Raw genomic sequence first — 72,089 nt, forward strand, 5'->3', positions numbered from 1 at the left:
TAAGCTCTTTTGGAATATGTTGAGTCATAGTACTTAGGACGTGGGACGATGATCGGTACCGCAATACGCTGGATCTTCCTTCGGAAACTATGTTTGACAGTCATACATCGTCGGATACCGGGTATCCGACGAACGAAGGCAGTCAAATGGATACAAGAAAACTGAATACAGAATATTCTGCCTAAGTTTTCAATGGCTAACGTTTTCATATATATATAATAAATTTATCGAGCTTTATTTTTTTACGTTTGATTCATTATATCTAATTATCAACGTTTCGATTAACCTGCACAAGAAAAATCACTACCGTGAATTTTTCAATCATATAAAATGTACAAGTAATGCAGGTAACACAGGTTACCCTCTGTAGTTGGGACGGTATATACAAGCTAGCAGGGTTCCCTCGGGCTCGGAGCTACACGCCTGCCTTAAAATAGCTCCGCCCCTCACTTAACGTGCATGAGGAAAACCGACCTGTTGAAAACATCGGCCTATTGTCCCTTTGCGCCCCTGTAACCAGTCCAACAATACATGCTGTCTTAACCTTCTTATTCATATAGTACAATTATTCATAGTTGTCAACTAACCCGATTTTGTCGGGTCACATCCGTTTTTTCGACCCTTGACCCGATTCGTTTTTATGACCCGGCGGGTCATACCTTTCACTCGATTTCCGGGTTTGGTTTTGTAAATTAGTTCACGCGTGTAATTTCCAGTTTGCAACACAAGCTTGGATCTACGTATACAATGCTGATGGCCATGTATATTACAGATAATTTATCAAAGCAGGTATTAAAAATTATCTGTGAGTTGTTTTAACAAATCGAGGATTAACTCCTTCTGTAGTATGGGTTCCACCAGGAAGAGATCCTTATCAGGGCTATAGTGAAATTTAATACTATTATAGATCGGGTTTGGACTTCAGTAACTTTCAACCGTTTAGTTGTAAGCACAATTCAGCTACTGTCTTGACTACCCCTGTCAATAAAACAATATATGCGGATTTAGTGACTTCTTATGACATTGGAGAGCCATGCAACATCAAAGGGAAACCGAATATAGAAGATTTTGCATCAAACGTACCAAGTTTAATGTTTAACCTTTGATAGAAATAGGTGATGTTGAAATAGACTCTTGCTTAGATTGATTGATTAATTGATTGATTGATTGATGTTTTCCGCCACACTCAACAATTTTTCAGTTATCTGGTCGCGCCCAGGTTTAGGGTACCTGTAAAGTGCGAAACGAAACGAAACAAAATCTACCGATACGAAACGAAATCTGCCGAAACGAAGCGAAACCCATCGAAACGAAACCCACGAAACGAAACGAAACTTACCGAAACGAAACGAAACAGATTGTATAATCGAACTCTTTTTATTATAATAATTAAAAATGGTATCTAAGGCCCCTGTTAAAGTTTACACATATAAATACAATTCGCCTCCTCTTTGATGTAGGCTTTCGGCTTAACTTATACAAAATTTTAAAAGTTGGAAAGGGGGTGGGGGGGGGGAAGCACAAAGTACATAAATACCACGTGCAATTAGCTTCGGATCCATAACTTTCAGAACGGAAGGTTACAGTCTCACAGGTCAGAGGACTGGGGAAACACACTAAACGAAGAATGGGGTCGTCAGCGTTGGATCCGCCTTTGGGCATCAATACATGTTTCAGTATTTTTTGTTCTAAAGACAAATATATGTATACATGTGGATTTGTATGTAGTATACCAAACGGTGGATTCTGAAAATGTCCTCCCGTTCTCTTTGTGATTTCTGCTTAAAATTCCCTTATTCATAAGCCTTTTCAGTTTACAAAATGCCGACCTCCTCCTTATATTCTCTACAGCCCAGTAGCTAAGTACTTCGTTACTAGCTTGAAAATACGGATGTATATTTAATTGCTGTTATAAAATTTAGAAATTCATTTCAAAATTAAGGATTATCTTCCTCATGCATAGCTCTTATCCTTGGACGAATTTGGCTCCACTTGTTTGGCACGCTGTTTTTGGCTATATTTAGATCTAAAACTTCATAGTTATTTCGGATTTCAAACATTTCGATTGAGCATCACTGAAGAGACATTATTTGTCGAAATGCGCATCTGGTGCATCAAAATTGGTACCGTATAAGTTTTACATTATTGCATTTAAAAAAATCCGTTTTCCGTCCCGTTTTCAATTCCCCGTCTTAGCAACACCCCAAATGTCAATCTATCACCAGAGGGCGTACTACGCTACGCTACAACGATAACTCTGGATAGAGATTGCCCAAATGTATAGAGTTTTTCTATTATTGAAAGTACTCGCACCTCAGCAGTTAGAGATAAAATATGAGGTTAAGAGCTCTTCCTGCTTTCAATTTTCTCAGACACCAGCTTCTTCTAACAATGTATCTATGCCCAAAGGCGGATCAAACGTCGGCGACCCCACCCCTCGTTTAGTATGTTCCCCCAGATCTCTGAGACTATAACCCTCGGTTCTGAAATTTATGGATCCGAAACTAATTGTACATGACATTTAATCAACTACGGATATGTACTTTGTGCTTACCCCCCCCCCCATTCCAACTTTTAAAACTTTGTAACAGTCAAGCCGAAAGCCTACATCAAAGGAGAGGCGAATTTTATTTATATTTGGTAACTTTCACAGGGGCCTAAGATACTATTTTTAATTATTATAATTAAAGAAGTTCGGTTATACAATCTGTTTCGTCTCGTTTTGGTAAGTTTCGTTTCGTTACGGTAGGTTTCGTTTCGGTAGATTTCGTTTCGATTCGTTTCGCACTTTACAGGTACCCCAGTTTTTATTGATGGAAGAGAGAACCCAGATACAATGTACTTGGAAAGAGACCACCGACCTTCCGAAAGTCTCTTGCTTAGAAACAGATGAAGTAAATACAAAACACGCCATGATACAAGATCTGGGGTTAAAATTTCAAATAACAATGATACAGGGTAAATTAAGAACCAAAGATCATATGTTGGATGTACAAAGAAATAAAATCAGAAAACAAGACGAAATGATAAGGGAAATGAAGGTAGAGATTAAGGAGAAAGATATAGTTATAGAAGGCGTAAAAATCCAGTGTGCAGTGTTAAGAAATAGTCTTAGGTTAGGTAAAGACACGGGAATGTTGACCAGATAAAGAGATGGTAGAAAACGAGAGTTGAATGAAAAAGAGGAACTGCTGAGTAAGAGCCAGGACGATATAGAACATGCACAAAATCATAATGCAGATAAATAGCTTGATGGTGAGATAGAATGTTTAAGAAAAGGGGTTCGATTCTTTAGTTCAGACTTAGAAGCTGTTGACGAAAAATATCGTTCACACAGTATCAGACAACATTTACAAAATATAAAACAATATTCAGGGGAAGCAATTGATCAATTTGCAGAAAGAATTGAAATTTTGGCCATAATTGCTCACAACAGTTTACCAGATTATTTCAAGAGCACAGTTACAATTAATGTATTTTTCAGGGGCTGTAATTACAAGAAATATGTGTCACATGTAGCAAATTTAGATAAAGATCCTAAAACATTCGATGAAGCCATTAAACACATGAAGTGTGACATTCTGGATATTGAAGCCAACGAAGAAGTGAAAAGTGTTATCCTGGACCATGTTGATGAGATTGTAGAAAGGAAGGATTATGAATTTGTAAAAGAGGAACTAAATGCACCTGCGGAAAACTGTTCACTGCCATCGAAATCAACAGAAACCTTAGAAAACAAACTGGCGACTTTAGAGGATGAACAGAAAGAGCACAGAAGGTTACTCAAAGAAAATTTAAAGAAATTATCTGAAGATAGACAACAAAGAGACATTACACCAGAAACCAAAAGACAAAGACATACAATTGTACATCTCCATTACCTTCAACATCCCAGAATTAGAGCGAATGTTATCAATGTGGAAAAAATGGATATTTTGCAAAGAACTGTTCTCATTCAAAATCCAAAACACCTTTCCTACATTCATTTACAACCACAAACTACTCTTTAAACTCTCAGTAGCTGAGGAAGTAGACCATTTTTCAGCTAACTCAAATACTTCAAGGCCTCAGCCACATATACCATTTAAACAAATGTAACAGTAAGTAATCAAGCTCAAAATTAACCAGTTTATATATTCTGTAGGCAGACACATTCATACACTGTACTAATAGAGGAGCGTCGGATTGTCTGATGCTTTCTTCAGGATATTAGGAAATACATATCAAATAGCATTTAGAACACCTACATGTATGTGAAAGATCTCCCATCACCCACAGTATCTGTCTGTTTACATAATGACTAATACTTATTGTCAAATTGTTTTAACCTGTAAGCTTTTTATCGTCATACCTACACATAGCTTGGTTCAACACTCAGAAAAAAATATAAAAGTAGAAAAAAAAATATTTTATGACATCTCAGGTAATCATTCAAAATTTTAGGTTGTCTTGAAATGTAATCAAAAACTGAATAACCATTGAATCAATCTGTTTTAATACAATCATGAACATATATATTATTTGAACCGTTATATTATTCAATCACGATATACAAGGTGACATTAGTAAATAATATATGCTTATTGTAAACACTGCGTATGCTGTTTTCAGACATTTTTTATATAATTATTCAGTTTTCAAACCATGTTATTCTCACTCAGTTTATCGTTTTTGTTTTGTGAAGCTTTTAACGAGAGGAAGGGGAAAGAAAGGAGTTATTAAAATTAAAATAAAATAAATTAGTGAAGATTACTTCATTTTTAAAGATATGGGTTTTTTTTTTAAATCCGTTTAAAATGTTTGTTCTTAAAAATCAATTAAATCATACGTTCTTTAAAAATGAGTTTAAAATGTATGATCTTAAAAATCAGTTTGAAATATGTGTTCTTAAAAACTATGTTCTTATTCAATTCAGTTTTAAAGATATGTTCTTAAAATCAGTTTTAAGAATGTGTTCTTAAAGATATTATGTTCTTAAAATCAGTTTTATATAAAACCCATTTAAGGTTGATTAACTGAAACGTGTAAACTTGCTATAAGACAAACAACATTACTTGTGTGAATTGTCATTTGCTGTGATGACAATGTAAAGGGGAGATCAACCAGAATGACATAGAATGGTACTTATTAGAATTGCGTAGCGATCTCCTGTGATATAAAAACAAATTAATGTAAAAATGGGAATGAGGCTGTAAAAAGGGGAGATCACCCAGAAATATATCATACATTGTTACTAATTACCTAATGATTTCCCCTGTAATAAAACAAAATACTGTGAAAATTAAAAAAAAATTAAACAAACTGTAAAAACATATATACAGTACAAACCAAACCTTGTCGTTCAAAACAAAAATGCCCACAAAAAGCAAACCAGCAAAATAAAAGAAAAACAGAAACAACGCTGATTAATTAGTAATGCTAATAAAAAAAGTCCGAGTGCCATGTGACAAGGACTCGGCGATACTGCATGGGATGGTGGTGTTTTGTCGTCCAGAAACCTCCAGTTACACTCCTTTCCATGGCAGGATACGGCATCTGTAAAATATAAATAGCATACAAATATTTCAAACTCTAATCAATTAACAAATCCATGCATGTTTTAAGTCGATGGATTATCGTAGTACGTGTAAAACCCGTGCCCGATCAAGCGGGGCCATAATCGTCCATGGGCTTTCGGTAAGCATCGTAAAACGTAAACATCCGAGGATTTCCTATTGTAACTGGTGAGATCTTAGTCATGATTTGGCAATGAAACACAAACTTCGTCATGTTTATGTGAATTGTGTCCATTTACATGTACCTAACCTGCATTGTCTTTACTTTACAAGGAGGCGGACAAGGGGTAGCCCTCTCCACCTCCCACCCCTCCCCCGAATACTGATAAATTACATTTCATTTGGGTACTGAAGCATATTGCATGCCAGTTTACTATCCATGTGCACTGCAACGGTTATAATACATATAAATATAACAGGCTTACGCGATATCGTAAATGCATTCTTTATTTTCTGTAATTTGGTCTGCCAAAACACAATGGGAACGTCGGCATATATATATCCGGTGCGATCAGTGTGATGCAGATTAATGGTGAAAAAAAGAAAAACGAAAAGAGTTGTAAAAAAGAAGTATAAGAACCTCCCCACTAAACCTCTTTATCCTCCTCCCACCCCTTCCTCCCCCCCCCCCACCCCCACCCTCTCGCTCTCACCCTGTCCGTCTCCTCCTTTATGTATAGCTTTTGTTTATATCTATGTTTATTCATTCTATGTAAATACTTTAAACTTATGAACTGTATGGTTCTTAACAATAAACAATACAACCGAAATTCGGTAGTGGGCGGGGCAGTAATAATGAGCTGATAGTCGCATAAAACCACAGTATGTAACCAGTTTAGGGACTGACTTATCTAGTAAGAGAATGGAGGACTACTCCACCAGATTAAGGATTGATTGGACAAGATATTTCAAAAGATATCATCCTTTGGATATTCATTTAGAGCTTGCTGTCGTTCACAGTTGAAATATGACTAAATGACTAGTGTGACTTTATGCAATCTTTTGCCAAGATATTTCAAAAAACATGAATTTTAATGTATCAATTGATTTCAATGACGTTTCATCAAAACCCATACCTTCCGTGTTAATGGCCTTTGGTTGACCGTCTTCTGAAATTTCAAATCTTCTTCCATATGACAAAGGCATCTGGATGTGTGCGACTCCTTTATGTACAGATGCTGTATAGATGAAATTAAAAAATATATATACATGACTGACAGCTTTCTAAGGACTTAAGTAAGTATCACCTTCAATTATTTGTTTTAGTGGGATTACAGAAAAACAAATATCTTGTATTTTTCTATTAGCATACAGGATACAAGGAAATCACTCTTTTTAATATCCAGTTTGTATGTACAGTGTATACATACCTAATCTGTCATTGGTACATTTGGCCTGGTCAAGATCACATGACACTAAGATTTCGGAATAGTTTTCTTTCTTGAAGTCTAATTGTCTGGGTTGGTCGATGTCTTTGAACGTTATATTGATGTTTACAGAATCAGAATTTTTGCAATAGGTGATGTTAAAGCCCGACCCTGAAATTAAAAAGACAATTATTGCCAATGACAAACGAGTTTTTGGATATATTTAACGAGTCATTTTGGATAGGACTCATTTTTAAAAATATGCACAGCCAGCTGGTATAGAATTATCAGTTCAATCACCTCAATTACATCTGTCAGCTTAGGGGGGATTTGTGTAGTGGAACTGTTAAAGTGCACGTATGTTTTGAAGCACATGACATCCGTGTGTCTTAATTATTAATTAAAATCCAAGGAAATCGATATTGGGCAAGAAGTATACTATCAAGACACACCTGATAGATAACAGAGATAAAATTGACAATTTAATCTTGTATACTTGATATCTAATATTTGAAAGGTTAATATTTACTGCATGATTTCAAAGCAAACTCGTGATTCGTTCCGTTCTGACAGGAGAGTAGAAATTTGAAATCCTCCCCTTTGTGCTCTTTGTAATCCATAGTGAGATTGGCTTCGTATTTTCCATCCCTCACCATGGCAGGTCCATTACACTGTGACTGTCCATTAATATCATTCAGACAATATCCGTAATAGTTTCCATTGGGGAGTTTTATTTTAGCGTCCGTGAAATCACAGTGAATTTTACACAACACTGTGAAAGTATCGTGGTGACAACAAACATCTCCCGTCTCTGAATCGTCCAAATTTAGCAACTCTGACATGACAACAGACCCCGCCAAAATAAAAACAATATAACTCTTCTCTACCCCATCCAGTCCTTTCTTTTGAATAAGATGAACTATAATCCTTCAAAATTAACTACTACATTTAGTACATATCATATATATTATGATATTGTAATCAAATCACTTAGGGTGTGTAAGAATCCATACCGGCTTGTGTAGTGGTTAATATGCGTAACGTATTTTCCATTTAACAAAGGTTTTTGTTTGTTTTTCGTTTCGTTTTGTTTTGGGGTTTGTTGGGGGGTTGGGGATGTATTGTTTCTATTAACTTTTATTTATTCATTGGTTATTTTTTATTGCTTGTTCTTTTATTATTATTATTATTATTATCTATTAAGGTATATCATATAATATCAGATTATTTTCTATTTACTAATGTATTTTCCATTTATTAATCATTAAGGTTTTGTATTTATCAACTTATAATTCCATTTAATAACTTTCTTGTATTCAATCTTTTAACATTTCCTTTTATTTTCATAAAATACACATTGTTTTCTGTTTATAAAGTATTTTCTATTTACGTTTTTCTATTCATCAAATTATTTGTATTATCAATAGCTTCTTACCTTGAGTCCCAAAGATGAAAATAACAGCTACGAATATCTCGCAATGTATTACCATGTTCAATCGTAAATCACTCTTTAATTTTCTTTTACACAAGACTGTCATCTGAAATATGCAGAATAGAAATAATGCAACTTGTTTTGTAGAATTTTAAATTCTCCTTGTGACTCGTACATACATATACCTGTATCGACATAGGAACACAATGTGTGTAGTTCATGTGGGTGATCATTTTCTTAAATCTATATTTAGGACATGTTACAGTTGCTAAACACTGGGTGCCAACTTTAGGTACAAGTTTTCCTAAAATCTATATTTAGGACGTAAACGAAAAACGGCAAATATTACAATAATGTTATGAGGGGGGACCGCATTTTGGAAAATCAAAGGTTTATTATGAACCACGGAAGCAGAAATTACAGAGAGAACAGGAAATCAGCCGTTATGTCCAATCCAATCCCCTATAAGGTAAAAATTCAAATGCAGTTCTGCCGAGTGCTAATTACCACTACCATTGTTATTACCACTACCATTGTTATTACCACTACCATGATCTAGACAAATATCTTCTAGAACATACAAACGTCTCCATATGAATGGAAATTTCTCGAGAAGGGCGTTGAATGATATACAATTAATCTTGAATATACAGTGTTACGACAAACGTGTTGCATCACCTTTCTAGAATCGTGTTTAAGTCATGGGTGTCAATCATGTACAGTGTGTTACACAATGACCCCTTTACCTAAAGAGTTTGAACTTAATTCTCCAAACTAGATACCTGAATGCATATACATGTGTATACCAAATCAAAGCAATGCAAAATCGGTATATTCATGATTCTCTGCCAAGCTTAAGAGTTCTGCATTGTCTTCGCCTTTGATATGCGTAATATCAACATTATATTCTTGTAACAGTAAGCTCCATCTTGTGCGTCTTTGATTATTGTTTGACATTTTATGGAAACATGGGATGTACATTTACAATTAACATTCAAATAAACGCCAACATGTTATAAAACTAATAACAAAGCAAGACAATATATTCCATAAGCAGAATAATTTTGTTATTTTGACACTATTTCTTGAAACAAAGCAGCACCGATTCCTACATCACTAGCATCTACAATAAGCTTAAATTGCTTAGAAAAATCAGGAGCTGAAAGAACTGGACTACTCATGAGAACAGATTTAATTTTACAAAATGATTAACCACAGTCCTTTCTCCATTCAAATTTAACCCTTTTTGCAATAGAATAATAAGTTTACCAACTACTGAGGAAAATGTTTGAGAAATTTTTCTATAAAAACCAGTTATGCCCAAGCAATCTCATTAACTCCTCTTTTCTTTTTTCTTTTTTTTTTTTTTTTTTGGTTGTTGTAAGAATCGGGAACTTTTTGATAGCTTCCACTTTAGCCATAATAGTTGTTACGTGATCTTGACCCATTTTATGACCTATATATTCAACAGTAGCATGCCATCAAGATTGACAAGAATTTCGGAGTTCTTTAAACGGACATTCTGGTTTAAGTCTTTTTCACTAGTTTCTACACTAATGCAAGGTGAAGATAACGAACAGTGATCAATCTCATAACTCCTACAAGCAATACAAAATAGATAGTTGGGCAAACACGGACCCCTGGACACACCAGAGGCGGGATCAGGTGCCTAGGAGGAGTAAGCATCCCCTGTTGACCGGTCACACCCGCCGTGAGCCCCATATCCTGATCAGGTAAACGGAGTTATCCGCAGTCAAAATCAGTGTGCCAAGAACGGCTTAACAATCGGTATGAAACACGTCAGACAGCATTTGACCCAATGCGAGGTTGTATTGACGAACTAGATCGTTATAACGACCATAGAATTTGCGAAATGCTGACTTCAATCGAGACTGTTGAAATCCCTGTACCATCAACTTCTTTGTCAGTAGCTTACCTCGATTTAAAAACTGACTATACCCAGAACAAGCTCTTGCATATCGAATCAGTTGAGATATATAAACACCATATGCAGGTGATAATGGAATATTGCTACATAAATGTGGGAAGTTGACGATGGAGAAGCTGAAATCATCCCGTTTGTCATACAGTTGAGTTGTTAGTTTGCCGTTAATGTCTACTTTCAATAAAATATCTAAGTATGAAGCAGAAGTGGACGACTCTGTGGTGTCCTTTATTTCGAGCTCACAGGGATATATCAAATCGACATATGAATGAAAGCTATCATTGTCTAATGTCATTTTCAGTACACTCTGTGATATCTTAACATTGATACTGAGTGGGAACTGATTTTACATGACTGTGACACGTCTATCAAACTACTCTTTGAAAATAGTTCGCATCATTAGGCTTGTTTCAATTTCATAAGGACCGGCCATAATAGTGCTATCTGCCCCGTAAAGGATAGCTATGCAAAGTACAAGAACCTATTCCTCGCATCTTTGTCATACCAGACTTTCATTTTGACTCGAGAACTCTTGAGATTTTCTTGTGCCAATTTGCAAGCGTTCGTCATTAAAGTATATCTTTGAAATTAGAAACATAGTCTAAAAAGTGAAGAGCACTAGTTGCAGTCAGCCTTTTTTCCTCAATAATGCTACTTCAAAGGACTGACCTGAACTGCTTCTCGTGCAGCAAATAAAACAAGATGAATCTCTTCATACCAGTGTTTATCATACTGGTAACAATATGTCTTCATCATAGCTTTAGGATTAGTTAAAACGTTTAAGATATGACAATTTTCAGAATTGTACATGAATTTCTCATCTCTACAAGCAGATTCGGTTAATTAATTTCATTCTCGAAACACAGAACACCATCGGCACCGACGCTTTTTTCGCTGGTGTGTCTCACATGCAAGCCATTTTCTTATCGGACTGAAGAAGTTTCCGATCAAACACTGGGCAACGTCTAGTGAGAAATCAATTAGAGAGTAATGCCTGTGAGGTTTCACGGTACCTGGGGTGCTCAACCATAGAATATAAAACGTGTTTTCTGCTTGCACGTATAATAGGGGGAGGGGGTGTTGCCATCCCCCAACTTTTCTCAACACCTTTTAATGTTAAAAGATATATTTGGTGACCCCCTCCCATATTTTATAATAGTATTGAAATATAAAAATGTAAAGTCGAAGTTATGAATTGAACTTGTGTACATGTATTGAAAGGTGCGCAACCCCCTCCCCCTATTTAAGAAGTCGAAGTTTGGGATTATTTATGAGTCGGCGATAATACATGTAACACCCTGAATTTAAAATTTTCGGAATTTTTTAAAGGTCGCCGTTACTCCCGCATCCCCACCCCGAATTTAGATAATTTAAGTGCTGATTGTCCTAAAGAAGAACTTTTTTATGTTTTTGGTTTATCTATTCATTTATCCATTTATTTATTTTTATTTGCTCTTCAAGAAATTTAGACAATGGTGTAGGGATTTTTTCCGACTTCCCCTCCCCCTGTTGAAAAATTATGCTAAATACATGTACGTGCCTGTCTTGTATAAAATACCTGCATGTCGTAATGCGGTTATCCTGCAGGTCCCTGTGTACTGAGTGTGTATCGTACATAATAGAATCCTTTTTTACAAAGTAGTTTCCATATGTGTGTAAAATTCTCGAGAGGGACATTAAACAATATTCAATCAATAGAGTACATTTTCTTGCATGATTTTACATGTAATGATAATTGATTACTAATATTTTAAGCGTACATTTAAAAGCATCACTATTTAGTACTATATGTAGATCAGAGAGTCTTCGTCGGCACCGTACACAATCGTACTTTTTCTCTGACATAATTTAAAGTCTCTGTGTGTGTGTGTGTGTGTGTGTGTGTGTGTGTGTGTGTGTGTGTGTGTGTGTGTGTGTGTGTGTGTGTTTTGTGATGTGTTTTTTTTTTAATAACGGACATTTTATCAAAATTGCTGTCTTGTCATCAAATATTTAAAGAAATTTACCGATGCATTGTCATCTGACCAGTACATATCAGAGAAATAACTATATGTATTTGTATATACGTCTCTGTACATTTGGATACGCATGCGGTTTGTTGAGGTCACGTCGTCCTCTACTCGATCTGCTTTCTGTTCCGTGCATATCTGTATCCTTTGCTATTTCCCCAAAACTGATAAAAGGTAATATCAGCAGAAAGTAACAGTATACATAATATAAGAGGGGGGGGGGTCAGGATGAAAGATAGGTGCTGAGAGAAGGAGATAAGAGGTTTAGTGGGGAGGTTCTTATACTTCTTTTCTTAAAACTCCTTCGTTTTTCCTTTTTCACCACTGCATCAATGGATCATATACGTATTCGATGCCGTACCCATTGCGTTTTGACAGATAAAAGAAACAATTAAGAAATACAGAATATAAAGAATACATTTGCAATATCACGTTAGCCTGTTATATTTATATATAAATATTATAACCGTTGCAGTGCATATGGGTAGTAAACTGGCATGTAATACGCTTTAGTTCCCAAATGAAATATGCAATTTATCACTATTCGGGGAAAGAGATGGGGAGAGGACTACCCCCTGTCCGCCCCTTATATAGGGAGTCTTGAAAGTTCATGAGAAGGACCAACATCTTCATGGAACTTTACAATATTTACGTTGTGGAGTTGATGCGACTAGAATTAAAAATCCTCGTCGGTATGTCACTCAAATGACTGTCCAGTGTACACTAGTGACTGTGTTTATATATATTCTGATTCATTGTCCTTACTATAGAAACTTCTTCATAACTGTAGTCATCTACACCAATGTCTGACGGTGACCCAACGGACAACAAAACTGAGCCTGTATCGCTTTGAACGCTATACTCCATGATTAAAGTATACGCTGTTTATGTTACAGCCATGACAATGTAACAAGAAATGGAAATTTTTGGTAAAAACAACTCATTTGATATACTTGTACTGTAGTTATTGGGTTTTTTTTTTTAAAATTCTAACAGATTATTATTGCAAATAAAGGGAAAAATCCTAATCTAAACGCTAACACTTTTAAATGAGTTTACATACTTACATCTAGTACACACTGACAACTCGCTCGTAATGATTAACTCATAAAAAATGTACATTTTAGTCCTTTCCACAGCCTACATCATATCTATTGCCTATTCATCTAATGGAAATATACATTTATACCTTTTTTTATTTCATGCATATGAAACACTCAAATGTGAACAAAACTTTATTCTTTTAGATTATATAATACATGTACGTGAAAAAGATAGAGAGAGAGAAAAAACAAATCCCGTGCGCTTTAGCCATTTTTCACACACATATACTGAATACAGACATGTACGTGACAAAGAGAGAAAAAAAAACACAAATCCCGTGCGCATTATACCACCTTCACACTCACGGATTTTTCTTACGAGTCCTTACGGATCTCCGTCTCGTAGTCTCGTAGTCAATCACAAGCATTCGTATATCACTCGTCGGTATCCATGTCTAAATCGTAACAATCCGTGTACTTTTATGGATTTGTGGAATACGTAAGGATCCGTAAGAAACATCCGTGAATGTGAAGGTACCATTAGCCATTGTTCACACACGTATACCTAGGCTGAAGGCGGACACGCTTACATAGGGAAATAAATGTACATTGTATTTAGGTTGTAAATCATAAAACAGAAACAAAAGCCCAATCATAGATTTACCGTTTTAAATTTATTTACTTTTTCCACTTAAATATAGTTATGTATCGTTATATAATTTATTTGCGCAATACACACGCACGCTAATGTCAAATGAAGTCAAAGTGCATTTTTATCGCGTTTAACTTGTAAAATGCATTACTTTCATGAAGAAATAGGTCTATGACACTTGTCCGTACCTAAATATGACCGTAAGAAAAACAATAGGTTCTGTGAGCAAAACTCACCAAGAATACCCCCCATTTACCCCAATCTCCCAAAGGGTGTTGGTAATAGGTAAAACTTCAGTATTATGATCCAAAAGGTATCTAGGAACACAGCATCTCCATGCGATGAAAAAAGCCTTTAAAGAATTTAAATGGAAACCATATTGCTACTTCGATGTCCAGTGCGCGTGACCTTTGACCTTTTGACCCTAAAATCGATAGGGAACATCTTCATCCCATGGGTAGTAGATATGTATGATATGGTGACTGTAGGTGGAAAGGATAACGCTTTAGAGCCCGGGAACCATATTGCTACTTCAATGTCCAGTGCACTTGACCTTTGACCTTTTGACCCCAAAATCAATAGGGAATATCTTCATCCCATGGGTAGTCCATATATATGATATGGTGACTGTAGGTGGAAAGGATAACGCTTTAGAGCCCGGAAACCATATTGCTGCTTCGATGTCCAGTGCGCTTGACCTTTGACCTTTTGACCCCAAAATCGATAGGGAACATCTTCATCCCATGGGTAGTCCATAAGTATGATATGGTGACTGTAGGTGGAAAGGATAATGCTTTAGAGCCCGGAAACCATTGCGTCTACAGACGGACGGACGGACGGACAGACAGACGGACAACCCGATTCCAGTATACCCCCCCCCCCCCCACAACTTGTTGCGGAGGGTATAATGAAGCAAATATTTCAACCTTTCCGAATCTGATATACGTTTTTAAATATTGTGTTTTTTAGAAAAGATTTTACTAACAAAATTTGTGTCATTTCGGCTTAATTTTCCTACTTTCCGGTAACGATGTGCGATTTTAAATGCATGTTTTCGACTAGTTCCCAACATCGCACAGAAAAACTTGGAGTTTAGAAAATATAATTTGTTTCATTATATTCCAATTATTAACAAAATGCCCCCAATTTAATCCCGTTGGCACATAAAGGGCGTCAAAAGCCGTCACTGGGCGCTAAAGGGTTAAATAGTGGGTAAAAGAGCAAAACCAAGACTACCCCTATTGTTTGATGTATTTCCTTAAGGTGGTAAAAGGTCAAAATCATGACTACCCCTATTAGTTCACCCATCAATAAAACAATATATGTGGATTTAGTAACTTCTTATGACATTGGAGAGCCATGCAACATCAAAGGGAAACCGAATATAGAAGATCTTGAAACCGATGCAAACGTACCAAGTTTAATGTTTAACCTTTGATAGAAATAGGTGATGTTGAAATAGACTCTTGCTTAGATTGATTGATTGATTGATGTTTTCCGCCACACTCAACAAGTTTTCAGTTATCTGGTAGCACCCAGTTTTTATTGGTGGAAGACAGAACCTAGATACAATGTACTTGGAAAGAAACCACCGACCTTCCGAAAGTCTCTTGCTTAGAAACAGATGAAGTAAATAAAAAACACGCCATGATAAAAGATCTGGGATTAAAATTTCAAATAACAATGGTACAAGGTAGATTAAGAACCAAAGATCATATGTTGGATGTATAAAGAAATAAAATCAGAAAACAAGACGAAATGATAAGGGAGATGAAGGTAGAGATTAAGGAGAGAGATATAGTTATAGAAGACGTAAAAAGTGAGTGTGCAGTGCTAAGAAATAGTTTTAGGTTAAGTAAAGACACGGGAATGTTGACCAGAAAAAGAGATGGTAGAAAACGAGAGTTGTATGAAAGAGAGGAACTGTTGAGTAGGAGCCGGGAAGAAATAGAACGTGCACGAAATCATAATGCAGATAAAAAGCTCGATGGTGAGATAGAATGTTTAAGAAAAAGGGTTCGATTCTTTAGTTCAGACTTAGCAGCTGTTGACGAAAAAGATCGTTCACACAGTATCAGACAACATTTACAAAATATCAAACAATATTCAGGGAAAAGAAATGATCATTAAACACGTGATGTGTGCCATTCTGAATATTGAAGCCAAAGAGGAAATGAAAAGTGTTACCTTGGACCATGTTGATGAGATTGTAGAAAGGAAGGATTATGAATTTGTAAAACAGGAACTAAATACACCTGAGGAAAACTGTTCACTGCCATCAAAATCAACAGAAACCTTAGAAAACAAACTGGAGACTTATAAGGATCAACAGAAAGAGCACAGAAGGTTACTCAAAGCAATTTTAAAGAAATTATCTGAAGATAGACAACAAAGAGACATATCACTAGAAACCAAAACACAAAGACATACAATTGTACATCTCCATTACCTTCAACATCCCAGAAACAGAGCGAATGTTATCAATGTGAAAAAATGGATATTTTGCAAAGAACTGTTCTCATTCAAAATCCAAAACACCTTTCCTACATTCATTTACAACCACAAACTGCTCTTTAAACTCTCAGTAGCTGAGGAAGTAGACCATTTGTCAGCTAACTCAAATACTTCAAGGCCTCAGCCACATATAACATTTAAACAAGTATAACAGTACGTAATCAAACTCAAAATTAGCCAGTTTATATATTCTGTAGGCAGACACATTCATACACTGTACTAATAGAGGAGCATCCAATTGCCTGATGCTTTCTTCAGTACATTAGGAAATACATATCAAATAGCAATTAGAACACCATGTAGAACCAACATTTGAAAGATATCCCATCACCCACAGTATCTGTCTGTTTACATAATGACTAATACTTATTGTCAAATTGTTTTAACCTGTAAGTTTTTTATCGTCATACCTGCACATAGATTGGTCCATCACTCAGAAAAAAAGTATAAAAGTAAAAAAGACAAATAGCTATCTTAACAAATATGTTTAAAATCCATAACAATTTAGTTCCCAATATCTGAAAGAAATTTGTCCAAATATTTGCAGAAATTTATCATTATATGATACCCGTAATTCTAGCGACTACATAATTTCTGGATGCAGACTTGAATTATATAAAAAGTCATTTATTCCCGACACAGTTAGGAAATGGAACGTGCTGAGTACAGAAATAAAGGAGATAACTTCAATTGATAAATTTAATAAACACATTAAAAGAACACCCTCAAAACCACCTTTATACTATTCATATGGCCAGCGATATGTTAATATTATTCATACCAAATTAAGACATTCTTGCATTTTAAATACTGATCTTTATCGTAAAAACTCATTATCTCTCTAAATTGTATATGTGGTCATATTGAAGATGTCCATGATTTCTTCTTTGCATGCAAAAGATACACTCAAGCAAGAAATTGTTTTTTCAATGAACTGCTTCAGCTAAATGATATTGCTATTGTCGATACCCACCTTTTATTATGGGTAAATGAAGATTTTTCAAATGATGTAATTTTTTATATTTTCATAGCAGTTCAGAAGTTCCTTAAGAACTCTAACAGACTTTAATCGGACCCATATATTATAATTTATATAGAAAAAAAATATGTTTTGCATTTTATAACTGTTTTATGTACTTACATGAATCTAAACATATATTGTATATTATCATAATTGTACATTATAACTAATATTATATTTTCTGTTGTACGACAATCTCTATTTGTACATGTATAGCATGATATACAGACAATATATATGTATATATATATGTAATGATTTAATTGCCTCAATCTGATTAAAATCAGATCCTCGATCCGCTCCTTTATTTCTTTTGATTTGTCGCTACTCGAGGATCTGAATCAACTCGCTTAGAGGTCACGTCCCGGTGACCTTTGTTTCATCCAATCAAATCTCACCTGTATACCAGCTGCAGCGAATTGCGGAACGCTGAAAAATTTAGGTGCTGTTGAAAAAGTCCGAGAATATCGAAAGTAAACAAATAAAGATGGCCGCGGCCAACGTATTGTCGTCGACACCCAAAAAAACCTATGTACTTGGCAATGTTTGTGTTATTTGCGGGTTTGCGTTTATTCAACATTTAAAGAATGCTGATGGAACGATAACAGTCACGAAATATCTAGATAGGAAGTTCAAAATGTCAAAGGAACGGAAAGAAACTATCGAAAAGGTCGTAGGGTTTGAGGTAAAAGTTGATGCAGAGAGTGGGGTCTGTCAGAAATGCTATCGTTCTGCTGAAAAGGTAATTAGAATGGAAAAAGAATCCACCGAGTTACGTGAGAACTTAAAGAAGACAACATCTACAGTGCAACAAACTCTTCTATTATCACTTCCCTCACCGAAACGGTCCATTATTTCCAAACGAATGCTTCGCAGCCCAACTGTCTCGCAGCCAGCTAAGAAACCAGTGGATCCCCTTTTTAAGATTTCTTACATTAAGCCAGTGACTATGAATCCATTTTCTGACTTAACTAACTTATCCAACTTGAGTGGTCAAGCACATCTACCCCAAATCGCTGCTAAACCAGTGGCCCAGTCAACACCCGAGAATGAAAGTAAACCTGTCACTGTCAGAAGATCACTTGGGAAAACTTTTGAAACCACAGTTCCATTATTGCAAGGAGAAGTTGAGGTAAATAGATACATAGAAAGCATGTTGTTCTTCGTTATACTGTTAGTAGTTTTTTGTGTGTGTTCTTTTGAATAAGCTATATGTAACATGAAGGTACAAATGAACAATGTACCTATGTAATGCGCAATTTCCGAGATATCAGCTCTTTTGTGATAGAGGACAGGTACGTTCAGTATTCTGTTGAATGCTTGGGGTGGGTACAAGATGTATACAAACATTATAGACTTGCTATGTAGATATTTGTTTTAAGGAGACAATGTAGGAAAGTGTCAATTTTGTTTAATAATCAGCAGTTGATGTACATTAAACAGACCATCTCAAAAATAATTTCTTTCAATTAGGCCATCAAATATGAAATTATTATTTATTTCCTCTTCTGCACGAGTGATATATTTTATATCAAAGAAAGATGATGCACATGATTTTCAATTTTTGTTGTGATAGGCATTTGTACCCACCGAATGAATATAAAAACAGAAAGGAGTTCAACAAAGGGACATATGTTGTGGGCAACTCAGAAATTGCATATCATATATATCATATACAACATTCTTAGAATAGCCACCAAAATTACAGAGAGAAAAGTTGTTTATATTATTTATTATTTATTATTTATTTTCTCTCCAATATTCTTTAAGAATTGGTTAAATATTAGAGATTAATCCAAACCACCCTAGAACATTGCTCTCATCTGCTTTAATAGCTTAATAGTGCTTATAAATATATATAGTAAATTACATTTGCTTAGTTTCTTTGTTGTTTTATTTGGTTTATTGTTTTATAGCTCTCTTGAATTGTGAGTTTTTCTGATCACCTGTTGTCTGACCATCTCTATCAGTAAACGTTTAGCATTTACTACCCATTTGACCGTTATTAATCAAACTTGGCAAAAAGCATCATTGAGTGAAGCTCATGTATGTTGACCATAGGGATAGCATAATTTACTGTGTTTAGTTTTTACATACAGGCCAGATGCCTTATCTATCAAAATTGATAGGAATCACCCTGCCTGACAGTATATACATACAGAGAGCAAAATGACAACCAAATAGGTGCACCCCCCCCCCTTTCAAACAAGAAGTTAGTATACCACAGGTCTGCTCAATTATTTTCAGCATGCACTTGATTTAAATAATATCCATGATGTTTCTTATGTGGATTGATTATGAGTAGATTTTCCGGTCATATGGTCAATCCAATCTGGACATTGGAAATACTGTGCTTAATATTTTGAAAACCCTTTGTTTGACATACATCGAACTTGGTACACTGGTTCATCATAAGGAGTAGATGAGCTCTATTTATTTTGGGTTCATATGGTTATAGGTCAAGTGTCTAACTGAACTTAGCAATATATTGTCTCCTATATTTTAAGAATCATTTGACACCCACATTGGTACACCCTAAATAGTAGATGACCCTATTAGATTTTTAGGTCACATACTCAAGGGTAAATTCACCCTGGACATAGGAAGATATTGTCCTGTCACTATTTTGAATTGTTTTTGCACTACATGTACTACTAATTAAATGACACATCTGTATAACCCAATCCAATTTTTGCACCACATGTTTTTTGAAGCATTACTTGTTTTATTTGGCCTTGTGCAAGAAAAAACTTCTATTTTGTTCTTAAAAATTAGTAGCAATGTAAAATTAATTTCAAATCATTAAGGTAGTACTCTACATCGTCATAATGGCTGACTTCCTTTAAAAACATGGATGACAAAATCGATATCAGCAATATTTGACTTTTCCTTTTCAATTTAAATACCTATCCGAGTAGCTCAGTAGGTTAGAATACCGACTGCTGAACTGTACGTCGCAGGTTCGAGTCCAGCAGGGGTTTTAAATTTTTTTCAGATTACCTTCTACTAAAACTGTATTTTTTGACAAAATAAAGTAAATTTGAAAATTTTCAAATTCAAAATATTTTTGTACATAACCTACACTTTTCATCTACATCAAATTTCTCTGGTGTAGCATACCTCCTTAATTCAGGTAGTAATTTTAAATTTGTAAAAGACATACTTAAGAGTAAGGAGTTTGAAAATGGTTTATCGTCCACATGATCCAAATGACCTCCGAGTACATATATGAAGCATCATGGATTATGTGAGTGGGTGGCTCATGGGCCTTTTGTTCCAGTTTCTGTTTCAAAGTTCTTGTTTTGCATGCATGTTAAGAATTTTTCTCTTAAATTTCAGGTGCATTTCTTTTTAACTAACTCCATATTGACTTGCCAGATCCGACGAGAATGAGGTAATTATATATGAATAAAATGTACATTACGACTATTGCATATAAAGTATTTTTCATTTCATTTTTAAATATTATTTTGATAACTGAATAAGGTTTATTGTATTTTGTATCACATGTGTACAAAAATGTTTGCTGTTTGTGTTTTCGTATCTCATATATACAAAGATGTTTGCTATGTGTTTTTGTATTCAGACATCTTTTATAACTTGATAGATATCTATATCCTATCCAAGTGGAAAGCGGACAGCGCTGGTAATGAATGATGCTCACAAGAAAATGTGTAAAGCTATTTTCAAGTCGGACAATGTTGAAAAAACTGTGCTTGATGTGCTTGCCACCTCAAACCCTGATGATGTGGTTATGGCAGCTACCAAGATTGTTCAGGCAGAAACCAAAGCAATTTGCAAAAGAAATTCAGGCTCCCTGTTACTGAAGAAGGATCATGACAGTATGATGACCTTTACATGGAACAAATTTCATAAGGATTTGGAAGTGCGTGCTCCTAACCTGTTGAGGGTAATCAGTGCAGTTGTCAGTGATGTTCCAGTGGCACCATCAGAGAAAAAGTTTATGAATATCTTGCACACAATTGCAACAGGATGTCATGGCCGTAGCCAAGAAATGTCTGGGCTGCACTATTGTATTGCTTTTTTGCTTGTTCATGGTGGATGCACTCAAAGGGTAAGACATGTAAAACACAATAAAGAAATAATGACCTGATGAAGATCATACCTGATTCATGCAAATTTTTTTCAATAACTTGGCCATTGTAAATACACAGTTATTTCATTTTCATATAGGATATTCAAAGACTTGCTAAAATTGGACTTTGTGTAAGCCCTGGATCTGTGCACAACAAGTTGGCATCCTGGATTGACAAACTGGATGAAGATGTTATTCAGTTGAAGAAAGATTGGTCAGAAGGAGGACATGTGAAGTATCAGTTGGTCGGAGACAACTGGGACAAAAACATTCTCCCAGCTTTCAGGTAAGCAGTTCTTTTGGTACTTAAACTTATAGTGTCACATGATGTGTTCATCAGTCGTAACAATAACTGCAGTACATGTAATATTAATGAAAGTCAATGTACTGTGGTCTCTCACATGTAACCACTTCAATAAAGGTAACTCTCATTGACAATGTCGATATCTTAGTTACAGTATACCTTTCCTATACTTTCAGGACATCACAACAGAAAACTTTGTCATTACACCTGTTCAATGTTGTTGTGGTTGTGGATAGGATAATTCCAACTGCCAGAGGTGTGGAAAATAGTGATGAACTGAAAACTGACATTAAATTGGAGACATTCATACCATCCATTGAGGAACAAACTATTCTGATGGATGAACTTGTCTTCCACTTTGCTACTTCAGTGATCAAGGGAGTTCCTCAGATGAAAGCAGAATTTGCCAATATTTATCCTGCTCATCTGACTCATCCATACAGTGCACAAGCAGGTGAAAAAACAAAACAGGTAATTTTTCAATAACGTTTTGAAAATCGACATGTCTTAACATATTTCAATACATGAAAATTTATGCTTGTTCCTTATTTTGATTAGTATCCATTAGGAGTATTCGATACAAATGAGACAAAGACAGCCGATATGATTCAGCTACTTCGGGATTTGCAGTCCAAATATGTTCCATTACAAGATGATCACATAGTGGAATCAGTGTTTTTTGGTGGTACGTCTTTTATTATATATCTTAATGAGCTGTGGGAACTTATCATTTCAAATTGTTGATCAGTCTATCCATCCATCAACACTTTTTATGAAATGATGACTTGAAACAGTTTCAAATTTATGCCGAGCATAAGATGAAGACACCTATAATTTGATTTAATCATGCCATTTACTATCTGTCTGACCAACAATACTTTAGTGTGACAGGAATTAGATTTACATGTACATGTATATATACATTCACTCCCAAACAAGGATCTTCCTTCCAGAACATTTATAATGTACTTTAATTGAAAATGTGTTTTTTTTTTCAGGGATGGGATCATTTACATAGAAACTATAATTAAATACTTTAAACTACATTGATGATTTTGTTAATTACATGCAATTATAAGTGCATAATGTACATTGATTTTAACCATTGTGATAAATTACTCTCCATTACTTTGAACCAAATACATTGCATTTACTGAAGTTTATTTCAAAAATAAATTAGACATAATGAGGCATTTATTCATTGCATAAAAAACCCTTGAAAAACAGTTTTTAGACAGTTTCATTCAATCAACTTCAAATTTTAAAGTTTGAATAAAGGATGTAATTGAAAATACTGTACTTTTCAGAATGTTTAAAATACATTCAATTACTTGTAATTGAAAGTAAAGTCGATTACAAATACATCCAATTACTTATAACATGTATTTAAATACAACTATTTATTTACATTTTTGAATTACTCCATCTCTGGTTTTGTAATGTTGGTTATTGATTTTCATATGATTAAAGATGGGTATGTGTAAAGATGAAGATTCCATCCCATTGAACAATAATTCTATTTTATAGGTGACAGACTAACAGATGAACGTGTACAATGTGCACAGCAGTCAGTTCTCAATGGAGAGACAGCAGAGTCCAGACTTGAAGGATTTATCTCTAAAATTGAAGACTTTCATCGTCTAATGAATTTCTTGGAGGTATCTACTATCTTAAACAATTTTTAAAATGATTTTCAGTAGCGTTTATATGTTCTTAGGTTACCCGAGTCACTCAGATGACCTATTGCTCAGCCATATGTTTCTGTCGTCCATTAACAATTGAAATTTTTTACTTCCTCTTCATAACTATATACCATTCCAAGAAGAATCTTTTTGGAAAAAGGAGACATAAATTGTAAATTTCAGGACTCCTGCACCCATGAAGCCTATTTCAAAGAAGCAAATGGGGATGTACCAAATTGTGAATTTGACAACCCCAGGGTTCTGACTCTAAGCCATGTCTAAAATAGTCATCCATTGGTATGGGCATTTAGGGGTATCATACAAAGTTTGATATCCTTAATATATATGATGATATATTGTGTGACACCCCCACCCCCCATTTTGGTTTTTTTGTAGTAATAGTGATTGAGAAGAATGCAAGACTAGAACCCATGTAGCAAAGGATGAACCCCCTCCCCAATCCTGCAATTTTGAAGATCTTGCAACTACATGTACTTGTTCATTTGCTTTTCAAGTCTCAACTTAACTTCCAAGGTGCCTCTCCCTCTTGAAAAAAAAAGTGCCACAGGCTTGTATAAAAAAAAATTGTATTCATTATTTTAACATTTATATGTACCTATTTTCAGGCTATCTGCAGGCTCACCTACAGCACAGATTCTGGAGGAGACAGAGGAACTGCATGCTATTTTAGAAATCTATTGGATGCCAGGAATGTCAAAGGAGATGTGAAAAATGCGTATCGCCCATACAAACTTCTGTATTACACAATTTTAGATGCTATGTGCATTGTTCTGTTTTTCAAGAAATTCAACAGAAATGCTGATGAGGAAATTCCATTGCCTATTGACTTTGAAAAGTTTTCATCAAATGACAAGATCTCTTGGTTAAATGGAATCAGTCGTGAAATTTTACAGGAGTATTTTTTTGAATCACAAAATGACATCATGCATGATCTCCGAGAAATCATAACTGACATTAGCCATCCAGAAAACTATTACCTATCCAATCTTGAGAATGACAGAGTCCAGTGTCACTTTTGTCCCAAATCATATGCATATGTTGGGTCCCTGAAAGCACATGAAGAGAAGGTGCATGGTGCCAAAACCCCAATATCGAAACCTTCAAATGAAAAAGTGAAAGACGAATTGGGAGATCATTGTCGACTTTTATTCAAACTTGCATTACTGCACAAGAACTTGGATTCAGCAGTTGATATGGCCGATGGACACCGTAGTGTACGATCAGCGAAATATGAACTTCCAATTTATGTTAAAACGAACAAAACTAAATATGCTATTGGATCTATCCACCTTGTTTCTTTAACAGAGGGTGTTCTGAATGGGGAGCAGAAGGAACGGTTAATTGCTAATAGATGTGTTAATTTACAAGGGGGAAAGAATAACAACATGGCCCTTGACGAATATGTGGAGCTACTCAACAGAGATAGCAAAGTTGTTTGTTCAGGTTTCCAAACAAAAGAAAGCATTCTGCGACATTCCAAGGAGTTTCCTCATATTGTCAACTTTGTAAAACACTTTGATTCTGTTTGTAATGTTACAACAAGAAAAGGATTTCATCACCTCCCATCTTATGCTGAAGATGTTCAGAAAATTGTAACTCAATTGTTTGATATTGATGCATTTACATTTGTGGAAGGTCGAAAGCTAAAATGCAAATCTCTGTGTACAAACAAAAACATTTTCAATGATTGTTTTAAAGGGTTTGCCACTCTTGTCCATAGACACAAGCCTCTGGTTGCTTTTCACCGTCTTGGAAACAAGCACATATAGGTTTCATTTCCATACACTTTTTAAGTGTGACAGTATATTGTATATATGGTTGTAATGATTTATTTATTTATGACATACTATATTGTTGATACCAGTACTTTGATTGTAGATTACATTGTGATATTACTGTTCCTCAACATCAATTTTATAACTAGTCAGTTAAGGGAATACAGTAATCTCGTAAAATGAAACTATCGTACATGTTTTGACTTGGTCATAAGTCATATTTTAAAGCTGAAGAGAATTGTTCTTTCAACATAACAGTTATTGAAATACAGCTGTAACAATTAACAGTGGTAAAAGTCAATGCATATTTAATATTTGTTTTTATTGATAAAATGTTTAATTATGATGTTTAATCACCTGAACAATTCAAGTGAACTTTCATAGATTTCTAACATCTTCAGAGATGAGGATAACAAAGGTTGTGCACATTAACAAGAGTTAGAGTTCATTTACAAATAAAACTCAAGGGGATATTCTACATCATCATAATGGCTGACTTCCTATTAAAACATGAATGAAAATATGAATATCAGCAAAACTATTCTATGGATTTCAAATATTGTCTAGCCAAGTAGCTCAGTAGGTTAGCACATGGACTGCTAAACTGTAGATCACAAGTTTGAGTGCTCCTAACTTGTTGAGGTTCATATATATATACATCACTTAACTCTATTCTTAGTATATAGACTATCAGTGAGGTATAAGCATTCAATGCTGATTTTTTCCCCATCAATTTTTAAATAGTTAATATCAATAAATTTAGAGCTTATGTTTACTTGAGGTCTATTAGTTAACAAGAATTAAACAACACTTTGAATGTTTGACATAATTTAATATCGACTCCAAACATTTCATGTGTAAACACATCAATAAGATAATATAATATCTATTCCAAACATTTCATGTTTAAGTAGCTCACTACACTAAAGCTCATACTCTTTATGACAATACGTCACAAGATGGCGATTTAAATTATTTGTAAAACTATTTATATCATTTGATTTGTTTGTCATCGTAGCTCAGTGGTTGAAGCATTGGGCTGAAGAAACGCAGATATCGAGTTCTCAAATCCGCCAGTGTTTTCTGTTCATATGTCTTAAAAATTGTTTTGAAAATCATGTTTTTATCCAAATTTGCATATTTTCTGACATTTGGCGTACATACATATTATATATCATCATATCTTTTATGATTAAATCAATTCGTACTAATTTGAGAAACTACTTCAGGGTGTAGTGAGCCACCTTAAAAAACATCAATAAGAAAATAAATATATTATAAGCATGTTGTTAGTCAGAGTTATCTGACAAGACATCTTGTTGACTGAGGTCAGACTCACTGGAACTATTTGAAAAATCACTCTCGGTGTCAAAATCTGGACAAAAGAAGAGCTTTTCTACCCCAAAAATGGAACTCTTTTCATCTGATTTAGTATAACACAAATCGCAACAAAACTCACTCCCCATTTCTAATTCACCCAGCTCTTTTTCTTTTAAAAATGGTTCCATCATTGCTTTTCGTCTGCATTCTGTAGTTTTTAAAATGTTTTTTACTTCATCATCAACATGAAAAGAGTAAGAGTTGTACAAAATTAGAGCAACAGATTTTTGACTATCACGCCCAATTCTACCAATCTCTTGTATCAAATCTACAACACAGGTTGGCATACCATATATAATAACATTGTTAAAATTAACACAATCAATTCCCATACCTAAGGCAGTTGTAGCAATAAGAAGTTTCAAGTCACTGTTTGGATTTTTTAGACCATCAATGATTTTTTCTTTATTTTCCTTTGGAGTCTCTGAATGAAACATTTCAACCACTGTACAATTTGGAATCTCGGTAACAATATAAGTATACATATTTGATGCATCTTTGATAGATTTACAAAACAAAATACATCTTGGCAGTTTTTCTTCATTTAAAGCATCCACAATCCAGGACATTGACATTTCCAAGCTGTTTGGAATCTTGTGAACTGCTACTTTAATGTTAGGTTTGTTAGGTGAAATTCTGATCTCGATGGTATCCACACCTAGATCTAAAACCTTGTATACTCTACGAGAATTTTTTTTAGTACAAGTGGCACTCAATGCTAGGATAGATGCACGTGGAAATAAGGATCTCAATTCTCCAATATCCCCAAACCATTTTCGAAAGGCTTCTTTCTTCTCATCACTTTGACCCCTGCAAGGTTTGTTAAATATTAGTATTCAAAACAGGAGAGTTTTTTTTAAATCTAGATTTCCTTGGCACTAGTGGCACTTAAATAACTAATACTCAGGTGACTGTGGACCTCTTGTATATAGAATGTGATGTTTTGGATATATTTGTAACCCAAAATTATAAAGCGAATAACCTATTAATTAACACATATGTGTTTTACCTGTAGCATCATTTCATTAATTCAAAAGACTGTGACTGCTAAGGCAAACACATTAAAAAGATCATTGAAATGAGATGGTATGGTTCTTATGCATTTTAACAGACCCATTTTTGTTACTTTATAAGATTTTTTACCATAATCTAAGAAAACGGTCAGTTTAATTTTGTTAATAACCTGATGACTTTTTACTATTGGTGTCATGATTAATGATCTCTAGACGTCAAAATTTGTAAAATCTATGGAGAATCCACACAAGTGTATAAACACCTTGGTCTGTATACCAAATATCATTTATATTAAAAGTTATACAATTATATGTTAAAATTACATGTTGCAAAATAAACATCAAAATATATGCCTATAAAGTATTGGATACAAACTGCAGCTATTACAAGTTCTCAACTACATTTTTGTTGCTATACATTATGTATCATAACATTAATTTTCACTTATTCTTAGATGTACTAATTCATGATTAATTGAGAAAATATTAGGCAAACAAAAGATGAGTTTATTTTTACCATTTTGCTATAGGCACTGTTAATCTCACAATTTTGCTCCCATACTTTCCCGTTTTTTTAACAAATTACAGTACACGCAGTGACATTTTTTTATTGCCTAATGATACAACTAAAAAACTTACCATGTTGAAATTGTATGGACTTCATCAACAACTATAGTTGACACCTTATACTGCTGCAATTTGGATCTGAAAACTTTGTCTCCAACCAAAATTTCTGGTGAGGAAAATAGGTACTGAAAATTCCCATCTTCTATATCCTTTTCATCATCTGCATTACTTCCTACAAAAATAAAGACCTTACATGTACACTAAAAACAATGTATTTCTACACATTTGATTTGTCAAATTACTTCGATCAAATACTTTATACATACTTATTTTATAAGTGCATTTTCAAATGTATTTGAAATTGACCTTCATCTATGATAATTTAGTATAATTTAAAAATGTTGTCATCATTTGTAAATGTGTATTGTTGGTGATTAGAATAGATACAAGTCCAAGTAAGAAGCAAGTGGTTCCATATAGTTAGCTAGCATATTGTTGCAACAAATTATAAAGGAGCGGATTGAGGAGCTAATTTTATACACATTGCAAATTTTTAAAAACACTAATATATATATATATATATATATATTGCATACATATTGTATCTGTTACAATGCAATATATGCTACATGTACAGTTCTTATTTCAAATGTGCACTTCAAATATATAGATACTTGTATGTGCTCCATTTGCTTTGTATGCTGCATGTTTTATTGTCTTCGTAAGTGCTGCCTGCCAAGAAATGATTTCTAAATGTGCTTTTTTCATAACAATAAACTGTCATGGCTTGTGAGTCTGTGACTCTTAACTTCTTTTTAAACTGAGATTTCTTTGAATATAATTTGGTTGTAACTTAAGATTATAAGAATTTTTCCACCACCCCACTCCAACAAAAAGAAGATAAAAATAAAATAAAGATCTGAAAGGCTCATGGCTTATTTCGAATGCATACACGATCGTTTTTCCTGTGCTTGCTATAAATGATAATACACTGTAGGTACGTGTTTGTATTTGTTTTTCCGTGTATATTATTTATATAGGATATATGATGTAAAATTAACCTTTTTGCACGGCTCTTATACCAGGAATACCATTCAGTCTCTCACATTGGTCCAGCATCAGAGCAACTAATGGTGAGCAAACGATAACCTTGCTTGCGTCGTCTTCCATCTCCAGTTCACGCTTCACAGACACCAGCATTTGATAAGGAAGAGACTTCCCGTAGCCTGTCGGCAAAACAGCCATACAATCCTTTCTCTCCAACAACAGTTCAAGCATTTGTTTTTGTTCCTTCTTCAGTTTATCGATCCCAAACTTCCGCAAAACTTTTCCAATCGCGATTTCTAATTCTTCAGCAGCTATTTTGTGATTCTTTCCGAAGTCGCTTTTCAAACATAAATTTTGATTGGTGGAAAAGGTTTTGCTTCCTAATTATATATTCTTGGACGAAAGGTCACCGGGACGTGACCTCTAAGCGAGTTGATTCAGATCCTCGAGTAGCGACAAATCAAAAGAAATAAAGGAGCGGATCGAGGATCTGATTTTAATCAGATTGTAATTGCCTTAAAAAGTATCAATTATTGTATTATGAATTTAGTTGATTAAGTTGCCTATTTTAATTAAATTATTTAATCAAAATGCCTACCCACGCTAACACTCGTGACACAACGGGCCTAATGTTTCAATTAAAAATCTATCAACATCGGGGTGGAATTTACATTTAAATTCTTCGTACTACGTTTAAAATTGCAATTAATCAATCAAGAAACAATTGCATTAACTCTTGGATAGAAATTCAACCAAATTTGCACCTAATTTTACAGAAAAAAAACCTTTGATTTCATCACCGACCTGCTATGATGCTGTACGTTTGGGAAAGGAAGAGGCAGACAAAGCGCCGCCGCTTATATATAGTGCAGGGGAAATAATCAGAATGGACTTCCGTGCATTAGACAAACGGGGAATAACTGCGTATTGTACTGTCTTCGATATTTGATTAACACGTCCTAACTAAGTTTTTGATAACATCTTTTCAAAAGTTATATTTCGTATACGGGAGAGGTTGTCTAAGTTGCTAGAACTTGTAACCAATCCTTTTGTATATTCATACAATAAAATATGTTCAAATTAAATCAATGCACCTATATCTTAGCAAAGTACAATTCAGTATAGCCTTAAGACAAATATCTGGATGTCTTAAGATTTCTAATCATCTTAAGATATGACAGTTTTGTGAAACAGCTATGATGATCTTATGACAAAATTTGGTCTTAAGACAGATCTTAGTCGTAAGATAGTTTTGTGAAACTGGTCCCAGGTTGTATCTATAAACCTAAGTTCTGGTGTTAGCTACTTAATCAATCAACATAAACTAAACTTACTTTCTAAAAATAAACGGTCATATATTTGGTTCCAATATACTGAATGTTTTCGAATATTTTAAAAAGATACAAATATTAGTATTTTACAAAAGGATACTCACAATATGATTCAATGTGTCTCACTCTCTGCCTTTCAAAGAATGAGAAAATTGTTATCTATGATTACCTGCTATAAAATGGGCGTAGGTAGCATCCCGCTGAGTCATAAACACATTGCAGGGAACACATTTCTCTCTAGAGATTGTAAAGGAACGCCCAAGACAATATTGTTGAACTTTTTGTGAGAAAATTACGACTATAATCTTTGATCTTGTTTGTTAACTTTTGAAAAGATGTTATCAAAAACTTAGTTAGGACGTGTTAATCAAATATCTAAAATAAATCCTCAACTTTTGTTCATCAACACCACAACTTAAAAGATGCTGTCATTTATCGATCACCAATTTAAAAGTTTGATTTCAAAAAGAAAATTGCTTATCTTTTAGGTTTCAAAGAAAAAAATAACTATTTGTTTCATTTAAGTAACATTATTTCATAAATATCTTAAAAGCATATAATCAACATACAGACGTATTCTAAAGTAGTATTAACTGTCATTTTGTAACCAAACATTTAATTTAATGAAAATTGCTCTTTGTTATATATTTCAGCAATGATACCAGTATTTAATTGTTTCAAACACTTTTTAACCTCAAAGCTGACACATGAATGTGTAATTTTGGTGATTAAACAATCATTGTCTTACAAGACAATGATTCTTTCTTATATATTTCGTTACACTAAAAGCGGTTATCTAACGTAGTTTTATTTCGTTTTTCTTGATTTTGTATAAAATAGATATTTTATTATTTATTGATTTACATTCCTATACCATTGATATATTTTGAGAAATAAATGATTACCATCAACTCCACGGCTATTTCTCCTTTCACATTAAAGGGGCATTCCCACGAAATTCCTCGGCGTCTTAGATGTAGATGCAACAACAAAAGCAAAGAAAATATTTTTTTAGCTTTGCAAATAGTTGTGGATATAAAAAATATTTTTTGTTTTTCCGTCTGGTTTTATACAGCCTCTGGGATGATGAGAAACATTTTTTTTTTCATCCTCGTGTATTTGCTATCTTTCTTTCATTGTGTGTGTTTTTTGTTGGCTTTATTTTTTTTAAGGGGGGAGGGGTTGTCATTGTTCTAGTCTACATAAAACATAATTTTTACATGCATTCACTTGATTTTATCGTCGGAGTTTCTGATGACACAATCAATACACCTTTGGATTGGAGTATTTTACCTGTTTTTATGTAGGCTGTAAAAGAGCAAGATCAGGACTACCCCTAATATTGATTTTGTGTAGGCTTAGGAGGTAAAAGAGCTAGATCAGACTGCATATGGTGTTTATATATCACAACCATGACTACCCCATGCAACATCAAAGGTAAACCGAATATAGAAGATCTTGAAACCGATGTAAACGTACCAAGTTTAATGTGTAAACCTTTGATAGAAATAGGTGATGTTGAAATAGACTCTTGCTTATATTGATTGATTGATTGATGTTTTCCGCCACACTCAAAAAATTTTCAGTTATCTGGTGGCGCCCAGTTTTTATTGGTGGAAGAGAGAACCTAGATACAATGTACTTGGAAAGAAACCACCGACCTTCCGAAAGTCTCTTGCTTAGAAACAGATGAAGAAAATACAAAACACGCCATGATACAAGATCTGGGGTTAAAATTTCAAATAACAATGATACAGGGTAAATTAAGAACCAAAGATCATATGTTGGATGTACAAAGAAATAAAATCAGAAAACAAGACGAAATGATAAGGGAGATGAAGGTAGAGATTAAGGAGAGAGATATAGTTATAGAAAGCGTAAAATATGAGTGTGCAGTGTTAAGAAACAGTCTTAGGTTAGGTAAAGACACGGGAATGTTGACAAGAGAAAGAGATGGCAGAAAACGAGAGTTGAATTAAAAAGAGGAACTGTTGAGCAAGAGCCGGGAAGAAATAGAACGTGCACGAAATCATAATGCAGATAAAAAGCTCCATGGTGAGATAGAATGTTTAAGATAAAGGGTTCGATTCTTTAGTTCAGACTTAGAAGCTGTTGACGAAAAAGATCGTTCACACAGTATCAGACAACATTTACAAAATATAAAACGATATTCAGGGGAAACAATTGATCAATTTGCAGAAAGAATTGAAATTTTGGCCATAATTGGTTACAACAGTTTAACAGATTATTTCAAGAGCACAGTTACAATTAATGTATTTCTCCGGGGCTGTAATGACAAGAAAGCTGTGTTAGCAACTTTAGATAAAGATCTTAAAACACTGGATCAAGGAATTATACACTTGAAGTGTGCCATTCTGGATATTGAAGGCAAAGAGGAAGTGAAAAGTGTTACCGTGGACCATGTTTATGAGATTGTAGAAAGGAAGGATTATGAATTTGTAAAAGAGGAACTAAATGCACCTGAGGAAAACTGTTCACTGCCATCAAAATCAACAGAAACCTTAGAAAACAAACTGGCGACTTTAGAGGATCAACAGAAAGAGCACAGAAGGTTACTCAAAGAAATTTAAAAAAAAAAACTGAAGATAACGAACAAAGAGACATATCACTAGAAACCAAAAGACAAAGACATACAATTGTACATCTCCATTACCTTCAACATCCCAGAAACAGAGCGAATGTTATCAATGTGGAAAAATGGATATTTTGCAAAGAACTGTTCTCATTCAAAATCCAAAACACCTTTCCTACATTCATTTACAACCACAAACTGCTCTTTAAACTCTCAGTAGCTGAGGAAGTAGACCATTTGTCAGCTAACTCAAATACTTCAAGGCCTCAGCCACATATAACGTTTAAACAAATATAACAGTACGTAATCAAACTCAAAATTAGCCAGTTTATATATTCTGTAGGCAGACACATTCATACACTGTACTAATAGAGGAGCGTCCAATTGCCTGATCCTTTCTTCAGTACATTAGGAAATTCATATCAAATAGCATTTAGAACACCATGTAGAACCAACATTTGAAAGATATCCCATCACCCACAGTATCTGTCTGTTTACATAATGACTAATACTTATTGTCAAATTGTTTTAACCTGTAAGTTTTTTATCATCATACCTGCACATAGATTGGTCCATCACTCAGAAAAAAAATATAAAAGTAAAAAAGACAAATAGCTATCTTAACAAATATGTTTAAAATCCATAATAATTTAGTTCCCAATATCTGAAAGAAATTTGTCCAAATATTTGCAGAAATTTATCATTATATGATACCCGTAATTCTAGCGACTACATAATTTCTGGATGCAGGCTTGAATTATATAAAAAGTCATTTATTCCCGACACAGTTAGGAAATGGAACGTGCTGAGTACAGAAATAAAGGAGATAACTTCAATTAATAAATTTAATAAACACATTAAAAAAACACCCTCAAAACCACCTTTATACTATTCATATGGCCAACGATATGTTAATATTATTCATACCAAATTAAGACATTTTTGCATTTTAAATACTGCTCTTTATCGTAAAAACATCATTATCTCTCTAATCTACATATACATGTATGTACATCCACTATTTGATTACATCAGTCTGCACATTACAAAAACTTGTGAAGTCGGGCACATGCAGCTGATGTGTGAAGCTGGACACATAGGTCTACATATACATGCATGTACATCCACTGTTTGATTACATCAGTCTGCACATTATAAAAACTTGTGAAGTCGGGCACATGCAGCTGATGTGTGAAGCCGGACACATAGGTCTACATATACATGTATGTACATAAACTATTTAATTACATAAGTCTGCACATTACAAAGGTGAAGTCGGGCACATGCAGCTGATATGTGAAGCCGGACACATAGGTCTACATATATATGTATGTATGTACACCACTATCTGATTGCATAAGTCTGCATATTACTTGTGAAACCGGACACATAGGTCTACATATATACATACATACACTCTATGATCATTTTAGTCTGCACATTACAGAAAAATGTTTGCATAGCAAATACTATTCAGGAAGAGTGATAATATTCTTGCAATGTATACGTTTTCAATCTAATTTGAAGTGTTTATTTTCCTGATCTTATAAGTATTTTTGTAGTTAATTATTTATTGACTGTAAAGTGTTACATTAAGATGGTATTTATTATGTACAGGAAGCAGTTTTTTTTTAATTTATTTTGTAATTAAAAAGTATATTAATTTGAAGAAAAGTGTTGTACATCATGAAATGAATTTGAAAGTGTAAGGAACGAACAATTTATTCATTATATTTCAATTTACAATTGCAAATGGTTTTGCTGTGATAACCAAGGAAAACAATCTTTGGATATACCCTCAGTATGGAAATTAGATCTTCCTATTAAAATATGAGGCCAAAACTGAATGGAGACAATATAATCGAAAACTATGTAAATAAGGAATGTGCTCCATAGGTGATATCCAACCTCGGAAGACAATATGATAATTTACACAAGTTCTAGAACAAAGCCCTTTAAGCGATGAAAAGATTTGCAAGCTCCTATGTTGTGTTTATGTCGCCTCACTTCAAAATGTGTTTTGTGGGGCATGGGAGAAAATCTGTTCATTGTTTTCTGATCTGATGTGTTCAAGTTAAACATATACAATATATATCTACATATAACATTTAAGATATCCAATCCATATACATTTTTGTTTGTACAAAAAGTCAATATCTGAAGCACTATGCCTTTTGTTAAAACTAATTTTTAATGTGGTAACAATGGCAGATTAAGAGCCCCCCCCCCCCTTTTCGCTACATTTTTTTAATTTGTTAGAAGTAAAGAACTTAAAGAATATATTTAATGCGAAGTAAATCGTAAAAGGTCATCTTTAGCCGAATGTTGAAAGTAAAGGAGTTTAAAGGTGATCTTTATAGGTTTAATTTCGCGTAAACTTATTTAAAGATAACCATTGCTTCTTTAATTAAAGTAAAGTTGATGCAAAGGTAACCTTGATTTTTGGTTAATCTTTAGGAGAATTTACTTCCGAAGTAAAGTTTTGTAAAGTTATTTTTTCATGCAGTGAGTGTAAGAAGGGGGTGGATAGGGGGGGATGGGGGTGGTTTTAATCAGACTGGGCATTCATGACCGCTGGTTAGAGGGCTATTTTCCAGGATTTTTCCATGTTTATTAAAAATTATCTTTCTATGAAAAGAAAACACAATCTGCTAGGAAAACACATATTACATCATTGTAATGATAAAATTTATTATCATAATTTGAATTATTTTCTTCATATTGTAACAGAAATATAAACGAAATGTGTGTTTGGGCCGAAATGGGGGGGGGGGGGGGGTACATGTACGTAGCATCAATCAAAGTCTGATTATGACAGACTAATGAAAAATCATATATAGATTTCTCTTTTATCCAAATGCATGTATTTTATATACACTGAGTAGCTTGTGACCATAAATTACATGTATTCCATACATGCTGGTACTGGTATGCTATGAGCTATCATCTTGCCTAGATTTTCTCTAATTTCGACTAAATCCACACCCCCATCAGAGTACCATGCAAGGGGATTTAGACACTGTGTACCATGAAGAACCAATTCAATTCTACTTTTGTATCTGGGGTCACATATTTTCCCTCAGAGTTGCAGTATTTTCGCTGGACCCTGCAGGTTTTTACCTGAATTTCTTCAGTCCCCCCCCCCCAATGTATATGCTAGGCATAATGCTGACACCTACATCATGCATATCTTTTTTTTTCATTACGCACTCTGCTACACTGGCAATGAATAATAAAATATTCCATTCATTTCTAGCAGATGTACGTACGCAATCCTCTACCAAATGTCATTTCAAATACAGGACATCTCTATCTTTAAATAAATTTGAGCTGTGCTTAAGTGCAAAACTGTCCCTTGCTACCATGAAACTTATATTTTGCTTTAAAACATGAACCAACAATTCTTAATTGTAATTTCTTTTCATCTTTAAAAAGGGTATTGACATGGGAAGTTTCCAGGTATCATCCGTTAGTGACAGTCTACTGGCAAATCCAGACATGCGATGGAAGGATGCTGATGTGAAGGACACAGAGACTCCTGATCCAAGAACTATGTCATTTCATTCAGAGTGTCAACCTGACATTCAGTTGGTATGACTCTTTGAGGTTGAATACAGGGTTAAATCTGTATACATTTGGTTAACAATAAATGATAATAAATAAATCCAGATAATACATTTACAAATGGAATCATGGGGTCATGATACACTGAAATGCGTTTTTACTGCATTACTAGGTGTCACATACATACAAAAAGAGATATAAAAAAAAACACCGGAAAATCATTATTCTGTTTCTAATTACAAGGTATGACAAGTTTTCTAAATGCTGACAAATAACGTAAGGTGGCCAATACTGATTTTATTTGCAATTTTCTTTCAGATATGGGACCCGATTATTCAGAGAACTGCAGATTTAATGAAGCTGTTTTTGACAGAAGATTTGGTTTTCTCCATCTATATTGCCACCAACCATTATGCTGAGATGGTCATATCTCGAGGGAAGGATTGTCATTATGCTTCCCAAGGAAATTCGCATCCTCTCACTGTAGAGGAATTGTACAGGTATTACTAGTTTTAAAGTACCGATATTGTGATAGTGATTTCCAGTTTAAAACGAATAATAAAATGCATAAGAAAAAGATTATCTTTACCAAAATTAATCTTGCTGTGCGTCTAACACTTTTATTAGATGTGTACTACAATTACCTCTGATAAAATTTCATAAGTAATTAAATGCATACTAGTAATTTTCAGAGGACCTTGACTATTGAAAACATTTACAGAGCCAATTGAGCCTTCAAAAGCTTTGACAATACATTAGTATTTAGGGTTAAGTATTAAGAAATTCTTTTTTTTCCAGATTTTTGTGCATTATCTTATACATGTTTGCTGTGAAGTTCCAGTCGATAGACATATATTGGTCAATGCATGCCGCTATCGGAACAACCAAGTACAGTGTATCAAGAATGGTGTCTAGAAATAAGTGTTATTAAGAGGTTGAATATAAAAACATTTTTGTTAAATATGATGCAAGTACATTTAAATCTAGTGATTGAAAGTAAGTACTTGAACATTCGTATACGTTGAACTTGCAGAGGAAAAACGGGTAGTACTTATTGATAACATTTGATAAGGTGATGTTGTTTAGTAACCAAATATATTTGAATGTAAAAAATTAAATTATTTTAGATTAACAATAAAGTTCTTTGTTTTAATATTGCAATATTTATTCTATTTAGTGGAACATAATGGCAAAACGTCATATTATTAAAAATTGATGGATATGTACAATGTATATAAAGTACAAAGTTTCCATTTTATGACCTTTGACCTTAATCCTTTTCATCATATTTTTTGTTAAAAACATTTTAAAATGATTAAGATTTATTTAAAGATTATATTTTTAAAATAATGTGACATTTACTAATCATCGTTCAATGCAATTATGTTTAAATTGTGTCGAATGTATGTAGAAAGGCAAATTATGGTCAAAATTGTACTCCGAGTGTTGTTACTTAGCAACCAAAAATATTTGTTTGTCAATAAAATTGATTTATTTGATTGTGATGCTTTTGTAGTATTTTCAAAGGAACATCAGCTCATACATTTATAATTTCCTATTTTTGACTCTAATCCAGTGAGAGGGGTCGTAATATATATATTTCAGAGAAAAAAATTGCAAACATGTGCACTTATATGACCTTTGACCCCGTAGATCTCTTTGAGGTCATGGGATACCTTGACAAACTTTATAAGAAATTATTTCCTGTTCAATTCCTAATAAAATTATATGTCATATGCCTATCCCAAATCGTGATACATGCAGATTTTATTCGATGTAAAAATATTGTCATTTAGTCTTTAAAAACCTCTAAAATGTGCCGGTAGAGAAAGGGTTAAACTAGTTCAGCTTCTCCATCGTCAACTTCCCATATTTATGTAGAAATATTCCATTATAACCTGCATATGGTGTTTATATCTCTGAACTGATTCCATACGCAAGAGCTTGTTCTGCGTATAGTTAGTTTCTAAATCGGGGCAAGCTACTGACAAACAAGTTGATGGTACAGGGGTTTCAACAATCTCGATTGAAGTCAGCATCTCGCAAATTCTATGGTCGTTATAACGATCTAGTTCGTAAATACAACCTATCATTGGGTCAAGTGCTGTCTGACATGTTTCATACTGATTGTTAGGCCGTTCTTGTCACACTGATTTTGACTACGGATAACTCCGTTTACCTGATCAGGATATAGGGCTCACGGCGGGTGTGACTGGTCGACAGGGGATGCTTACACCTCCTAGGTACATGTACCTGATCCCACCTTTGGTGTGTCCAGGGATCCGTGTTCGCCCAACTATCTATTTTGTATTGCTAATAGGAGTTATGAGATTGATCACTGTTCGTTATCTTCACCTTTCATAATCCGTTCAGTCAATATGAACGGATTGTGTCGTGTGCTGAAATTGGTTGGTTCATAGAGGAAAATGCGATTTGTAATCTAAATATATCTTGATATGGTAAACGGAGTAATCCATAGTCAAACGTAGTGTGTAAAGAATTGCCTAACATTTGGTCTAAAATATTATAAATATGTTTAGTGCTTCTTGGGTATAAATGTATATTAAGGAGGTGTATTACACCGTCATAATGGCTGACTTCCTTTTAAAAATAAATACATGTATTAGCAATATTTGTCTATTCCTTTTCGATTTAATTACCTAGCTCAGTAGGTTAGCGCATGGACTGATAATCTGGTGATCGCGGGTTAAAGTGCGGGGGGTTTTTTTTGTTTGTTTTTTTTTTTAGATTTTTAGAATTGATTTCTGCTAAAATTGCATTTTTTGACTAAATAAAGTATAAATTTGAAAAAAAAAGAGTATTCAATTTTAAAACGTTGTTGTCCATTTATTCCATATCAAATTCCTATGGTGTAGAAGTCCTCCTTAACCACTTCAACCGATGAATTAAACTTATGTATTGAAAGAGCAATGCATGTAACACTTCCAAACCAACCGCATCTAAAATTTAGGATTTGAAGAATGGGCTACCCCAAAGTCCCCGTCGAGGCCTCATTGCGTCACCTACGAATATACCTCTCCTATGTGACGCAATACAATATAAAGATTTGTATATTGTGAGTCCGCGATTATCAGGCGGACAAATGACACTAAAGAAGTAGTTCGTAGTTAAAAGTTTAAAGATATTGACATGAAGAGCATTGATATAAATGTATGGATTAAAGTTAAAAGAACAACTGTTACCCAAGACTATTTGGTAGGGGGTCTTAAAATGGTTGATATTACTAAGTGTATTATGTCTCTGAAATGTTCATGGATAAAATTGACCCTTGACCTTTAACCTTTTGACCTGAAAAACAATAGGGGTCCTCTTCTTTTCAAAATCAACCCACATATGAAATATCATTACGATCAAGTGAACGATTCTCAAGATAATGAGCGGACAACATGTGGTCTACCGACCGACCGACCATCCGACCGACCGATCAACCTACCGACCGACCGACAGGTGCAAACCAAAATGCTCCTCTTCTTTGAAGAGTGGCATATATATATATATTTAAATGAATGATAATCTACCGTATATAACGGATTTATGATTATCACTTGGGACACGCCCATGACCATTGCATGCTTCACTCGGTCCAACGGTCACACCGTATACATATTAAATTATGACCCTAAATTACATGTAATCTATAAATACTGGTGCTGGCGCACAAAACATGCTCTGAGCAGGTTCCCCTTTTTTGCTTTGATTTTTTCTCATTTGGGGTAATCCGCACCACCCCCATACCATCACAGTACCAAACATGGCGATTTAGACGCTGTGCACAATCAAGAACCCTATCTGCCCTTCTCAGAAATCTAACTTTCATATGGGGCCATTCACCTTCCCTTTCAGCTACAGACCTTTTGCTGGACCCCGCATGTTTTCACCGGAATTTCTTCAGCAACTGATCACGTGTCTTAGTTTCGTATTGCACCCATCTATATGCTAGGAATCATGGTGACACCTACATGTTGTATATCAACATTTTTATTAAGCATTCAGCTACATTTGACATGCATCCTACAATTATTGTATACATTTTTACACATGTAATATCACATCAAGTATTTCTATATTTTTTTAAAAAGTTGACCGGGCCTATAGTGCAAAACTGCCCCCTGCTACCTTAACGCATGTATATATATATATTTAAACCAACCAAATTTTGGATACGTACCGTTCCGCACGAACGACAACTCGTACAAGCAAGAATTACGAAAATCCGGAATACCTCATTGTGTTAATTCAAATTTTGTGTGCAGTCGGTATAACCCATGTAGCACTATGTTGAATGTGAGCAATGCAGCAATATGAACTCTGACAGTAGTAGTACATCTGAATGATTGTAATTTATTTATAATTCTTGTAATTGCATTACTAGTTTATTGTCTAAAAACTGAACATGGTCACCGAGAGCACTTAATTTTTCATAATTATAATGGTTTTCATAAAATGTTTAATAGAATACCTATCATTATCATTCTATATTTTACTTTATATTTTGATCTTGCTCTTTTATATCAACACAACCTAATTGTGATTGATTTACCATACTTCTATCAAATGATATATTACTTTCTCTCTCTTTCACCACCCCTCTCTATCTCCACCAGTCTTTCATCTCCACCAGTCTCTCTCTCTCTCTCTCTCTCTCTCTCTCTCTCTCTCTCTCTCTCTCTCTCTCTCTCTCTCTTGCTTTAATGTATGTATATGAATGTGTATGCATGTGTACACTTATTTGTGACATAGATCTTAATAAATTTGTCATCTTTCTCCAAAAAAAAAATAATAGAAAATCATCAAAATAATCCAATGAATATTTTTAGAATGATAATTAAACTTCAAGGAAATATTTTGGAAATTCACTGCATGTGCTAACGCTTTGAGAATGCGTTTAAACATTTAACATTAAATCTTGCATAATTGTATATTTTTTTCAGTTTTAAAAGAAAACCTTTAACCATTTCCTTCATTCAGTAACTAAATAATGAAATAATATTGTACAATAATATGTTTTATGTCATCATTGTATCAAACAATCTATTTTAAGACCGATTCTATTTTTAAAACTTGGTTTTTATGTTTATTTTAACCTGTTGAATTATCACCGAGTTATTTATAAATCGTGTGTCCTTGGCCTCATTAATAGCCAATAGAATTGCAGATAAATGATCACGTGATTGTCACTGTATGAAGAAGGACGCTTTTATAACACAAAGAGATTGTTTGTTGTATAAGTTAAGTGAATGGCCAATTGAATTGGAGGAATATACTATTTGTGTAAAAGAATTGTTTCCAATTGTCCTTGCTTTAGAAGTGTGGTCAAGCCAATTTCAAAATAAAAAGGTTTGTCCGTATCAGACAATATGGCTCTGGTAGAGATTATCAACAAGAAATTCTTTAGGGATAACTCCTTAATGAGATTGCTTCGTAGACTTATTTTAGTGTCGTTACGGTTCAATATCCATTTTAGATCAAAGCACATATCTGGGAAATTGAATGTTACAGCTGACAGATTATCTCGCTTTAAATTTCAGGACGCCTTTCGGGAATCACCACATTTACACAGACAACAAACAAAAATGCCAGCGGAACTTTACATTTAACAAACTCAGCACAAAGACTTCTACAAGCTTCACTGGCCCCATCAACAAGGAAAGCATACCAACACTCATGGCAGCTTCTCCTAACCTGGGCCAATTCCATATCATTACCTATACTTTCCATTACACTGTGTAATTTTATGGGTCATTTATTTGAAACCGGATATTCACCAAGCTTAATAGCATCACACAGTTTAGCTTTGACATATATTCATAAAATTTTAGGATTGCCAGATCCAGCTCAGTGTTTCTTGGCGCAAAAGATGCTAAGAGGCTGTTGCAAATTAGGTCCAACAGTAGACACTCGTCTACCAACTACTGATAAAATTCTAAAAGCATAATAAATGCATTGAGTCATACAGTTACTAATCAGGCCCAATCATTATTACTAAAGGCTTTATTTCTGGTTGCATTCCATGGGTTCTTCAGATTGGGGGAATTTATTGTTACATCAAAAGCACAATCAGTCAGGGTCATTCAAAGATCAAATGTGCATTTTGAGGAAGTAAATGGCAAGCTGAAGCTGGTGCAAAATTAGTTTCATTCCATATAATTTAATATAAAAAGACAAAATACACTGTAAAAGTCTTCGTTTATACAAAAAAGTAATCAATCACTTAGAAATAAAAACCACTTGCATTGTGCAAGGATTCACTTGGCAACAGACTGAGTTAGCGTCCAACGAGAAAACCGCCGTCTTGGTTCTATGCATTACCGGAACATGTACATTATTAATCAAATTTAAAAACCCAAGGTGGTGTTTTCAACGAATTCTGATATAGAAGATATGTGCAGGCTACATATGTAGGCCTAATGTTTACCGTGTAGCACAAGATCGACTTTTGATACGCTCCAACAGAAAGTAAATATAAACCCGACATCACACAAAATACGTCATGCAAAAGAAAATGCTACATGTACATGAATTGCGGTTTCTTGACTTTATCAAAAAATTTAACTAAATTATAACTTACCATTACATATGCAGCATTGTCGAATTTAACTAAATTATAACTTACCATTACATATGCAGCATTGTCGAATTTAACTAAATTATAACTTACCATTACATATGCAGCATTGTCGAATTTAACTAAATTATAACTTACCATTACATATGCAGCATTGTCGCCTATCAAATCCAACACAGTAAAAAATTGTGAACAATTCACAGAATGCGATCCGCAGAAAGATAAAACGTATGCTCAACTAGGACCTGAGGTAATCCAAAAATAGTTCTCCAAAATGTGTGTATTAAAGCGCACTTGTGGAACTCTTTTACCAGTGAAGATAAGAATGTAAATGTACTTTCTTTTTTCTGCTGCAGAGACGGAAACCTGGAAAGAGAGAATGTATTTTAAACACAAGAGCACAGGTAGGTTGAAATGTCAGACCAGGTCTGTAAGTAGCTCGTAGAGGTGTGTTTGGGGGTAGGGTAGGGTCCCAATATGTTTTACTATAGATAAAAGAGATAACTCTACAGTTGTGCCCCTTCATGAATTTTGCAAGTTTTTTTTTTCTTTTAGTATAGTATGATATCTCACTCTTTTGTGGATGTGGCCTGTTAGTAGCACGAAGATGTGTGTGTTTGGGGGGGGGGGACAATATGCTCTACTATAGAAAACAGAGATAAATTTACAGTTGTACCCCTTCATGAACTTTGCAAGTATTTTAGTATAGTCAGTATAAGTCTTGTATCTCACGCATATTTGGATCTAATGATCCACTAATTTGATTCATTAAATGTTAATAGGGTTAATTTCTTCCCAAAGGTTCACAATGGTTTAACTTTTACTGCCTAACTTTTGTTAAAATTTATTATCAATCTTCCTGAGTACAGCCCCACCCATTTCCTAAGAAAAGTATTTTGCAGTAGTTTTGATATTTAAATGTTGAAGCAAAGAAAGTGTGTGAAATATTTCATTTGAATCATGTCCATTTGACAGAAAATGGAATTGGAATCAGGAAATGAACCTTCAGACAAGGAAGAGCATTTTAATGTGAGACTACTTGTATGAATTTTAAATATTGCAACAAATTGCAAAATAACATAACCATTCATGTTGCAACAATGTTATTATTATGTACGTTTTAATGTCAATCAGAAGCCTAATTTATAATATACGAGTACAATGCTAGATTTCCTGTTATATAAATGCAAGGTGAAGATAACGAACAGTGATCAATCTCATTACTCCTACAAGCAATACAAAATAGATAATTGGGCAAACACGAACCCCTGGACACACCAGAGGTGGGATCAGGTGCCTAGGAGGAGTAAGCATCCCCTGTTGACCGGTCACACCCGCCGTGAGCCCCATATCCTGATCAGGTAAACAGAGTTATCCGCAGTCAAAATCAGTGTGCCAAGAACGGCTTAACAATCGGTATGAAACACATCAGACAGCATTTGACCCAATGCGAGGTTTTATTGACGAACTAGATCGTTGTAACGACCATAAAATTTGCGAAATGCTGACTTCAATCGAGACTGTTGAAATCCCTGTACCATCAACTTCTTTGTCAGTAGCTTACCTCGATTTAAAAACTGACTATACCCAGAACAAGCTTTGCATATCGAATCAGTTGAGATATATAAACACCATATGCAGGTGATAATGGAATATTGCTACATAAATGTGGGAAGTTGACGATGGAGAAGCTGAAATCATCCCGTTTGTCGTACAGTTGAGTTGTTAGTTTGCCGTTAATGTCTACTTTCGATAAAATATCTAAGTATGAAGCAGAAGTTGACGACTCTGTGGTGTCCTTTATTTCGAGCTCACGGGGATATATCAAATCGACATATGAATGAAAGCTATCATTGTTAATAGACAAAACGTCATCGATATATCTAAAAGTCGAATTGAAGGTCACAGCGAGAGATTTTTTCTTCTCACATAGAAGTTTTTGAATAATTTCTGCTTCATATGAATATTATACTGTTTTTGTTTCCTGATCTTGTACTATTGTAATCAAAAGGGAAAACTGGAAAAGGTATAACATGTTTTACATGAAAAGCTTTGACTTTCTATGAAAACTACTACATACAAGTATCACTTACATCATTGCTATCATTGAATTTTAATTTTACAGACCGAACCCAGAATACAAGACACAACTTAAAAAGATGTAAAGGTATTCTGTATATTTCCAATACTGAACGGTGACCTGAAGTCCTCGCGTCAGCTTGTGATTGGGTGACCTCTGGGCCCCTTAAGCCTCCACATGTAAGCATATAAGAGTTTCCTTCTAGATTTGCTGCGATATAAACAATATACCTATGTTTACAGATGATAATGGATTGTAATCCAGACATCAAACTAAGTTATGTCATATTTTGCTTAGAAAGATTTGAATACCTACCACATATATGACATACATGTACCAGCTACAGTCTTTTCCTATGATGTATTATTATTATTATTATTATTATTATTATTTATTTACAGTATTTATATAGCGCATTATATAATTTTAAAAAATTACTCTAAGCGCTTTACATTAAAACAACAATATGCTACAATTAAAAATTGAACATATACAAAACAGTGTAAAAAAAATATTCGTTTCATTAAAAGAATATGAATTCTAGCACTGGCTTACACAAAATCGTGATTAAACCACAGAAAATACATACAAAAAGGTTTCATAAAAAAGAACATTAATACTGTCACTGGAAATGGCTTACATAAAATCGTGATAAGCAAGTCTGAAGAAGTAAGTTTTTAAATTTTTCTTGAAAAGTTCGAAAGAATTTTCGTTGCGGGTGTAACTTGGAAAGTTATTCCAGAGTGTGGCGGTTGCTTTGTCAAACCTTCTGTCGCCATACGTTTTGGTCTTAACTCTTGGCTTTTGAATAATCATGGCGTTTTCGGATCGTAAAGACCTTGATGGATTGTATGGACTGACCAGTTCTTCTAGGTAGACAGGTGCAAGACCGTGGAGAGCTTTAAATGTGTACATTAACAGTTTGTACTGAACCCTGCAATGTACTGGAAGCCAATGGAGTTTGACTAAAACTGGTGTTATATGCTCATTTTTCTTAGTTCTGGAAATCAGCCGTGCTGCTGAATTCTGCACACGCTGTAACTTTGACACTATGTCAGAATTAACATCATAGAAAAGGGTGTTTCCACAGTCTAAACGCGAAGTCACTAGCAAACTGACCAAAGTCTTGCAGGCTTCTTCAGTAATGAATGGTCTTATGCGTCCAATGTTTCGGATCTGAAAAAAGCATGTCTTTGATATAGCAGTTGCCTGTTTTCGCATGCTTAGTGTTCTGTCAAAAAATACACCGAGGTTTTTAACAAACGAAACATCATGCACAACGGATCCATCAAACGAAAGATGACAATCTTTTAGTTCGTTCACTCGATGTCGAGGCAGAAACACGATAAGTTCGGTTTTGTCCTGGTTTAATTTTAACATATTTGAGCTCATCCACACACTTATATCTGACAAGCAAGCCTCAAGGTGTCTGGATATAGTGTTCCAGTTATCGAACGGCTTGAACACTAGATAAACTTGAGTGTCATCAGCGTAGGTGTGGTAGCGAAAAATGTGGAGTCGACATATTTCACTAATTGGTTTCGCAAACATGCAATATAGTTTCGGACCTAATACGGATCCTTGTGGCACGCCATATTTAAGTGTCATTTTATCTGACACAACTGAACCAATTGCAACACGCTGAGTCCGGTCACTTAAATAGGACTTCATCCAGAGTAGAGCTGATCCCGTTATGCCATAGGAATATCCAAGCCGTTCCACGAGAATGGGATGTTCAATAACGTCAACAGCAGCGGATAAATCGAGCATTAAAAGAACAACACAACAGTTGCTATCAAGTGTTGTTGCAATGTCATGGTGGACCCGTGACAAAGCTGTTTCGGTTGAGTGACTAACACGATATGTTGATTTTAAATTATCATGAAGAGCGTTCGAACACACGTGCTCTTCAAATCGCTTTTCGCCTACCTTTTCCAGGATCTTAGATGTAAAAGGCAGATTCGAAACAAGACGGTAGTTTTTAAACTCCTCTGTGTCTAAACCGGGCTTCTTTAACAACGGTCTTAACACGGCCTCCTGAAGGACGATGGAACACTTGATTCTGCTACCGAAGTATTTACTATTTTTGTGATGATTGGATGTAAGCTTTCCACACACTGTTTTAGAAGGAAATTAGGTATGGGATCCAGTTCGCATGATTTTACAGGAGCCTTCTTGATGATCTTTCTTACTTCATCAATTGACGTGGGTTTAAGCACAGTTAATGCACTGCCATTGAATTTGACATCAGCATTAAGAACGTCGTAATTCTCGCTACGCAAATAATTCAACACGCACAGGTTGTTTCTGATTTTCTCAATTTTTCCAAGGAAAAATTCACCAAATTTGTTAGACAGTGTATGTTCATCATGATGAGATGGTAATACAGTTTCAGGTTTATTTCCCATGAGATTGTTGGTAAATTTATGCAGTTGTTTTTTATCATGACCAATTTCAATAATTTTAGCAGAAAAGTAGTTTTTTTTGGCTTTTAGAAGGAGTTTATTAGCGTAAATACACTTTTGCTGGTAGATTTGCCACTGAACATTCAGGTCTGTTTTACGCATTTTCCTTTCAGCTTTACGTCGGTCTCTTTTTGCAGTGCAAAATTAGTGTACCATGGTGTATTTGGACAATCTACGATTTCTTTTGACTGCAATGGAGCATGTTTATCAACAATTGCACCGAGTTCTGAATTATAAGTCGCAACAACTTCTTCTACTGATCCTTCTGGAGTACAAAGTACCTCAGGATTATTCAAGTCCTGAATGAAATCGTCGATTACAATTTCATTGTACTTGCGAAAAGTTACTGTTTTACGCTGCTTGGGTGGTTTTGAGATCTTAAGCTGCGTAAATATCATCAGATGATCACCAGACAGATTGCCATTATTATCACAGAGCTGTTGGTCTTGTATTGTTGGCATATCATTCAAAATAGAACTATTCTCCCTCTTCATGACAACATCAAGAGTGTGACCACGGATCTGTGTTGCACCAATGACATATTGCACAAGTCCATGTTCTTCCAATGTATCAAGAAAAATTTCTGAGCAGCACAGTCAGTTACGTCATCAAGATGGAAATTAAGATATCCTGTCATTACTAATTCCTCGGGAATAGTGAATAGTGACAACATGATCAAGAAACTGTGACCACTCCTCAAAGAAGACTGAATTTCGAAATTTGTTTACTTTTGATGGAGGTGGACGATAAATAACGCACAAGCGAAATACCTCATTCTTCACATTAACTGTACATTCAATCAATTCGAAATGTGTAAATTGTTTGTGAGTTTCAACAAGTTTCACCTTTAAATTTGCGTCATAGATAATTGCTACAGCACCACCTCGTTTGTCCACTCGTGGCACATGATGTATTGCATAACCATTTGGAATAAGTTCGGACATCACACTTTTGTAGATTGTGGTACCCATCCATGTTTCTGTCAAAGCTAGGATATCAGCATTATTTGACAGAAGAAAGTCATTAATAGAAACTGATTTGTTCTTAACTGATCTACAGTTGATTGAAAACAAAGTCCGTTTACTAGAGCTGTTGTTCGGTGTTTTCGGAATGTTAGCCAGATTTAAGAAATTCGAACTTGATTTCTGTATCCCTGGAGCTGTTATCCTGGGTATTATTACAATAGATGAAATTGGAAATGCTTTTGACTCGTTGTTAGTAACATAATTTTGGATTTTCAATTCCGCAAAGTTGCTTATATTTACACCAAGTTGTTGATGGACAAGATACTTAAACTACCCTAAACACACTGTGTGGATTGTCTGATGAACTTGCGTCAAGCTTTTGTGCCTCTTCGCACACGAAGAGTTTTCGTATGAGCTCCCAGATGTGGGTTGATTGGTTTTACAAAACACATAAACAGCTAAATATCTCATGTACGAAAAATTATGGAACGAGTCTATATTAAAAATCAAGACAACAGGAAGACAATTTGTAAACACCACGAGTACGAAAAATCGCGGAACGACTCCTCAATAAACGTCAACACAGAAGAAAAACAATTTGTACAAGTAAAAGTCACGAAAAGGTTCCGGATCAGTGAACACAATGAATAGAACAATTAACTAAGATTTTGTTTAAAACACAAGTTTTTAAAGAAAAAAATGAACGTAGTTATTTCAATAAGTTGTAATAAAAGAGCTCAACAAATTTTAAGACTAAAACTTTAGTAATTAAAGAGAAACTTATGTTCAGATAAATCACAATGTAAAACAATGTTGCATATTTTCTGGTAATGGTAGCAAGTTATTTTCCATTACTGCATCAGGTATAGGTTCCGATAGGTCCCCATTTATGCTTGTCATTGGTTAAACTATGTCCTCATTAGTTTCAAAGCATTTAAACGTTTTATGTACATATGCCCTCTTTTATGTTAATTACTCTGACTATTTAATGATATTGTAGGATTGTTATCCAAAGAAAATGCTAGCGAAGGTATGGCATGTTCTTCATATACCCAGTCTAGAAGACTCAACTGACAAAGAGGTATAAGCAATCTCTTTATTTTGGGGACCATTTTCCATAATTGTATAATATGTATAGGTTACCATAGGTCTAAATTTATCCTTTTCATATATTGACTTCTGGACCCATTAGCCGCAAAGCATTTCAGAGTTTCATGCTGAATTTACTGTGATATCAATTATTTTACCATCTCTATTTACTGATGTTGTAAGCTTGTAATCCAAAGAGGAAATTGGAAAAGATATGACATGTTTTGCAGAAAAAAAGCTTTGAATTCCTGCCACATATATATTTAGCAGAAGGATAATTCGTACCCTCAAGTAGGACCCAGGGTCACCACATTTTAGTTTAACTCCGGGTCACCCTATTTTCTACAGTTTACTACGCAATAAAATAGTCCAACGTAAATGTGAAAGTACAATGCAGACTCTGTATATTGCACACTACTAAAGAAAAATGAATATTGAGCAAGTCATTACTGATCATTTACATGCCATATTTTTTTTTAAGCAAAAAGTAGCCTAATTTTGAAAATAAGAATTCACCGTTATCTGCATCCCCCAGATTTTCCCAAATACGAGAATGTGATATAAACCTAGCTTATATAATAAATACAATGCAGTGAAATTGAAATATTCCTTTGTAATTTGTTTACAGATAATTGTAAGATAATGTTGCACATAGAGGGTAACCTCTGGTCACCTATTGATTTCAGACATGAAAATTATGTTACGGTTGATTATATCTGATGATGCTACAACAATGTTAAGGTGAAATGTTTAGCTCACCGGAGCTAAAAAATAAATTGAGGTTTTTTTATTATTATTATTATTTGTTTATCTATTTGTAAATTTTCTTATCTACTAGGCATATTTTCACCAAACCTAAGTAGGTGCTGTCCACATTTATCTTCAGATGGTCCATGGGTAATTTGTTTATATTATGCTATGGTTTGACTTTGTAATTGTTCATTAGAATTGTTGTAAATAGAAAATATGACATGTTTCAGGCGTGTCTGTAAGATGTGTATAACAGACAACGCGAAGTATGGATTTCGGATATAGAAGAAGATTGGTCATGTGGTCACTTTACATGTTACTTGGCTATGTATTTCAAATAGAAGTAGAATTATAAACACTGGTGACCGAAGGTCATCCATACACTAAGATGTCGGTTACCCCAGAACACCTTTCTATCAATATTTTCAATGGTGACCAGAGCTAACCCTTGCATGACAATTACATCAATAGGTGACCAGAAGAAACTCTTATTTGACCATTACATGAATGAGAGACCAGAGGTAACTCTTATATGACATTTACATCAATGGGTGACCAGATGAAACCCTTATATCACATTTATATCAATAGATGACCAGAAGTAACCTTTGTATGACTATTACATCAATTGGTGACCAGAGGTAATCCTTATATGATATTTACACCATTGGGTGACCCGTGGTAACCCATTTCTGGCTTTACATCAATTGGTGACCAGAGATAACCTTATATGTTATTTACATCATTGGGTAACTAATGAAACCCTTATATGGCATTTATATCAATGGGTGAGCATATGAAGCCCTTGTATGACCATTACATCAAAGGGTGACCAGAGGTGACCCTCATATGACATTTACATCATTGGGTAACCAAAGGAAACCCTTATATGATATTTACATCATTGAGTGACCAGAGGTAACCCTTGTATGACCATTACATCAAAGGGTGACCAAAGGTAACGCTTATATGACATTTACATCATTGGGTGACCAGAGGTAACCTTATATGATATTTACATCATTGGGTGACCCTTGGTAACCCTTTTCTGGCTTTACATCAAGAGGTAACCTTATATGATATTTACATCATTGGATAACTAAAGGAATCCCTTATATGACATTCATATCAATGGGTGACCAGATGTAACCCTTGTCTGATCATTACATCAAAGGATGACAAGAGGTTACTCTTAAATGGCATTTACATCGTTGGATAACCAAGGAACCCTTATATGATATTTACATCCAGTTTTATGATAGGCATGCATATTGATTTGGATGATTTTTAACAGATAGTTGCATTCCAAACTATATTTATGCTTGGAAGCAATATGTTTATACTTTGTTTCTTCTTCTTTTTTTCCCCTTTCTTCCCCGAATTTTTTTTGTCCGCAATTGTTCTAATAGAACTGCTCATCTAATTGAGATGAAACCGTTTTAGGGTTATTAAGCATTTTGTGTATATGTGCAGAACGAAGGTCATTTTTCACTCACATGCATGCATGTGTTCGAGCATGTGCGATGATTGAAATCACTGATATAATTGAAATAGTTTTAACTTTCCCATTTTTTGAAGAAGAAAAATGCTTGAAATGCAGAATATTGACATATATTAGTAGTGGGAACAAGATTATGTGGTTGCATTAGCAAGAAAGCCAGGGATGCACTTGCGATTCATTCTGGTTGGCTGACACAAAAATCTTTCTTTTTTCTTAAAAACATGCTTTGAAATTTAAAATACAGGCATATATCATAAGGTTTTAACAATTTGGAATATAAGCAATTTCTTTAAAACAGCAACTTTCATTGCAAAATTGGTATTATGTGTTCCCACAGTATGGTACTATCAAAACTTAAAAGAAGAACATGTATGCACATGTGCTGAATTCTGATTGGCTAATACTTCAATGGATATAGGCTTATACTAAATGGATGTATCTCTCACAGTTCATTTCTCAATGAAAATCTTTGAGACATAACACATAGAAATTTATAGTGGGTCTCTTTAAGATTTAAATGAGAAATCTAGAAATATGTGCTTGCATATGCACTGAAATTTGATTGGTTTTAATACTTTTACCGATGTTACTTTTCGATAAATACTTTGGGGAAAATGTTGATATATTTACAAATGAAATCATTGATATGGAATGGGGTAACATAGAGAAGCTGTATTGGAACATCTGCGACGAATACCGTTACAATTAGCACTACTTATTACCGTATTATTATTGTTATTCTTAATCATGTATAATATTTTTTCTGTTAATATTGATTATCAAGAAAAATGATTTTTGATCAGTATTTTATGAAATGGTACATTTAAAAATCCACACCGATTTGACAACTTTGAAAGGTAATGTGGAAAACCATGATTACATATTCCTCATTAAAGTATTTAAAAACATATCTTACATTTATGTTTTTCCTATTGTATTGCACATACAGGAACATTTCCGATGTACTTATTCTAACCTCTAGCTAGAAATGAAAAAAGGAGATCACGAACAGTGATCGATCTCATAACAAACTACAAATAATACAAATCTGTGAACAGGGCATAAACACGAACCCCGGAAATTTCAGAAGTGGGATCAGGTGCCTAACATCCCCTGTTGACCGATTTAAAATTTTACCAAGAAAGTTCTTATTACTGTAACATTGTTAAGAGGCCGATGGGCCACAACGCTTAAATGAATCCCCTTGGCCGACCTGTTCTTCATCAGGAGATAATAAAAAGTCACGTTCTGACTAACATGGCATTGCTGTTCTGCAAAGAGAAACATGCACTAGGCTAAAATTTCTACATAATTTATAAGCTTTGTCAAAGGTCGGGATTTTGATCAGAAATTCTCACCTGAACCTTTGGCTTAGGTGAAGCAATAAGGGCTAATTTAGAAATAATTTTCACAAAGAAATTCTTTCAACCATTTTGTAAATGAACTGTTAATTTTAACGATCATTTTTAAAGACAGTATATTTGATAGTAATTCATTTGACGTACTCGTACAACATTTTCGTGAAACAGCAGCAACAAATCCTCAATTCGATGGCTGCTGTAACCACCCAAAAATGGTATTATATTTCAAGAAAAAATTTAAAACTGACAAAAAGTAGATGTGCATGAACCTTGAGATTTCAGTACTTGGTCTACTTAACACATTTTATCGCTGAAACAGAGTGTTCTTTCCCACCTTCAGGAAGAACAGAGGATATATTCTATTTAGTACGTCTATTTATTCTCCAATTGAAAGCCTAAAAGAACAGTTTGTTGTATATCAATTTGGACATCAGAGGTCACCATATGTGGAACATGAATATGGAGACCAGGGGTTATTGGAGCGGAAACAATGGGTCACCTAATATGGATTATCAGTATGGAGACCATAAGTCGCCAAATGTGTTGTGTTTAATACGGAGACTGGGGAGACCAGAGATCACCAATTGAATGTGTGTATGAAAATGGAGACCATAGGTCACCTTATGTCATTTTACAAAATGGAGATTCAACAGAAGTCAGCCACTGTAGGGAGACCAGGGGTCACCTTAAGTGGAATAGCCATACAGAGACCAGAAGTCACCGAAAATATTACCCATGAATAGGGAGATTTCGATCGTGACACCTGAACCAGAAGTCCTTCTATAAAGAGACCAAAGGTCACCTAATGTGGTAAACCAATATGGAGGCCATTGAACACATACTGTTTGACATAAGTATGGAGATGACACTTTCCAAAAGGCGTTTAAAGTAAGGACATAAAGGACTGTCAAAAGAGGTTTATCCGTAGGGATCCTTTCGGAGACCGAAGATCAGGTAATGCTGTATATCAATATGGACATTAGATGTCACCATATATGGAGACCAAAGATGTACATCAGTAGGAAGATAATAGGTTGTTAATCCATGTGAAGTTTTTGACAAGCAAAAAGGACACAAAGTAACCATATCCACTAAATTTCTTTCATCGGGGGAGGGAGATAGGAAAACTTGCTTGCCTGCATATATATGATTCTCATAAGCAATTCACATGGGTCTGTGTCTATTTGTGGTAAGTTTATTAATCTAATAAGTGAAAATTCATGGGGGGTGGGGCTGAACTCCAACCCACCCCAGCTAGACTCCTACATGCGGATGGGAATCAGGGAACACCTATTCTGTAATATTAATGAAGGAGACCAGAGTTTAGCTAAAGTGTTATATTGACAAGGTCGCCTATTGTGGTATGAAACATCATTAGGGAGACTAAAGGTCACCTAACGGTTTTTTGTTTGGTTTTTTTTTTATGTTTTCTGCCACATTCAACAATTTTTCAGTTATATGGTGGCGCCCAGTTTTTATTGGTGGAAGAGAGATCCCAGATACAATGTACCTGGGAAGAGACCACCGACCTTCCGAATGTACTCTGGGAAACTTTTTCACTTACAGGCGCGAGCGGGATTCGAACCCGCGCCGACAGAGGTGAGATACCGTGTGATTTTGAGCGCAATGCTCTAACCACTCGGCCACCGAGGCCCTCTCCTAACGTAATTTAATACTAAAACATAATATCATATATCTTAAAAGAATCAGTGAAAACAAAGGCGGCACCCACCCCCACCCCTACCCCCACCCCCCGATCCCGACTTCCAGGGACAAGACATATTCTGATATATTGTGTGTTATATTGATTAGGTCGCCTAACATGGCATATCATTAGGGAGACCAGAGGTCACCTAAATAACTCCATTGCCAAATATATCTGTCAATGTTGCTTGGATTTCCCCCTATTGTTTATTTCTTAAAATCAGATGGTTATTCTTTAAAGAAATGTATTTTCTGTTTGTCGATTACATTTGTAAAGGATTCATAGTAGTGCTTTTTATTCTACTTTCACTTTTGTGGTTTCAATGCACTATATTTTGTAGCGGAGTAAACAGATTGGATTGTTGTGAATGAGCAGGTGCCCTTAGGTCCTAGTTGAGTATACGTTTTATCCGATCCACATCACAGGGGCTCAGTTTTCAGCTATTGAAGTTTTGCTTGATTTGTGTCCGAATAATAGATTATGTAAATATAATCCACCACCAAAAATCCGCTTTTTTTTCGAGCTTTTAAAAAAGATGTATCATGTGTACATTAAAAAAGGTAAAGGTACGACACTCAGCATCTTGGATTTATGGGGGGCCCTCGATTCACGGCTTATTTTTAACAATTTCTACTCTCTGCCTATCGGTTTCTGGCGAGAGCTATGTTGGAAAAAGATCCAACGACTTCTCTCTATCGTCTGCTTATGTCTACATGCCGTATTAAAGATCCAGTGACCCGAAACGTCCTCGATACCTCTCCCTACCTATCGAAAGCAACGGAAGTTTGCATCGAGTGACGCGACGCCTACCGGTACTTTGATAGGCGGATCAAACAATCCCCCAAGTGAAAATATATTTTATAATAAAACAGCAAAGTTGCAAGTACCTGTTATACCAATATTTTGCAAATGATATCGTTGTGTAAGAATTAGTATCCGACGAGTTTTTACCGTCAGTGTTTTGTGCACTTATAAGTAAAAAAAAATATGTACACCTTGTTTAACATCGAGAGAGAAAGTCAAACAAAGGTATTTTATTCTGCACGGTTTGTTCTCTTGGTTTTCTATTTTATAAGACATGTTGATCTTTGTAACACATGTTTGTTTTTTTCAAGTCATTATGCTCTCTCAGTTGTCTGCTTTAAACTACTTCAGCTTCTCCATCGTCAACTTCCCATATTTATGTAGAAATATTCCATTATCACCTGCATATGGTGTTTATATCTCTCAACTGATTCTATACGCAAGAGCTTGTTCTGCGTATAGTTAGTTTCTAAATCGAGGCAAGCTACTGACAAACAAGTTGATGGTACAGGGGTTTCAACAATCTCGATTGAAGTCAGCATTTCGCAAATTCTATGGTCGTTATAACGATCTAGTTCGTAAATACAACCTATCATTGGGTCAAATGCTGTCTGTCATGTTTCATACTAATTGTTAGGCCGTTCTTGTCACACTGATTTTGACTACGGATAACTCCGTTTACCTGATCAGGATATAGGGCTCACGGCGGGTGTGACTGGTCGACAGGAGATGCTTACACCTCCTAGGTACATGTACCTGATCCCACCTTTGGTGTGTCCAGGGATCCGTGTTCGCCCAACTATCTATTTTGTATTGCTAATAGGAGTTATGAGATTGATCACTGTTCGTTATCTTCACCTTTCATAATCCGTTCAGTCAATATGAACGGATTGTGTCGTGTGCTGAAATTGGTTGGTTCATAGAGGAAAATGCGATTTGTAATCTAAATATATCTTGATATGGTAAACGGAGTAATCCATAGTCAAACGTAGTGTGTAAAGAATTGCCTAACATTTGGTCTGAAATGTTATAAATATGTTTAGTGCTTCTTGGGTAGAAATGTACATTAAGGAGGTGTACTACACCGTCATAATGGCTGACTTCCTTTTAAAAATAAATACATGTATTAGCAATATTTGTCTATTCCTTTTCGATTTAATTACCTAGCTCAGTAGGTTAGCGCATGGACTGATAATCTGTTGATCGCGGGTTCAAGTGCGTTTTTTTTTGGGGGGGGGGTTAGATTTTAGAATTAATTTCTGCTAAAACTGCATTTTTTGACTAAATAAAGTAAATTTGGAAAAAGAGTGTTCAATTTTAAAACATTGTTGTCCATTTATTCCATATCAAATTCCTATGTTGTAGAAGTCCTCCTTAACCACTTCAACCGATGAATTAAACTTATGTATTGAAAGATCAATGCATGTAACACCTCCAAACCAACTGCATCTAAAATTTAGGATTTGAAGAATGGGCTATCCCAAAGTCCCCGTCGAGGCCTCATTGCGTCACCTACGAATATACCTCTCCTATGTGACGCAATACAATATACAGATTTGTATATTGCAATTGTGAGTCCGCGATTATTAGGCGGACAAATGACACTAAAGAAGTAGTTCGTAGTTAAAAGTTTAAAGATATTGACATTAAGAGCATTGATATAAATGTATGAATTAAAGTTAAAAAAACAACTGTTACCTAAGACTATTTGGTAGGGGGTCTTAAAATGGTTGATATTACTAAGTTTAGTATGTCTCTGAAATGTTCATGGATAAAAAGGCTAACTACAAGTGACTCTAAGCCATGGTTAGATATTTTCATTGCAATTAATGGTCAAGATATTATAAACAAAATTTTTGATTTTGGAAATACATTTATTTCAGATTATGTGGTAAAAGAAAATAATGCCTTTTAGCAAGATGTCTTTAATTCTTGATTAACAGTATTGAGTAATGAAAGTTAGGGAGGGGAAAATTAATGAAAACAATTTTCTTTGTACTCCACTATGGTACAACTCATATGTTAAGGTGGGAAATAAAGGTTTCTTTATAAAAACATGGTACGAGAAAGGTATATCAGTTGTTGGTGATGAAAACAATTTTTTGTCTGTAAATGCTTTTCAACAAAGATATAATCTTGAGTATGTATGTATCATGCAATACAACAGTGTTATAAGTGTCATTTCAAATTTTATGAAAACAATGTCCATTAAAAGAAACTCTGTCAAAATAGTATGTACACTTTTTATACCTTTTTGCTATGATTCAATTATATTGTATGAGAAATGTACAAAAGTCATATATAGGCTTTTAAATGAGAGCTATACTGATCCTAATTCAATTTCCAAGTGGAACTCTGAATTATTTCCTCATAGAATACAAGAATTGTTGGTGAAAGATGTTTTTAAGGTTTGTTTGAAAACAACAACTGATTCTACAGTTCAATGTCTACAGTATAGAATCTTCATACTATCTAAAGAAAATCAACCTCATAAGTTCTGATACCTGTACTTTTTGTAAACAAGCTGTTGAGATCATACAACATATTTTTATTGATTGTGAAAAAATCACATCATTATGGAGTAGTTTTAGTTTAGTTTTAGTTTACATATATATGTTTGGGGGGGGGGGGGGGTATGTTTTCCGCCACACTCAACCATTTATCAGTTATACGGTGGCGCCCAGTTTTTATTGGTGGAAGAGATAACCCAGATACAATATACCTGGGGAGAGATCACCGACCTTCCGAAAGTAAACTGGGAAACTTTCTCACTTACCGGCGCGAGCGGGATTCGAACCCGCGCCGACAGAGGTGAGAGGCCGTGTGATTTTGAGAGGCCGTGTGATTTTGAGCGCAATGCTCTAACCACTCGGCCACGGAGGCCCTTACATATCTATGTAAAAACCAAAGAAAGAGTTGGGTTTTATGTGCAAAATGTGTTATTTGCATTGGTGATCTTCCACTCACAAAAAGAAACAAAGTACTAAAAAAAATTATCCTTTACACAAAACATTATATTTTGTGTGTGTGTGTGTGTGTGTGTGTGTGTGTGTGTGTGTGTGTGTGTGTGTGTGTGTGTGTGTAAGTATAAGTGGAAATAGCAATGAAAATCGTTCTTTGTTATAGATCTATATATATCTGATTTAATGATGAAAAAAATGTAAATAAAAAAATAATATCAGGATGTTTGTGGTGATTGATAGAAGTGATCAAGTATCAATTATAGTTTGCGATAGTATAGATTAAAATTCAGATTTAATTATTAATAAACAAATTATGATTCTATTCACTGCAACTCCATACTATCTGTAAATAGAACAGGAGCGGATTGTGACAGTCTTGGTTTGATAGGACGCCTGTTTGCCTCAATGGACTGAATGTTAAATTAATAGCTTCCCGTGTTTAACTTGAATACCGCATGTTCCATCATTCATGTAAATTGAGTTTGATTTCTTATTGACATAAAAAACCATTACGTCTTATAAAAATATATATTAACAGCTGTTAGAAATATTGCTAATAACACAGATATTGTATGGAATTATGAACCGAATAAACACGACACGATTATTTGATTATAAATCATGCAACAAACTCTTCTGTTATTTTTTATGTTCTTTATTCCTGTCTAAATCATAAAAATTTGCCGACAGAATCATGTTGTACACTGTTCTCTCCGTGTTGTAACAATTCTTACTCGTCTAGCCTTCCCAGGAACATCGCTGTGTGCGATTCATTTTTTTTTGTTTTCTGGGTCATAATTGATCTGCTTACAAACTTCGATTCTGTCGACATGGTAAGTTTACTTATGTATCTAGAATGTATATAACAATATATATTTTCATATTAATGATAGATAAACATTTGTACAAGTACTTTCATTAATCATTATTACTGTCCTTTTTAATGCAGAACAGTGTCATACCAAAATTGATTATTGCACGGCTGAAGTCTATGTAATGATTATTTGTTATTTACATTGCATTGTGGGGGGGGGGGGGGGGGGGGGGGGGTCTTTTAGTATTTACAACCGCATCCCAAGCTTTTGAAAAGGGCCTTGTGTAAAACACACGAAAACTACAATTTCACCTGGAAATCATATTTAATTCATCTGCGTCATATTTAGGGTGTCCTTTACTTTCACCCTTGATTTAATGCTTCAGGGATCAAAATTCTAGCCAAACCAGACACCCCACCCCCTGCATTGTTTAACAAACCCCTCTGACCACAAATTATCCCCTACATAATCATTTACCACGACTGGTAATAGGACATACTTCTAACTAGTGAGGACCGCGGAAATGTCAATGGCGAAAGTCTACCAAAAATCGCATGGTGTCTGGGTGGATTTTTATGGGGCATATTTAAAAAGGATTAAATCATATGGATCTGTTACTGAAATTAACGTAACTATTTTAAACGTCTACATTGATCCAAAATCTTATGATGTGCATGTATAGGTCTACTACTGCTAGCCTATTCCTCAGCAGACCTAAAGACCTGCAGACATTCTTCAGTATTTATTGAAATCAAGGGAAAATATCATATCTCGTATTGAAATATTTCAAAAATAGCATGTAAAAAAAATAATTAGAAATGATAACTTATATATATATATATATATATATAAGACGTCTCTAAGATAAACAACTTTGTATTCACCTGAGGATAAATGTTAAAATCCAGAAAGCGCTAGTGATTTAAATATATTTTGGAACTGTATATTTTCCTGCTTTTTTATTGAATTATATATATATATATATATATATATATATATATATATATATATATATATATATATATATAATGCGTAGAGCTAAAAAAAATCACATTATTTAGGTTTTTCATCATTAAGCAGCAAATGACATAATTAGATACCATTGGGTAAAAGTGGTCGTTTCCTTTGAATTTCTCTAGATATTTTTATTTTTCAAATTCAAAGAATTCAGAATACTTAAGAGTTGCGCCCCTTGCCAATCATACTAATCATACTATTTGATTGAATTTTCTTTCTTTTTTATTATGCATATTATGACATGTGCATCTTTTTTAATTTACTAAATCTGAAATCTTTCTTTTTTATTATGCATATTTATGACATGTGCATCTTTTTTAATTTACTAAATCTGAATTTCAATTGCATATTTAAATCTATAACATTTTAAAGATATTCTATACATAGAGATGATTAAGAGGTTATTGTTAATGTGAAATTAAAACAACAAAAACCCCATTTTGAAAGTTTATAAAACACATCCAAGTCCGAGAAGCGATCATTTGATCCGCTCACATATATCGCTACACACCTTGATTGCGTAAAGAGGATGTACTATTTTAATGCGTGTTTGAATTGTTGCGCACATGAATGAAAGAATGGTATTTTTAATTCAAATGACTGTAGGAACAATATTTGGATGTTTGCGTGCATTAGTTACTACCACAGCTCATCCAGAAATTCCATATACACGTACTTCCCAAGATATGCAGAAATGACTTCCGAAAATCGCCTACTATTTTTTGGTCGACTTTTAGCTGGGCCCTAGCAATATACCACTTAACAGAATGTTGGAGCATTGAAACAAGCTATTACATGGATTGTGCAGCATTAGATATCTTGTCTAAATTGAATTTCTTACCCCAATTTATAAAGTAAAGTCTGTAATAGCTCCAAGTGACTGAACATTGTAAAACCGTCTGCACTTATACTTATCACAGCCATTTTGACCATAGTCAACTAAAATTAAAATAATTTGTGTATATCATTGTGTGACAGTGACCTCTATAATCACGGGAAAAATTAAGAACATCGAAAATTTCAAATAAATATCCGTATTTAAGAATTTATCGATATGTCAGATCGTTGGTATCGGGAGGTAAAGGGGGGGGGGGGGGGTCCTTCATTGAATGAGATGAATATAAGTTATAAGTTATATAATTATAAATATTCATAAAATGATAAACATGGGCCTAGTCAAAACTATAATAAATATAACTAACACCGAAAACCTACACAATTTTATGCTGATCACGTTGTAAACTCGGCCTACCGGAAAGGTACGAGAATGTGCGATTGGTTGTAGACCTAAGCGTCTTTGATGTTGCCTCGTTCTGGGCCCTTTGTTCTGTATCAGATGGAAGTAATGGTTTTTGTTTTTTGGGGCGGGAGGGGGATAATCGGTATCGCGCATTACACAAATCTAACCTCGTTCTTCCACTGTTCCAAACACATCGTACATGTAGGTAGGAATTGCCAGTCATCCAGTATAGATTTAGCGTGTTTTAAATTAAACTTAAATCATATCGATTTTCTTAATGCCATATCAAGATCAATGGATCATCAGAATAGTTTTACTTATCTGGTGGCGGTGATGGGACTAATTTGGGTTATTTCAATTCTTAGCAACACAAGGATGAATTTGATTTTTTTTTTTCAAGTAGTGACAAAGAATTAATACATAAAATAATATTGAACTAATAATTTCGTACGGAAGCTATGAGGGTGTCGAAATATGACCATTAAAAACTCGGAGCATTTGACCGAAAAAGAGACGTCCCTCTACATTAAAATCGGTGTGTAATTCCTTCTTGATGATTTATATGGAAGTAAAGATTCTTAAAAACTTCCTATTCACTTGACTTACTCATTTTAAATATGTCCATAAAGCAGATATCTCCTTAAACTAGCTCTTAATGGTGAATTGTGAATCAGCCAGCATCCTGCTGAATAATAGTTATAAAACGGATACGGCTCAATGAGATTATATATACACGTACCCACAATTACCGAAGAGGAGGGCTGATAAGGTAAATTAAAACGTTTATTTCTTCTCTCGATGAATCAATTACAGATATACTGTCCATTATAACACTAACATTTTACATGGGAGGTTTGCTCCTGACCTGCGTAATGTGTTATGTGTATACCTATGGGCACTGTGTGAACCCCCGAACTAACACATTCGTATAAACATGTAATAATACGTTATCATTATTAGAATAGTTTTATAACAAAATAAGAAATACATTTTTGAAAATACATGAGGATATTAACAGCAACGTTTCACGCCGGCGTACTTTACACGAAGTGCTAACGCCGGAGCGAAGCGTGACAGTTCATACCCTCATGCATTTTCAAAAATGATATGTATTTCTTAAATTTACATTCTACTTTCATTTCTGTAGGGATTTTCAGCCATCAAAATAGATGTACCATATCTATACGCGCATTATTTGCACCTGCAGCAAGTTCATGAGGAAATGGCTAATATTGCAATTTGTAAAGATTAAGGGCAAACCCATTGGAAATCTAAAATGTAAATCTAATTATGTGAATAATGATTTTCTTCACTTATTTTTAGAAAGGACCCCTAACGCATTATGTTCAACGTAGCCCCATTTTTATGCCATGTACATCAATTTTCCCTTGTAGACAGATGTACCCAATGCACCCCCTCCCACAATTGAACAATCGATTCTCAAAATTTTAAGCATTATTTAGAAAATTCGAAGATAACCGTAAAATGAAAATAAAATCAATTATATCCTTATATTTACATCCTTAATCAATAGATAAAATGTGCATGATTAAACCTTTTCATTTTCGTCACACACACGCACGCACACGCTGTTTACGGCATAGAGAATCAAGGGTTGTGTGTTTTAAAAAAAAAAATACTGTCTTATCAAAGTCTATAATTGTGAAAATTATTGTTACACGCAAAAAATAAAGACAAAATACTATTGAGGTGTTCTTAGCTATTATTTCTAAACTTGCAGAATTCAAATTTTGTACGCGCACACTACACCGCGTGTAGTAGTCATAAATACACCCCATTTTCAACCGAATGAAAATCCCGATACTCAGCTGGCCGACAATAACCGGGAATACCGAGTGTGCACTACACATACAGATAATTTGTGATTGACTCAGAATGAAAACAAGGAAGTTGTTTTACGTCATCATTAGAAATTATTTTTGACTAATTCTGCTTACAAACATCCACTACCAAGATTATATCATTATTGCTGATCTTCCACACATGCGCTTTTTTAAAAGTTGTATGGTCCGAGTTTCGACTATTTTTTCCGCCTTGTAAAAACGCTGTTAAATCATCGCACGTACGTATTTATGACGCTCTACATGTCAAATATCATTCCACCTGTTTTATCCAGAATTATTTGATTTTAAATCGGTGTGTACAAACAACCGTCACTTGGTCATTTCAAGTCACAGTCACGTGACCAGTTCAGACTTTCAGATCATCGGTGATCTTATCTGTGTAAAGCTGAGTCATAAGAGAAATAAAAATACCATATGCCTCTTAGTAATTCGCTGTTTTACGCTCTTTCAGCCTTCAAGTTGTGTTTATTTTATTTAAACTATATTTTATTTACAAAGTGAATTGGATCGGGCAGCAGGCATAGCCTATTTAAGCCCTCTCCCTACATCAAGGTCAACTGTGAAATGGAAATACAAGGCACCACACACATATACAAATACATAGCATATACACCAGAGAACACTCACATGAACGTGCACATATATATAAATAACAATAGATAGACCAAGAAAAGTTTCGATATATGCACACATACATATGCACATATACACACATATAGAATGAGTAAACGAAAAGAAAAAATTGAAAAGAAAAAATTGAAAAGAAAAGAAGAAAAAAAGAAAAAGAAAACACAAATAAAATTAGAACTGAAAAATATTTATACAAATTGAAAGCGAAAGAAAGAAAAGTAAGGGTATATACATGTAACAAACAAAAGATAAAAGAAAAAGAGAAGGGGGGAGTTGTGTTTGATCTATACACCTCATGTTGGGATTCCCCTGACCCACGCTGGGCTATTTTGAATAGATACCTAACGGACAATGTATATAATTTATGCGTACACGCTAGTATTTACTTTTTAAATAATCTTCTCAGGGTTTTTTTTTTTTTTTTACATGCAAGTGTTTTCAGGCATGTAATTAAGGGAAAGTTAATAACTTTAAGAGACACTGACAGTAACCATGGAGAATTATTTATTTATTTTTTTTTTTTTTTAATTATTTTTCAACATTCTGTACATAGTTCATGGTATATCTTCATAATATATAATGTAATCTTTTAGAGAGAGAGAGAAAGAAAGAAAGGAGAGAGAGAGAGCTATGAAAATATTTGGTTCCATCTGTTCCAAAGGGCATAAAAATTTTCAGTATCACCATTTTTATAAGAAATGAATTTTTGTGTTTCATAGAATAACTTTAAAAATGATATTGCAGAGCACACACTCAAATTTTTCTCTGTACACCTTGCTGTATAAATATAATACTTTAACCAAAGGATGAGAATATTTTGTATACCCTTGTTTTTCTCAAGGATGCCTACTATAAAAGATTTTTTTGTAAAGACTAGTTGACAATTTATGTTCTGTTCTAAGTAAACTTCAAAATCAGATAGAAATAATTGTGTCCTAGCAGAGTGCAGACCAAGTCTGAGACAGTTAGTGAAAGTTGATGGAAAAACAGATGACCATTACAGCCTGTATGTTACCATTATTAAAACTGGACAAATTGAGAACTCATCATGCAATTGTAAAGCTGGAAAAGCTGGACTTTGTTCCCATGTTGGAGCAGCCCTATTTGCTGTTTTGAAATATCTCCCTCAACTATATCTGAATTGAAAAATTCAACCCGTGGGCAAGCAAACAATAAGAATTGGATAGAGGCTAGAACTTGTGTGTTGACTGCTTCTAATTTTGGTGCAGTTTGCAAGAGAAAAGAAGAAACGCCCCCAGAAAATTTAGTTAAAGTACTTTGTGGATACAATACACAACCAAATATATGCAGTATATCTCATGGGAAAAAGTATGAATGTAAAGCCCGCAGACAGTATGTGCAAAATCAGAAAACATTGTAAAGGAGATGTCTATGTAGAGGACATGGGTCTTTATATAAGCAAAAAATATATATCCTTTCCTTGGAGCCAGTGTGGATGGACTAGTTCGGTGCTCCATATGTGGAACTGGGGTTGTTGAAATTAAGTGCCCCTATGGCAGAAAAGAAAACAAGTGCAGAAACAATCTTCCTGAAGAATGTGCAAACAACCAATTATTTTGTTGCGAACTGCAAGAAGAAAAGTTACGCCTAAAAAGACAACATAATTATTTTTACCAAGTTACAGGCCAAATGGCAATTTTTGAAATTGGATGGACAGATTTTGTAATTTGGACCAAAAAAGGAATTTCCACTGAAAGAATTCTGTTTGACCAAAATTTCTGGCAAAATAAAATGTTATATAAATTGAAATATTTTTATACCAGGAACATTGTAGCTGAGATTTACACCCGTAAAGTAAGACGTGGCAAACCTTTATACTGACTTTCATGTTGGCGCAATTTTCAATATTCATATTAAACTATTTTTCAACACAGTTTACACACGTTTAATTGCTTTACAAGTCATTTGAGCAGTGGTTCATACAAATTTGTCATGGCAGTACAAATTAAAATTATTTGCTCAGCGAGGTGTGCTTCAGAAAGCGGCAACACAGTTTGTAATATTTTGAATTTTTTTATCTGCTCCATCTTCATCTCAACAACAATCCTTGGTTGAGCAATTTGTTGAGTTTTGAAGAATTGGTCTGCAGTCATCTGCTTTGACGATGACACAAATGGTGGCATATTGAGACCAATATCAGCTGGTAGCAAGTCGGCAATTGTAAATCCTTTGTCTGCTAAAATGATATCACCGCTTTGAAGTTGTGGGAGAAACATATTGCCATCACCCTGTACAATATGATGATCTGATGTGTGCCCACCCCAAACTCGTGACACAAATGTTACTAAACCATCGGGTGCAACACCTATTAATACTTTAAATGTATTATGGTGTTTGTATTCACTCCAGGTCAAAAACTGAGCGATTAAGTTACCTGGTTTTTCACAGAAAAATTCGGTCGCATTAATTACAATTCTCACAGTTGACATTTCCATAAATGCTTTTGGGAGATTAGCCAAAATTTGTTCTCTTGTTGGCCACGGTATCAATCCTTTGTAGTGGTCATAAAGGAAGTTGATCCAAGTATTCAAAATTCTTGAAACAGTCATGACCGATACAAAGAACATATCTGCCAAATGTTCCTGTAGCATGCCTAGTCTCAGCCTTAAACAAACCATGTAAAATTCATCAACGGGTCGTAGCTTTCTTTTTCTTCCAGGTTTAAAAAAGCAAGGGCTATTGTATTTCCTATCATCTGCATCTAGTGATCGCAGTTCTCCTTCCCAGTATGTAAGCCTATCTCCCCCATGTTTCATCAAAACATTGAACATCAAATCAAATATCTTGTAATTTGGGAAACCAGTGTAAAACCTGGTTTTGTCATCATTCTTATAAATATCTTCAGGCTTCATAAATGGATACTGAACTTGAACTTCAGCAGTACATGTTAATCTAACATCGGATGAACCAATCTGTGTTTGAACATCACAAGTATTGCTGTTCCCGTCATTGGACTCTACAGTGTCACTGATTTGATCACATTGCTGTGTGTTACATGTATTATGACAAGGAATTTTCTCATCTTCGGCAATTGAAGTTAAAGTTTTATTTACAGGGTCAGGAGTTATTCTTACTAGTGGCCTACGTGGAGTTGTTTCTGCCTTTGCATGCTTCAAGTTTAATTTAGTAGGCACTGATGACTTCATGCATACATTATTTTCAAAATGTAAATTGTATATTCGGGTATTATCTGTAATGGGAGCATTTGGCCGAATGAATATGATCCGCTGAATCCAGCTCTCCCTACGTGTTTTATCAGTTTTTTTCGTACCTGAGGGTATTCTGTGCAATGTAATTTTCTCATTGTTTTCAGTTACTTGGCCTTGGTAGTGCGAGCACAAGACACAATAACGACGCCCACCACCCATTTTATGGTTAAAGCCCTATATAAAAAGAAAAACACTTTATCATAAATATTGTATAGCAAGGGCGGATCCAGAGAAAGGTCTCCTTTTTTCACAGACTAAAAAAATACGGGAGAACCACAAAAGGTTTCATAATAATATTACTGACGTCTACATGGAAATAATCTGGTTTTATATATAGAAAAGCCCAAAATTTGCTTCCTGATGTTTTAGATGTAAGTTGGAGAAGTCGCCTGCGTTTCTGCGAGACTGGTGTCTCTTACCATGATAATGTTCTATTATTTTTTTAAACAAGGATTTATGTATTGTAATTTTTGTTATCATGAAAAAAAAATTCATGGTATAACATGTAAAACTTCCGACTATAACTTTTAAATGACATGACCTTTGCACATTACATTGAGACAATCTATAATTAGAAGACAGAAAATCAATAGTATTTGACAAGCGGTGTGTGCTTTAGACGCCACGCGCCATCAAGCTGTACTTCCACGGACTGCACGAGAATTCACGTCTGAAAATTCTTATCTCGCAAAATTCAAGAATGAAATCAAAGCTCTATCTAAATCTAAAATCTTTGGGGTAAGAGGGGTTGCTCCTTTATTTCAATTCCTCGGTTAAATTGATTATATTTCCACAACAATTAACTACTACTATTAAAAAACAACTCATGAGCCAGCCTATAAATCGTAAACTTGTGGGGCTAATCCCCATCTTCATCCCCTGATGCTACGTAACTCAATATATACATGTGGAACTTTTCAATGTATTAAACGTTGATTTAAATAAATTATTTTCAAAATATTGAATCACACATGAAAAAACAAAAACTAAAGCAGATTAATTTCAACGGAAAGATTACATTAGATACGTATTCAATATACATGTATATGTAATTAACATTGTCCAGGCGCGAATTTAGGGGGGGGGGGGGGGGGCGAAAAGTTGCTAAATATCGTTTTGTTGTCTTTTCGCCTCAAAATAACAAATAGAAGATGAAGTGTAAAATGGCAGAAATCAACCACCATACCCAACCCCTAGACTAGCTGCTACGATTTTGAACACAGCCTGCTCTTGACTTTGGTATTGTGAATTAAGTTAAAATCTTACACGACTAGTTGCCTTATTGAGCTACTAATCAGGCGCATAGCTAGACCTGTTTGGAAGTGTAATTTAAGCCCATACAGGCGAGGGTCTGGGGGCGTCCAGGGCAGAGTTCCCCCCCCCCCCCCCCCCCCCCCCCCCCCCAGGGAAAACGATTTTTGCAAATCAGGGCCCCCAAAAGCATTTTATAAACTTATTATTTCACACACTCTCTCTTCTCTTATCTATCTCTCACTGATGCAATTTTGTGCTATATTTTTTAGTCACAGAATTATGTGCAGCATAGACACGACTTAAGCTGAAAATTTTCAAATTTTATTTTTTCCATTTTTAATCTTTAGAATGCTTCAGGAGGTACTCTACATCGTCATAATGGCTGACTTCCTTTAAAAACATGGAGGAAAAAATCGATATCAGCAATATTTGACTTTTCCTTCCCAATTTAAATACCTAGCCGATTAGCTCAGTAGATTAGCATACTGATTGGTGAACTGTAGGTTGCAGGTTCGAGTACAGCCGGGGTTTTAAAGTTTTTTTTCCAGATTATCTTCTACTAAAACTGTATTTTTTGACAAAATAAAATAAATTTGAAAATTTTCAACTTCAAAATATTGTTGTACATATTCTCCACTTTTTATCTACATCAAATTTATCTGGTGTAGCATACCTCCTTAATTAAGGTATTTCTAATGGTTAGCAAAAATTTGAATGTCAGCCGTCAAAGTATATGGGAGATACAGAGCTCACAATTCATTGTTATGTAAACAAGGCTCGTGCATGATTTTGTTTACATGTAGGTTAAATATACTAGCAAAAGTTTTTTTAGAGCAGATTTTTTTTTTCATTTTTCAAGTTATATCTTAACACGGTTGAATAGTTTTTAGTGTTTGGCACATCTCATTTTGTTTTAAACATGCAACTTTCTATCAAGCAACCTATATGTAAACAAAAACATTGGACGAGCTTTGTGTACATAACAAAAAAAATTTTCCGAGTGATGTATCTCGCTTGTGACTCAACAACTGATATTCAAATCTTGGTTAAGCAATAGAAATATATTAGTTACGCATTGTAAACAATAAAAATGGAAAAATAGAACTTCAAATTTTTCAGCTCAAATCGTGTCCATTCCCATTTAACGATTTTTTCCCCACTTAATTCGTTCGTTCATCGCCGGATTTGATCAAAATTTCTCTAAATTTTACCAGCCTTCGCGGTGTATTTTTCTCGCGCTTTTAAACAAAGGAATTCTTTGGAACACCTTTTCTGAAAATATTTAGTTGTTACACTTCCCAAAAATTTCCGGCCCATAAATTTGGTGCCTTCACCAATGTTTCTTGTTGATTTATTTATACAAGAGATTATGAACTCCACTATGCAAGCACTCGGCTCAAAGTAGTGTGGACCTTAATAGCACGTCTTTTTCAAACAGATGTAATGTTCAGCGCTAGCAGCAGATAGTTCGTAAACCGTTTACGTATTACACGTTTAAATGCATAATTCCTGTATAATTAACTTTTCTACTGTCGGTCAATTGAGTATGTTAATTGAAAAACGACCAAAATATCACTATAAATACAATCTATTGTCAACAGCGATGTTTTACACTATTCAAAAATTCCTACACGCAGACAGAAAATTTACAGTACTGCTCAAAAACACGGGGCCCCGCGGACTGAAAGTCCTATAGCTTTAGCGTAGGCCTAGGGAAAAGTCGGTGTCTTTGAAATTGCGGTTTCTGTGTATTCTATAGCAGTTGCGTGGACCTTTCAAATTCAAAGATACATTTGCATGTGCACAAGTGTTCACAATCGGGAAATCAAACGATCGGCAATGATAGTACTTAGCATCAAATGATTTGTGTTCGCGGTAAATTGAAGCGAACCGAAAACATCGTGAATCGCCACATTCCACTGTTGTTCAATGTTAGAGTGACTGCATTCATTGTCCACTTTAATTATAAAACTTCTGAGCTCGACAGTAAATTAATTTTAATTATTCTAGCATGAAAACAACCAGTCATGCAGATCAAATACTTCCAAATTTTAGTCATAAACTACATCAAATATCGATGAAAAAACAACAAATATTTTGTTGTTTTCCAGAAAATTTGTCATAAGTTTGAAAATCGAGCCGCACGTCATTTGCATATAAGTTCCTTATGGTCAAGTCTTACATTTTATACATGATCTTTGACCATGTGATTGATTGATTGATTGATTAAATATTGTTTAACATCCCTTTGAGAATCTTTCACTCATATTAAGACGTCACCATTGCCGGTGAAGGGCTGCAAAATGTAGGCCTATGCTCGGCGCTTACACCCTTTGATTGATTGATTGTTTTGCTGTTTTCCGCCACACTCAACAATTTTTCAGTTATCTGGTGGCGCCCAGTTTTTATTAGTGGAAGAGAGAACCCAGATACAATGTACCTGGGAAGAGACCACCGACCTTCCGTAAGTAAACTGGGAAACTTTCTCACTTACCGGTGAGAGCGGTATTCGAACCCGCGCCGACCGCCTTTGAGCAGGGAGGGATCTTTATCGTGCCACACCTGCTGTGACACGGGACCTCTGTTTTTACGGTCTCATCCGAAGGACCGCCCCATTTAATCGCCTCTTACGACAAGCAAGGGCTACTGAGGACCTATTCTAACCCGGATTATCCACAGGATCTTTAACCATGTGAACTTAACCTTGACTGATATATACATGTACAGCCCTTGTGACAATTTTTTTCTGTACCAAAATTTCTAACCGTGTGACCTTGAACTTTGAGTTTTATTTACATTTAAGAAAATATACCATGACCTATTTAAGGTAGGGCTTTCATATTTTGTATATAGATTCT

At 34.6% G+C, this 72,089-nt stretch overlaps 4 protein-coding genes across 7 annotated transcripts in view; 2 read left to right on the forward strand and 2 right to left on the reverse strand.

Moving 5' to 3' along the window:
- Positions 1 to 4,474: 4,474 nt before the first annotated feature.
- LOC125654589 (uncharacterized) lies at positions 4,475 to 30,888 on the reverse strand. Of its 3 annotated transcripts, none has more exons than XM_048884573.2 (5): positions 30,859 to 30,888; positions 8,358 to 8,460; positions 6,926 to 7,093; positions 6,632 to 6,733; positions 4,475 to 5,535 (listed from the first exon to the last, which is right to left on the reverse strand). In XM_048884573.2, exons 2-5 carry the CDS (start codon positions 8,458 to 8,460, stop codon positions 5,342 to 5,344), a joined length of 567 nt encoding a protein of 188 aa, XP_048740530.1. In that variant the 5' UTR covers positions 30,859 to 30,888; the 3' UTR covers positions 4,475 to 5,341. The 3 variants fall into 3 exon arrangements, with proteins under 3 accessions (XP_048740530.1, XP_048740531.1, XP_056001084.1); XM_048884574.2 differs by lacking the exon at positions 30,859 to 30,888 and adding an exon at positions 30,228 to 30,241; XM_056145109.1 differs by lacking the exons at positions 8,358 to 8,460; positions 30,859 to 30,888 and adding an exon at positions 7,452 to 8,348.
- Positions 18,544 to 25,410, forward strand: LOC125660206 (uncharacterized). The gene is made up of 8 exons (XM_056145781.1): positions 18,544 to 18,670; positions 20,878 to 20,932; positions 21,146 to 21,613; positions 21,733 to 21,920; positions 22,115 to 22,409; positions 22,497 to 22,623; positions 23,466 to 23,596; positions 24,247 to 25,410. The coding sequence occupies exons 3-8, from the start codon at positions 21,188 to 21,190 to the stop codon at positions 25,408 to 25,410; spliced, it is 2,331 nt and encodes a 776-aa protein (XP_056001756.1). The 5' UTR covers positions 18,544 to 18,670; positions 20,878 to 20,932; positions 21,146 to 21,187.
- Positions 26,234 to 30,203, reverse strand: LOC125653409 (probable ATP-dependent DNA helicase RecS). Its single transcript, XM_056145108.1, has 3 exons — positions 29,438 to 30,203; positions 28,449 to 28,608; positions 26,234 to 27,606 (listed from the first exon to the last, which is right to left on the reverse strand). Exons 1-3 carry the CDS (start codon positions 29,652 to 29,654, stop codon positions 26,706 to 26,708), a joined length of 1,278 nt encoding a protein of 425 aa, XP_056001083.1. The 5' UTR covers positions 29,655 to 30,203; the 3' UTR covers positions 26,234 to 26,705.
- A 31,493-nt stretch (positions 30,889 to 62,381) lies between the features above and the next one.
- LOC125654588 (transmembrane protein 45B-like) overlaps positions 62,382 to 72,089 on the forward strand; it is a 12,050-nt gene continuing 2,342 nt past the window's right edge. For both annotated transcript variants that reach the window (XM_048884567.2, XM_048884568.2), the window contains exon 1: positions 62,382 to 63,021. The gene's annotated coding sequence lies outside the window, so the exon portion shown is untranslated. The remainder of the gene's footprint in view (positions 63,022 to 72,089) is intronic.

This window comes from Ostrea edulis, chromosome 7 (assembly GCF_947568905.1).
Source record: "Ostrea edulis chromosome 7, xbOstEdul1.1, whole genome shotgun sequence".
Classification (NCBI taxonomy): Eukaryota; Metazoa; Mollusca; class Bivalvia; order Ostreida; family Ostreidae; genus Ostrea; species Ostrea edulis.

What these genes read in the sequence shown, in the direction of transcription:
- LOC125653409 (XM_056145108.1), bottom strand. Translation starts at nt 29,654, where the DNA reads ATGCTTGAACTGTTGTTGGAGAGAAAGGATTGTATGGCTGTTTTGCCG. An exon ending in TATAAGAGCCGTGCAAAAAG is followed by an intron (nt 28,609 to 29,437) that starts GTTAATTTTACA and finishes TTATTTTTGTAG; the next exon opens with GAAGTAATGCAGATGATGAA. An exon ending in GTCCATACAATTTCAACATG is followed by an intron (nt 27,607 to 28,448) that starts GTAAGTTTTTTA and finishes CAAACCTTGCAG; the next exon opens with GGGTCAAAGTGATGAGAAGA.
- LOC125660206 (XM_056145781.1), top strand. Translation starts at nt 21,188, where the DNA reads ATGAATGATGCTCACAAGAAAATGTGTAAAGCTATTTTCAAGTCGGAC. An exon ending in ATGGTGGATGCACTCAAAGG is followed by an intron (nt 21,614 to 21,732) that starts GTAAGACATGTA and finishes ATTTTCATATAG; the next exon opens with GATATTCAAAGACTTGCTAA. An exon ending in GTCTAATGAATTTCTTGGAG is followed by an intron (nt 23,597 to 24,246) that starts GTATCTACTATC and finishes ACCTATTTTCAG; the next exon opens with GCTATCTGCAGGCTCACCTA.
- LOC125654589 (XM_056145109.1), bottom strand. Translation starts at nt 7,764, where the DNA reads ATGTCAGAGTTGCTAAATTTGGACGATTCAGAGACGGGAGATGTTTGT. An exon ending in ATGTACCAATGACAGATTAG is followed by an intron (nt 6,734 to 6,925) that starts GTATGTATACAC and finishes TCATCTATACAG; the next exon opens with CATCTGTACATAAAGGAGTC. An exon ending in AAAGGCCATTAACACGGAAG is followed by an intron (nt 5,536 to 6,631) that starts GTATGGGTTTTG and finishes TATATTTTACAG; the next exon opens with ATGCCGTATCCTGCCATGGA.